This window comes from Tasmannia lanceolata, unplaced genomic scaffold (genome assembly GCF_043159265.1).
Source record: "Tasmannia lanceolata isolate RefF3 unplaced genomic scaffold, GAP_Taslan_0.1 ptg000018l, whole genome shotgun sequence".
Lineage (NCBI taxonomy): Eukaryota > Viridiplantae > Streptophyta > Magnoliopsida > Canellales > Winteraceae > Tasmannia > Tasmannia lanceolata.
In genome coordinates, this window is record NW_027518695.1 from 15,347,501 (window position 1) to 15,404,498 (window position 56,998).

Sequence of the window (56,998 nt, forward strand, 5' to 3'; positions counted from 1 at the left end):
CCGAATTAGCGCTCCAAACCAACTCGGGATGCCAAATAGCGAACCAACTTAGCCTACCCTCATTGTACCGCTTACCAGGCTACCATCGTACTCCGTACCCACACCGCATACCGGAACAAACCGCGCTCCAGGTAACATTGAACCATGAACAATGTCCATGATATGTACTAGACATATTAAACATATATGCATACCCATTTGTATGCTTGTAAAAATGTCAAGAATGAAAAAAGAAATTCAATATCTTTGTGTGCTACAAGGATTAGTGTCGTTCTAGGCTTATTTGGTTATTCCCTACACGTTCTGCTCAAGATGTCACCTGGCTGTTTTGTCAACTATGCAAACCACAATGCTAAAAATTTGGTGTCTTATAAGAGAAAAAAATGTACGAAGAATGCTGATGTTAACTCCCTTCATAAGGAGCATGCAGAACATGTTTCTGATATGTTTAAAGCTGTCTCCACCTTGAAGATGTATTCACAAAAGCTACTAGGCTCAACAAATACAAACTTCATTAGCAAACCAAGGCTGGTGCATATAACTTCTCTCCATCTTGAGGGGAGTTTTAATATATATATTTATGATGCTAATTGTTCTTTCCCCTTTTCAGCAGGGGTATTTCAGTCATCGTTCATTTCTAAGTTGACAAAGGTACTATGTCAAATTATGTTTTATGAGTTCTCAATTCGATAAAAGTAAGTCCATTATGTCAAGAATCTCGCTTCAAACTTCAATTTTCACATAGATGGCTAGACATATGCAACAACAGGTAGCAGCAAAGATTTCCCAATTTATCACTTCTCAATGACCACAAATCCGTCAGCACAATTATTTCTGTATGAAGGATATTTCTCATCATCCATGAAACCTTGACAATTAGGTCAGATAATGATTATAGAGTTTAATATTAAAGAAAAGTAGTGCCAGGAATGTGCAGAACTTTTGGTCAGTACTTCGGCAGTAAGTTCTTAAACGCTTAGTTTGGTATTATTAACTACAATATTATAATATTAGTAAATACAATAACAACTAGTATTCTGGTCAATCATATCAGTAATAAACAAGAGTATGACTAGAACAGAAAATATGGACAGACCTAAAATGCTTGCTTCATAACTTACATCATTTCGGAAGTTGATTCTCCCTCAGGTGACTCAGGAGATGTTTGACACTCATCCGCACTGCCTAGGGTTTGTTTACAACAATCCGACTGATCAGAGAAAGCGGTAGCAATTGAGAGGAACAACAATGGCCGTGAAAGTTTCTGCCAGATTAACATATATTAGAACTAAGGATGCAAATGATACTAATCGAACAAACCTAAAAAACATTGAGAATTTAAATTATATTGCATGGAAAAATTATTCATTAGTAGAGGTCGAAGAAGCACCACATGTATAATCCATCAAAGATTTTAAAAAACAAATCGAGGAAAAAGATTGAGGAGAGAGAGAGAGAGAGAGAGAGAGAGAGAGAGAGAGAGAGGGGGGGGGGGGGAGGGAGGGAGGGAGGGAGAATGTATTACTGGTTGAAATCCTTCCTGATAGATGAAATATTTCTAGGGAAGCTTCAGGCTGATCTTCTAAAATCAAATAGAAATCTCCTATGGCACAATCTTTTCTGATGAAATTGCAATACAATTAAATATGATTGCCTTTTTTATGAAATACAAGATCCGAAAGGTGTAGATAGCCACTTAATTGCCACGGTGAAAATCCATTGGACAAGACACCTCCAATTTCTCTCAATTCTATCATTAGGTTAGCTCACAAGAAATCTAATCCATTAATCGAACTGTAACAATTTGCTCCTTCTTTCCATGTCACTGGATTTCCACCAACAAATGTATACTACAAGATTATAAAAATCTAAAGACGCTGCTCCAGGTTACCTGGCTCTCCAAATGAGGGCTGTATCACAATCCAGACTCTTGTGTACTGATTGATGGTTTTCTTATATATTTGTTCTTTTTTCTGGACTACCAGGAAAACCTAGTTAACTATCTTAGTTCGCATACCCAGTGTTATTGTTACAAGAACAATGTGTTGCAAGTTCATGTACAACATCTTAGGCACTAAGAGAATCTAGGATGTGAACCAAAGACCCAGATTCTCTCATTAAAATAAGCAAGAGAGAGAATGATGTAGAAGGTTCTTCCATTTAAGTATTTAACATTTCTCCAATAAAATAACCCTTTTAATAAAGCAAGCCTGCTATTTTAAAATGACCTATTAAGCAATTGTTTATAAAGAAATGAAAATCAACATAATTAGCAAACCATTAAAAAAAAGACATAATTAGCAAATATCTCTAGCTATATTTGACGAGGAGACCTATCATCTTCTTATATAGGGAAAAAACAAGCTCAATCCATGGTTCTTATCTAGGGGTTATTTTGTTCTATTTATGTGGCTGTTAATGAACTAAAGTTCTAAATTTTCACTAGCAAGTTTCGCAACACGTGCAAAGTTTTTATATAAAATAATTATAACAAGAAATATATTTTTCACTAGGGATTTTCAATTGCAACTTTTGCAACATCTATGGCTAATTTTCATTACGTGTCTGTTTCTTACGGCCCTCAAACAAGTAATTCATTTCTGCATTTCGGGTGTAACAGAATCTTCATGTAACAGTAGCTTTGGAATAAAAACATCTTTTGGAATATCTCTTGCCGGCTAAAGTCACTGCGATCAATGCCTTGCAGGTATGTGACCTTGTCTTGTATTTTCTGACGACCTTCCTCCATGAAATATCTCTAACTTCTTGTATTTTGTCATCTTTTTCTTTTATGTTGATCGAATATTTGATGATCTGATATATTTCTCAAAAAAAAAAAAACTCTTTCATCAGCCCATGAATTAGGGCTTCATTTTTCCTTTCAGTGAATTTAACGAAGCAAGCTAAAAAGCATGCAGATTTGCTTCTCCCAAAGCAAAGAAACAACCAAAAATAATTTAGGAGTAAGAATTTATAAATGAATTATTCTACCCCGTAAACATTTACACCCTCATTTGTTTAATAGGGGTTTTATGGGGAAAGAAAAAAGCCCTATCAAATATTTCTAACTAAAGTTATAAGTATAATATTAATATTTAAACACACATACCTGTGTGTGAATATGAATATGGATAGTCTTTATTAATTGTACACACCATTGAATAATATACTTAAGTGTGCCATTTCAATTTGATTCGTTAAGTTAGTTTAATAATCAATTGTATACATCCTCATGCCTCTTTTGCTTAATATTTTTCGAAATATATTTGATGCAAAAAAAATCCTACACCCATGTATTTTGGCTATCAAAGTGACATACAATGTACACAAACATATATGTGCCCATATCCGTACCGCATACCAGGTTCTTCAACATAACTACTGGGGTGCTAGACAAATATGCCAATGATTATATAAAAAAAAATAGTCTCCCTTCAAGGTTGAGGTGGAGGGACTTTTCACTGACTGGATCCATCCATAAACCTTTTTTTTATGGGCGATCCATCCATAAACATAACATAGAAAGAAAGTCTCATTCCAAGATTGCACTTGAATTGAAATAATGCCTGCTTTTAAATAACTCAAGTTTCAATGCTCAACTTCTAGGTGTGAGCTTCTAGAAGCACGTATAAACTAAGATCATAATGCATACAACATGCCCCATCCAAGTCATATTGAAATATGCTCTCCAATGAACTACAAATAACATACACACCGCGCGAACAAAAATAAAGGAAAAGTACATCAGATATAAGTCAAGGAGGGAGAAAATCAAAGCACTCTAATTCAGTTCTAATGATATCATACCAAGCCAGACGATCAGCCTCATTGTAGGCAGAGCACCACATATGTTGGAATGTCACAAAGTGACCCCTCAACTCGATCAAGTATCTCTTCAATCGCATTGGCGAACCACCACCGAAATCTAGCCCCCCGGTTCATCCAAAGAATAACATGGAGAGAATCACCTTCTACAATCAGTAGATCTAAATCATCTCTCAACCAAACGGAGCCGAGTGAGTGAATCCTAAACGTTTTGTTCTCATCCGTCTCACCTAGTGCGCCACTGTGTTGTACTTCTTCGTCTTCTTGTAATTAACAGCCCCGAAGTGCAAATAGGGCTTACTACATCAATCTTAAACCTTAAACTCAATAATTAAAATAAAAACAAAGGAAGAAGGGAAAAAAAGAGTAAAAATGCATTTTCTGTGCAAAAACTACTTCTATTTCTAATTAATCCAAATAGGGCCAAACATTAAGGAAAGGAAAATCATTCCCAGCTACTCTGTTTAGCAATTGCATGTTGTTTAAAAAAATAGAGGGAAAAGGACCTAAAAAAATAAGGAAAAAATCACATAGTAGTTCTTCTTCTTCTTCTTTAATTTGCATGGAAATAAAAAGTTCAAAACTCGAGAGAGAGAGAGAGAGAGAGAGAGAGAGAGAGAGAGAGAGAGAGAGAGAGAGCAAAAAACCTAAATTGTTGTATTTGGGGGTTTTGCTCGTTCAATGGGGTTAGTAATCCACTTTCTAAATATAAAAAAATAGACATAATTTTATGGTAAACCATGTAAATACCATCAAAACCACGTCCCTATACTTTAAAAAAATGTGATCTTGAAAATCTGGAAACAAAAATCCTAAATTTTGAAACTGTGAACCAAATTACGCAAAATGTGTATTCACAATTTTTGTAACCGTGAATTTTAATTCTGGAATCATGGATTTACCAAAAAGGGAAGCACGCTTCTAGGAAATGGGGCAAGCGGTTATACACTTCCAAAGCATGCTTCTTAAAATTGTGTAAAGCCATACAAACTATGCTTTGGAAGCGTGATTCCTTGGAAGAGTCTCACCTTTCAAGGATGCTTTTAATAACCTTGGTTTTACACATTGTTTAAAACCACCCCGCATCAATCATCGACTCGCAAGAGTCGACTCACTGTTTTCTCGGTCAAGTTGTTTGAGTTTTGAGTTTTGCCTTACAAATTCATAGAAAACTCCTTTGACTCACCCAACTTAATGAAAAAAATGACCACATCAATCATTCACTCACCTTAAGTCAACCCCTTTTTACCGTGTCTCAATTCGCCTTCGAGATTGAGTTTAGAAATAGTGGTTTTACAGCCGTGGGTCGCAAACAACTTACGGCCCTCAAACAAGTAATTCATTTCTGCATTACAGGTGTAACAGAATCTTCATGTAACAGTAGCTTTGGAATAAAAACATCATTTTGAATTTCTCTTGCCGGCTAAAGTCGCTGCGATCAATGCCTTGCAGGTACGCGACCTTGTCTCGTATTTTCTGATGACCTTCCTCCATGATATATCTCAAACTTCTTGTATTTTTGTCATCTTTTTCTTTTATGTTGATCGAGGCTCTAAAAAGCTCTTTCTTCAGTCAGTGAATTAGGGCCTCATTTTTCCTTTCAGTAAATTTAACGAAGCAACCCAAAAAAACATGCAGATTTGCTTTTCCCAAAGCAAAGAAACAACCAAAAATAATTTAGGAGTAAGAATTTATAAATGAATTATTCTACCCCGTAAACATTTACACCCTCATTAGTTTAATAGGGGTTTTATGGGGAAAGAAAAAAGCCCTATCAAATATTTCTAACTAAAGTTATAAGTATAATATTAATATTTAAACACACATACCTGTGTGTGAATATGAATATGGATAGTCTTTATTAATTGTACACACTATTGAATAATATACTTAAGGGTGCTATTTCAATTTGATTCGTTATGTTAGTTTAATAATCAATTGTATACATTCCCATGCCTCTTTTGCTTACGAACAACATTTTATAGTAATATACCTGGCATATTTTTCGAAACATACTTGATGCAAAGCAAATCCTACACCCATGTATTTTGGCTATCAAAGTGGCATACAATGTACACAAACATATATGTGCCCATATCCGTGCCGCATACCAGGTTCTTCAATGTAACTACTGGGGTGCTAGACAAATATGCCAATGATAAAAAAAATAGTCTCCCTACAAGTTTGAGGGGAGGGACTTTCACTGAGTGGATCCATCCATAAACTTAACATAGAAAGAAAGTCTCATTCCAAGATTGCGCTTGAATTGAAATAATGCCCGCTTTTAAATAACTCCAGATTCAATGCACAACTTCTAGGTGTGAGCTTCTAGAAGCATGTATAAACTAAGATCATAATGCATAGAATATGTCCCATCCAAGTCATATTGAAATATGCTCTCCAATGAACTACAAATAACATATTGAATTCGAAGCAACACCTAGGGCTAACTACGCAAAGTCATTTGTGCTAGGAAAATCATCCATTCAATTTGATTGAACATCACTATCAGAAGGGGTAAGTTTCCAAGAAGAATGATACATACAGACCGTGCGAACAATAATAAAGGAAACAATTAATCAGCATCCACTATTCTCTCCTAGCAACAAGCATATCAAGGACTAATTTACCAATACATCCTCATCTGAGAATTAACCATCATAAGACAACCATTTGCACATCATAACCCAATATAAAGGAATCGTATAGAGACACATGAATAAGTTCAACTTGAAACTTTCAATATATATAGATGAATGAACAAACCTGCATGCCCTTAACCAAATTCTTGAAGGGGGCCCATCTCTGAATCCATTTAAATGGCGGGTAGCTAAGGACTTGCAATGCCTGAAGACCCTTCCATATGAATGGACACCTTGCTCTGGAGAACCTTCGCACGATCTCTAGAGATGCAACTTTAAGCAAAAAGAATATTATCTGATCAGCTGACCCTCCTCCCAATTTAGCATGCTTCGAAGAAACCAAGTTCTTGAATGTCTTCTGAAAACCCTTTGGAGGAGATGCAACTAAACGTTGTTTGGATGCCTTCCCAGACGAAGCAATGCTTGATACTTTGAAGTTGTTATTTGATGCCGGAAAATGTGTAGAGTCTCCCATTTAATGAATCAATATACCCTCAACTTCACATTCTCAATCACTTGGATACAAAACTTTGAAATATCAGAAGTAGTCCCTGGAGCAATTGTTGTATCGTTTTTATATAATGCTCGGTGTACATCTGAAATTACCAGATTCGCAGATTGCATAAAAAACTATTGAAGATCTCCAATTTATAGAGAGGTGAAATATTAGCTCAAACTAAACTTGTATGAATCTTATCATGCAAAGACCAATTTCAATATCAGTGTGAGTACTATATTTGAACTGATGCTAGAACAAAGTTTAGATAATTTCCATTGTAAATATCAGAACGAAAACTTTATAATTGTGAAATCAAACTTCTAATAAAGAATTAAAACAAAGATTACAACATTATTCGTGCCAACATCATCAACTTAAAACTTCCCATCCATATTTTTGAATGGCAAATAATAACTGTACATGCACACGCACACGCACATGCGCACGCGCACACAATAATGCTAGGAATGCATACAGGTTTCGAATGATAATATTGCAAACCAGTAGTTATGAAACAAATAAGGCTTTTTATGATCTCTGTGACTGAATTTTCAGATCATAAGTGAGAGTATGCTTCTGAATTCAACAACCAAACACTAAAATTTAGCTCAGAAAATGGAAAGGAAAATATGCTATTGATTTCCCACAGCTTTGTGAAAATTTACAAGCATCAAAAGACAAAATAAACAAACTCATACCTTTCTTTGAACAATTAAAATAATATTAACAGAAAAAAGGGGCTCAACAAGCCAAAACGAGCTGCGATAATACAAGGAGGGGAATCAAAACAAAAGAAAAAGAAAAAAACTACAAAACATGCATTTCACGCCAGATCATCAATCCTGAGTCAAATAATCCAAATTTTGCTAAACTTCAGAGGAAGTGATGCCTTCTCTTTGAATATGGGATTTATTCTGTGTGGGGCCCTGTGACACCAACAACCTTTATGATGACGTCAGCAGTTCGGGTCCACTTGGGCCCCTGATTTTCTTTTCACTATAGTTTCCTCTTTCTAAAAACTTTTTGATGCATTCTGATTGGTGTTGAGGATTAATTTCTGCATCACCCTCCTAGGGTTGTAGAGAACTCGAACTTGAGTTGTTGCCTTCCTCATACTCATAAAACAATTGAACATTATTACGGCGCAGTTCTTCCTCTGTCATCCATGTAATGTACTATTATTAGTAGGAGACCTTACTTTCCATTGGACAAGATATCAGCAAGTGCTCAGATCAAGTGATCGTCTTGTCAAGAATATGTATGATCCTCTCCATTGGCTTCTTTAAAATGAGAATATTTGCTTCTATGTGATGTAGGACCCGGAAGAGATATAGAAGAAAGGGGAGAAAGGGAAGAAGATGAAGAATAGGGAAGAAAGAGAAGAAGAAGAAGAATAGGAGAAGAGAATAGATGAATAAAAGAGTAGAAGAAAGAAGAATAGGAGAGGAGACGAGAAGAATAGATGAATTTAGGGAGAATAAGAGAAGAATTAGAGGGGAGAAGAAGAAATCTGTAGAGGGGAGAAATATCAATCTTTATTCAATAATCATCAAAGTTAAGATCCCTAATACAAGAGGCCTATTTATAGGCAACTGAAATAAAATTCCATGGAAAATAAAATCCCTAAAACTAAAATAATATGGAAAATTAAAAAACATGTAAATAAATACTAATGAGCAAATATACCACTTATTGGCCTATTATCTGTATCATTCTCCCCCGCTTGAAAAGAACTCGACCTCGAGTTCTAGTCCGCCGGATCAAATATGAAAACGACCCACTCAAGCAGCATGAGTCGCAATCCGCCAGAGGCACTCGGGATGTCTATTGCACATGATAACCGTGAGAGTAGCCTTAAATACCGGTGGAACGGGAGGGAAGAAATCGCCCATGTAGAATCATAATAACGCAATCCAAGCTGAAGAAGTAAACTGTCTGGAAAGATAGCAACATACTCCTCCTGGGTCGGTGGTATTGGCATGACAGCTATAGGCAGTACGAATCCATGACTAACCTCAATAAGGTCATCATCCACTGGTATCACATCTGGCGCAATGGAATCAACAACAAAGTCATATGCTAGAATCGTATCTGGCATAGTGATATCAGGCCGGCAATCCTCCCGATCAAACTGCATAACAAGCACCTCTGCGGCAGCACAAATCTCGACAATCTGCTCGACCAGCTCAAAGAGAGTGCAGTCCTCAACAATATGCTCTCGAACATTCGTCTCAAGTAATGGCTCATCAGTCAGGTCACTCGGCGCTGACTCAGGATGATGCTCAGTCGACTCAGTCAGTGGAGCAGTCTCACATGGCTCGGTCACACTATCTGTCTTTAGTATAGAAATGTCAAGATCTCTCTCTCTAGATGCTCGGCAATCGGCCCTATGGAAATCTCTTAATCGACATGCTCATCGACGTCGGCCTCAACAATCACTGGACTCTCTGGCTCTATATCAGAGATCTCTGACTCAGTATCTGCCATCATGGACTCAGTATCTGACATAAGCAAGGCCTCAACAACTATAATGGTCTCATCCACAATGTCATATGTCGGACCAATAGCATCATCTGTGTCTGGCTTGTCATTAGTGTTAGCAAATTTCTTCGCTGCTTCAATTTCGGCCGCTCGTGCACGACGGACTGCGATGTTTCGTTCAAGGCGAGCGAAGGCTTCATGTTCGCGGATGGGCTGCGGCTTCACGTTAGCATACCAATTTCCTCTCATCCAAGTCTTGCACTATCTTTTCCAAGATTGCCTGAAATTCAGCTTCTTGTGCAAGTCGAGCAGCTTCATCACACATCAATCTTCGTTTATACACTGCTCGCTCACGTTTCAATCTCTGTTGATAATGATTTCCATAGATGTTCATAAATTCATAACAAACTTCTTCCCATAGACGGAATCGTAGCTTGCCTAAGTCACTGCGCTCTAGCACGAAGAATTGCCATTTTGACTTGGCGTCTCTGCAAACTGAATCCTTGACACAACGAATGGTTATTTCATGATTATAACCAAAGTACTGATGATATGCATCAAGTGCCTCAATCCATTCTAGAAATGCATCCTTGACATCTCTATAGGGATAGTGGTGTTCATCATAACCATAGAAATATGGAACAAATGGTGGAGCCATAAGGATTGGTGTCGAAAATTGAAATCAACCGTCTGATCTGTCTGTCATGTCGAATGGAAGACACTGTTTGTCGCGGATCTAGGATCGGGCTCCTGGATAGCTCGAATCAATGGTCGGAACCAAAACGGACGGACGGCCAAAGTTGGTCGTTGTAGTGCTTGCACTAGTTGTGGACTGCTAAAAGTAGGCTAAATAGACTCGAAAAGTTGTCACGAACAACTTTCGTGTTGATGGCGAAAGCCAATTTTGAGCGGAAATGGTGCAAGAGAATAGATTAATAGAAGAAAGGAAAGGAGAGGAGAAGAGAAGAATTGATGAATTTAGGGAGAAGAAGAAATCTATAGAGGGGAGAAATATCAATCTTTATTCAATAATCATCAAAGTTAAGATCCCTAATAGGCAACTGAAATAAAATTCAATGGAAAGTAAAATCCATAAAACTAAAATAATATGAAAAATTAAAAACATGTAAATAAATACTAATAGGCATATTTAGGGCTGGAAATGCACCGAGCCAGATCACGAACATGTTTGGGTTCGGCTCATTAAAAGCTCGGCTCGGGCTCGTTCATTTACTAAACGAGCCGAACCCGAGCCCAAAAAATAGGCTTGTCAAATAAACGAGCCGAACTCGAGCATTGTATAGTTCAGCTCGGACAAGCTCGTGAACTTTTTAGGCTCGGTTCATAAACAAGCCGAGCCGAGCACAGAGCAATCTGACCCAACCTGAAACCCGACGCCTATAGTAAGGTTACAAAAGAAACATTTGTCCGAGCAGAAGCAATAGCGCGCTTTTTTTCCTTTCCAAAATTCAAATTTTGTTTAACAACTTGACAATTGTTCACATCTTTCTTTCTACCTTTTTAAATTGTTTTTACTCCCAAGTTACAAGTTACAAGTCACATCTTTCTTTCTACCTTTTTTAATTGTTTTTACTCCTCTCACAAGTCACAAGTCAAGACAACTATCACTTCCACACCCATATTTTTATTAATATATCATCTTTTTTCGATCAACACATCTCTTCTTTCTTCCTTTATTATTATTTAGCTATCACTTTCGTTGCAGAAATTTCATCATTATAACCTCTTTTAACAAGCAATACCTTTCCTTGTTTTTATTCACTTTTGTTAATTTCCTTCTCTTCCCCACCGATTGCACAAAGCACAGAAATTTCGAACCAGTGAAAGAGTATATCGCCATTGAAGGAGGCTCGATCGGGTGAGCGGCTGCGGAGTATTTGGCCATTAAAGGAGGTGCCAAGCTAGAAAAAACTGCAGCTTTGACTGGAGAATCTCAACATCAATATTTCAAGCTTTTTTCTACCTCTGGCTTTGATTTTTAGCTAAGTTTTGTTTTCCTAGATGATCCTTGTTTATTTTAATAATACTTGAAAATTTTTATGTCATTCTTTTTCTCTGATTTACACTGAATTAGTCTCCACAAATAACAATTTAAAAGCTCGTATCGGCTCGTTCGTTTACTAAACGAGCCGAGCCGAGCCAGGCTCGAGCTAGGTTGAATACTTGGCGAGCCGAGCTTGAGCCATAATATTAAGCTCGTCATGAACACGAGCCGATGCTCAAACTAAACGAGCCGAGCCCGAACACCCCAAAGTTCCGCTTGACTCGGCTCATTTGCAGCCCTAGGCATATTGGCCTATTATCTGCATCACTATGTCCTTTGAAGAGTAATCATCTTGAAGCCTAAGCAAATCGGCAACACTGAACATTGCAGAGATATCATAGCCCTCCAGTAGTTTAACCTTGTAAGAGTTATCGTAGATACATTGGAGAATTCAGCACAAACCAATTTTCCTCTACTTAAGCTTGTTATACGTTCCTAGAGGGAATCAGCCTCGCCGAAGATACACCATCACCGAATCTCATTCACTAAAAAGTTTTGATTAGCAACATCTAAATACTTTACTTGCCTCAATCTATTGTTATCCATAAGTTGGGAGGTCATGGATGTACTCAACAAAAGCCTGGGAAACATCACTATGAGTAGGATGCAACAATAGAGGGACCAAGTCCAAAACATGGTTTGGGCTTCTTCCTTGTACGATCTCGAATTGTGACTTGCCAATATTTTGGTTCATTTAAGCAGTTGAAGCAAACTCAGCTTAGCGTAGGGTTAAGACAAAGATCATTTTCCCCAAGTCCCGGCGAGCATACCGTCAAAGACAAAGATCGTAATGTAGTGGTTGTATCCTGGAGATAGGTTGCAAGCAACTCAACTGAATACTGACGGTAGTGGGGTGATACGATAATGTATCATAAGGGTAGCAGTTTACAAGTAACGTGCCTCTACCTCTTGTGATCTATTTTCCTATTTTTTTTCTAGCATAGTTTGGTTCGAATTTTGCATACTACATACACTTCAATTGAGGTTGGTTTCAAACTCTTCAAATCATACACTTTTGAACCGAATCCTAACAAATACTTCGGTGTAGATTTCTAGCTTGTGAATCTAACAGATTGTAGCTAAATAAATCATTCAAAACAATTCAGATATAACCAATCAACTAACTCGACAAGCCGATAAACTCTAAATAGATCTTAATTAGACCATTTTATAAGCGTGGCAATGAACTTAATTCATTTTATTTGCTATTAAAGCAATTTTCTGACACAAATCAAAACAATAAATCTAGAACAAACTCAAAATGCAAACTTATTCAAATTTCAATGCATCTGAAGTACATGAACCTTCCTTACAAGAAAGAAAGAATCATTCGTTCATCAGCAAAAATAATAACATCGAATTGTAAAATTCTCAGAAATTCCGCTCTGAATTGATTATGAGAGATTGAAAATCCAAAACACAGTCCAGGAAAAGCAACAGATCAAGACAGAGAAATCGAGAAAATCTCAATTTTCTTACCTTCATAGAGAATCTAAAATTTTCTTCCACTTTTCCAGATCCTCGATCTTCGATCCGCTTTCAGAAAAGATCGCGCACTTTAAATTAGGGTTTGGTGGATTTGGCGCTCGTTTTATTGGGAAGAATCGCATAGCTTTTTCCGTTTTCAACGCACTCTAAAATGGAACGGACAGAATGCGTGGCCCAGCAACATGACGTGCACAGTCAGCATTTTGTTTTAGCCCGCGAGCCATCGGAACCAATATGATTGTTTCCATCTTGATCGTACACGTGGCGCTCTTAAGTAAAGAGAACCGTTCATCCCGTCAGCCACGTAGTGAGAACAACTACTTAGGCTCTCAATCAAAGCTAAACAATCAATTATTGGGTCCCACAAAGACAAGCATCTGCAATTGAGACGGTGATTGTCTGGTACAGTGGGGCGTATTAGAAGTTTAAAACCCACGAGGCATTGGCTCTTCGGCATAAGGTCATGGGTTTGCTCGCTGTAGAGTGTTCGAATCCCACCCCCGACTTACCTGATACACATGGTGAGTGGGTCGTTGCGTGTATCCATAGTGACTAGTCCTACTCCCGAAGGAGGTGGGGACATCCTGTGTCATCAAAAAAAAAATGAGGGGTATTATAATGTCAAAAAAATGAGGGCGTTGAAGTCCAGTATTTTTTATCAGCAGCAACCTCTTAAAAAGTGTGCTGCTGTTTGATCAAATATCAAGGGTGGTACCGTTTTGACGGTACTTGACGGTCGGGCACCGTATAAAAACTCTTTTTAAGAGAGCATAGTGGAGAAAGATGTTCCAAAGAGTCCATTTTTTTTATTTTTTATTTTGAAATGGTCCAAAGAGTTCATTTTTGTGAGCCACAACGTAAATTGGTTGTACCTCATAAATCATCTGTCCTCTCTAGGGTCGGAGGTTTACGATGTTGAAATCTGTTAGAATTTTGAGATTTTAACATCCATTCGCTTCGTATCAAAGCTTCCGTTATCCGCTCCTAAGCGAATGGGCATTGGAATCATTAGAATCTTGAAGGAAGGTGATGATCCAAGTGGTTAGAAGATGAGTGGTTAGAGGGAAGGAGTAAATCAAGAAAAGATGGGCTGTTAAACAAGAAACAAGAGGAAGCAAGTTGGCAATTTGGGTTTTGAAGATGCTGGACTAAGTTTAAGATGACAATCGGATGTGGGTTTGGGAAAACAACTAGGATGAGTAAAAGGGTGAAATTGGCTTTTGGGTGGTATGGACAGCTAACAAGATATAAAAAAGGTGGGTTATGTTGGTGTTTTCGTGTGGCAAGGTTGTAGGTGGAATGTTGTTGAGATAGATGGATTACAAGGGACATTCGAGACTGATTTGTAAAGGTGTTTTAGGCTAAAATTTATACAAGGAAAGAGAGGTGTTAAGGGCTGTAATTGGAGGGGATTTGGGTAGTTTTATGAAACAGGCCTGGATGGTTGTTTTGAGAATGGTGATTAATATGAGAATAAGGTAAATAGTTAGGCTGCTAATGGAAGGGTTGTGCCTTCCAAAAAACTTGGGGAAAGGAGGGCTAGTGTGGGTGGATTTGGCGTGAAATACAAAGGGACCGGTTTGGCTTGGGGTCGACTAGATCTAATGAGGACTTAGGGGCTGTTTTGGATTGAACATAGGTGATGCTCGATTGGTTTTTGTGTGATAGAAAAGACACTAAAAGAAAGATGGTTGGATGGAGGTTGAAGACGATAAGTAGGTAGGTGGCTGCCTCTAGAGGGTGATAAAACTAATCTGTTCAAACCAGTTTGTGGTGATCTTGCATGAAGAAAAAGATAAAATTGGTAAAGTATAAAAGTTTAAATAATGCCTTCTCCATTAACTGGTTGTTTCACATGGTATCAGAGCAAATGCCTGGGTTCAAACCTCCTTGATAGCAAAATCCACATGCAACGGGCAAACCCAAAAGTGAGGCCACATGTGAGAGGGGCCACACAGCCCACACTTGAGGGGGAAGTGTTAAAGTATAAAAGATTAAATAACGCATTCTCCAACAGCTTAAGCTTTTGGAGTAACTGGTTATTTCACAAAAAGAACCGAGGATAAAGGGGCAGTTTTCATGGAGAAAACTTTCCGATCCTTTCTTCCCAAAAAAAATAAAAACAATTTCATAAAACTCAACCCAATTTGCTTACACCATGGAGGAGGCATTTAAAGAAATCACATTGGCTAAATCATAGCTAATCTAGGATACCAAAGATACTAAAATAATGAGAAAAGAAAACATCCTTCTCTCTTTAAAACTTCTATATCCTAAAGTTTCTAATGGCTTCCCTAAAATAACTCTACCTTATATTTAAGCAATCCAAACATTCCTAAAAGCTATCAAATTCTTAAATAATCTCTACCAAATTCGTCCAACTTACATATCTAACAAAATAAATTCCAATAAAAATAAACTCCCAATAAATCTAAGGATTTTATGCCTTGGGACATCAAATGAACAGTTTGGATCATCTCTCTGAAGTGGGCTCTACTGTAATTTCTAAAACGTAATGGGCTTTACAGCCGTTAGTAGATACTTATCCATGAGATTTTTTGTGGTGTGTGCACGTACGACTCTAGCTGTAATATCCTTTGCAACTGCTTAATTAATAAAAGACAAGCTGAGTTTATACAATTATAAAAAAAACATGGTAGCGCAAAGTATAACCACCTTAAAAAACCAATAAACCACCCATACGAAGGTTATTAAATAGGAAAATGATTTGAGCAGCATGGTGTGACGACAGTGGCCTGGGACGACCTCGGCCTCCTCACCCTGCCATGTGGACCTTCACAGGAGAGTCATTTCAGGGAATGACATTCAAATCAAGGCCTATACTCTACTAATAGGAATAAGACTGCTCTTCTCTTTCTAGCAGCGTTCCGTTCGGTCCCTCTAACGAGAAACCTCAATCCCCCTTTTCTTCCCCGGGCCAGCTCCATCTAGAGTATTTATGACTGCTCTTTAACAGTACATTGGGGTGACCCAAGGAAGAAAAAGGGGCGAATATATCATTTTTCATATTTAATTAGCAGAATTATTTTGGGATCATGTATGGTAGTGAGACCCCCTTCAAGATCAGCTATGTTGATTTTACATACAAGACCCAAAAATCGCATGTTACCATTAAACTGTTCGAAGGTCGCCATAGAAGTGGGTGGCCGGTGGAAAGGAAGTGGGTTAGACCGAGTCCTTTATTGTGAATAAAGCTGTCATAATCTATGCACCCCATGAGTAAGTCTTGTTCAGACTCTTATCCTTGACTAACTTAGTTCTAGATAGCTGCCTCTCATTATTTTTGCTAAAAAGCTCAAATTATTGGGATACAGCCCCACTCCCTTTGACAATTCAGCGGTGGAAATAAATGACCCTTCTTCTTCTTTTTTAATTTTTTGGTCAGACAATGATAAAATTCAACACAACAAGTCTGCATGAGAAATTCGAGAATGAGAACACCTGGCGATTGTTTGATATGTGGATAGTAATTCGAGAATGAAACTCTCTCTCATTATCCCACTCATGTGTTGTTTCTGGTTGCGCTAGGAAATATGAACGTGGATTTTGCTAACCTTCTTTCTTCTTCTTCTTTTTTAAAACCATTTGCAAGTAAGATTTTATGCTTTCTATGTTTATAGTGCTCAAAGAAGCCCTAAGCATTTATTTAATGGCCTCCCGGGTAAAATGTTATTATATGCAACTATAATTACTTTAATTTAATCTTATTTGCAAGTGGAACATATAATAAGGCTTCTTTGGAAGTCAAAACTATGTTATTGGTTAGACTATGGTAACCACAACTTGCAAATAATTATATTTGACTTTAAAACACACATGAGTTTACTAGCAAAAGGCACACAGCAATAGAGAGAGAGAGAATTGGTCGATCCATCCTCTCTGCCCAAACCTAAGAAATCGATTTTAATTGGGCCGCAGTAATTATGTATGTTTGTGCGCGTCCGTGCGTGCGTTCGTGTGCAAGGGAAGTGAAGTATTGGCCCCTTTTTCTTGCCCTGACCACTCCCTACAGTGTATTAACGACTACTCTTTTCACACTACAAGGAGGTGGCCCAGGGGAAGAAAATGAGGCATATATATCATTTTCCTATATATTATATGAGGAAATGAAGTATGTGAGCTGCACAGATAAGCTATCTATGCATGACTCACAAATCATAGTGGGGGCCACATTTTTGGGAGGCCCTTCCATAGATAGGGTGTGTACAAAAAATTAGCCATATAAAATCATCCTAACCCAATATCAAAGTCGGAGGGGAAAGTGGACAGACACTATTTCTGCCCATTTTTTCCCTCCACAAATGGCAGGGTTAGGATGATCATAAATGACTAATTTTTGGTACACACCCTATCCATGGAAGGGCCTTCCAAATGAATGCTTTAGATCCCCCAAAAAATGTGGCCCATAATATGGTTTGTGCAACCATGCACATATAGCTTATCTGTGCAGCTGCACATACTTCATTTCCTCATATTATATATGGGAGAGCGTCTATGCAATTTCGAAAATTGCTATTGTGGCCTCTCTGTTTTTCGGGAGAGAAGATCTACATAATAGTTGGCTTTAAGTTTAATTCGAAAAATAAAAAAATAAGTTGGCTCTAAGTTATTTATTTAATCCATTCCATTGGTCGTTGTTCTATGGAAAAAAAGCTTCCATGAAATATTATTTGTGAAATCGTCTCAAAGCCCTAATAGTATAGATATACAAATAATACTTTCTTAATCTTATATTAGTATCGAAAGAGGCTTTATGATTGTCTAATTGAAGCTCCTGTAGTTTGGTTGATCTGGACCATCCATCTTGGCCTGGTCCTACATTGGACATCTTATAGATCCAGTGGCATAGACAAAATGAGGATGGGTATTACAGTAATTTTAAAAAAAAAAGCACAAAAAAAGGAACAGCAACCATCACACCAAAAGCCTACACTGCTCTTCCCTTTACTGCTTTTCTCCCATTTCCTCTCTTTTTCTTCCCTTTTCCCCCTTTTTCTCCCACGCTCTCATGGAAACCCTCCCCTCGCCCGTGATTTTAACGATAACCCCATAAAAATAAAACAAAAAAGAACTCCCCTTTTTTCCCTAACCCCACCCCCTTTTTTTTTCTTCCTCTCTCATGACTCCTCCCTCTCTCTCTCTTCCCATTCTCTCTCTCTCACACGATGCGATCTCCTCAGTTCAACGGCGAAACCCCTCCTCGAATCGCCACCCCACACTTTCATTCCACACTCTCCGTTCAAAAACTACGCCGATTTAATACCCTAATCCTCGTTTTCCGACTAGTCGCGTTCTGTTTCTCTCTCTCCTCCGTCGTCTTTATGCTCACTAACATTCACTCCGATTCCGCTAATTGGGCCCATTTTGATGCTTTCAGGTACATATATGTCCCGTTTTGATATAGGCACTCCCTTTCTATCTATATTCTTTACCCACCTGTTTTGGTATTGGCACTCACTCTTTGCAGATTCGTTCTTGCCGCAAATGGGATCGTCGCCGTTTACTCGTTCGTTGAGATGGGTGTTTCCGTTTGGGAGATTCTGAAAGGAAATACGCTTTTGCCGGAGGCCGTACAACTCTGGTTCGATTTCGGTCACGACCAGGTAATTTTAATTTTAAGCCTCAATCCTCCATACCGCCCGATACGTATCGGGATCTGTGATTGCTCCTTTAGCTTTCCTTTATTCCTAATTCCGACTTTTTATATGGTGTAAGTCCGTATAGTCCAGTATTTTTTTGAAAACTACTGTACTGTTCGCACCATCGGATTAGCCCAACCATCCATTTGTTTGGCCCCCCAAAAATCATTTTCTATAGGGTGATCCTAGCCCTCCGATCTATGCGGGCTAGGATCGTCCTATGGAAATGATTTTTGTGGGAACAACCTATTTACTTTGTGGCCTAAGTAATGGACGGTTTGGATCATCCTATTGTGTAAGCCGTACATTACTCATGTCTAGTATTTTTCAAAAAGTACGGATTACACCGTAGGATGATCCCAACTGTCCATTTGCCCTAGACGAACTGCATATAGATCGGAGGGCTAGGATTATCCTATGAAAATGATTTTTGTGGGAACAACCTATCTACGTTGTGGCCCAACTAATGAACGGTTTGGATCATCCTATTGTATAAGCCGTACACTACTCATGCTTAGCATTTTTTAATAAGTATGGATTACCCCGTAGGATGATCCCAACTGTCCATTTGATGGCATATTAGATCGGAGGGCTAGTATCATCCTATGGAAATGATTTTTTGGGGGGAACAACCTATTTAAGTTGTGCCCCATCAAATAGACGGTTTCGATCATCACACCGTCTGTGCCGTACGGTATTTTTTGAAAACTACTGGTTTACACGGGCTTACCCAGTATAAAATCTCACCTACTCAGTCAATGTTTTTTAATCTCTCTTATTTTTTTTCCTCTGTATTCGCCGAAATACCGGCCGATACGTATCGGTACGAAATTCTGATACCGGCAAGGGGGTGGGGGGGGTTGTTTTTTTTGCAGGGTTTTGCTTACCTACTCCTGTCGGCTAACGCGGCGGGAACTGCCGTGGCTCGGACTCTGAGGGAGGGTGACACGTGTACGGTCGAGAATGCTTTCTGCGTTCAGTCCTATATCTCCATCGCCTTGGGATTTGGAGGTTTCTTGTTTTTAGGGATTTCATCTCTCATTTCTGGATTTAGGGTCGCTTGTTACATTATAACTGGCTCCCGTTCTCATCTTTACTGAAAAAAGAGAGAGAGATTTTGATGGCTAAATTTCTGGGTATTTTGGTCATTTGCATTCTGCCTCTTTTTACTGAAAAAAATCTTTTCAGTGGGTTCGAAGTTCGAACACTGAACAGCTGAATAACGAAATGAAAAGATTTGGGGTAAAATGAGATGGGTGGAAATGTCCAAAAAAAAGAAGAAGGAAGTGGGTGGCTATATCAATCCCCGTCTCTGTTTTTGGTTTCTGTTCACTAGAGATGCACCGAGCTATTATTCTTTGTGTATTATTATTTGAATCAATTGTTCTTATTCTTCTATATCTTGCGCTTAAATAGATCGTGTGGTTGAGATTCTCTCATCTGTAGCTACATGGTTTTGGTATTGTATACAGCCCTTTGTCGATTCAACGATTTTATAATCCTGGATTATAAAATTCATGTAATCTAAAACCAGCCTGGATCTCTGAATGGTGTTTGATTGATTGATTGATTAATAGCTATGTTAGTGTGAAAAAATAATTACTGGAAGCTTGACATTTGTCAAGAACATAATTAGTGGAAGCTTCATAGTTGGGTGGGAAGCTCGCTTTTCTTTGCTTTTACTGAAGTTAGTTTTAGTAATTGAAGTTGAAATGATATTTTTAAAGAAAGTTTATGAGTGTAATTTGGAAAATGAACCCACAATCAGAATGTGCCCCATGTGTACACTATTTAGGTTGTGGCCCAACAAATGAATGGTTTGGATTATCTTATGAAGTGGCCCCACACTGCTTTTTGAAAAATACTACAGTTCTCAGAGAAACTCTCAGAACCCAAGTAAAAACATAAAGACAAGCTAAGTTTGCACAATTATTAAAACATGGTAGTGATCAGTAGCCTTTTTTAAATCCTTAATTTGAACTATCCCGTAAGTGCCCTAAGGGACCCAACAGCATCCATTGAAATGAAAGGTCCAAAACCTGCAACAAATAGAAATATTTTGAATTGTAATTAAACTGATCCATTGGGATCCATCCGCCTCTGGGATCAGATGGTTCACATGATCAATAGTAAGAGGAAATTTTTGGGTTCTACAGAGGAGCATGTGTGTGAAATCAAGGCCATTGATCTTGGTAAATCACGACATGGTTTTGGTCCCATCCGAACGGACACCCCCATGCATAAGATAATGGACTACAAAAAGCAACGGTTTAGACTCCTTGATGGAACCCCAAATGTGATGATTCAATGGCTTAGGATTATCCAATCGAGCTTATTTGTGCAGACTTATGATTACGGTTAGGTTCAATGGATCGGATCACAGGGCAACTTTATGTCAAATCACCTCATAAGGGGAGCGTGCCAGTAATGCAGGGGGTGAAAATATCATCACCCCGACAATACCTCGTAGAACAGAAGAAATGCAAGGATTTGAACAAGAGGTGTGCCCCTAAAGTTCATTGTCCATTTGCAGGCTAACGAAAGCTGCAGGGGTCCCACCACAGTCCAGTGGACCCATGCTGCTAATTGGCATAATACTATACATGGATGACAAAGCATATTTGTCTGTCTTGATGCGGATACCACATGATGTGGTATTGTATCGTACTCGTTGATGCCGAAATCCAGGCTCCGGAAAATGCTCGCCGTGAGCCTGACTGTCGAGCACTAAGAACTCGTCACAGGGCCTGGAATTTGGATTCCGGGAGACCCTCCGATCTACTATAGTGCCTTTTTCGCTCCACAAGGATCAAGATTAAATGAACATTCATTCTCTTTCTGTAGAACATATAGAGAGAGTTTTCTGACCTCTCAGTGACTATTGATCTAGTGTACTATTACTATTTCAGTAGGATCCGACTCAGTGACTATTGATCGAGTGTACTATTACTATTTCGGTCGGATCCGAAACCGAAATGAATGAAGAAATAGGATTTTAGAGATAAGGAATAAATCATCAACACTCAAGTCAAAATGGAGCACCAAACAAGAGAGTTTGAGCACTAAGGGCGGGAAGAGCTTGTGGTGAGATCGAGTGCGGTTTGTGAGATGTGAGAGATGCATACCTTGGTGTTTGGTCCTCCTTTTATAGAGTTGGATTGATAGACAATTTAGGAAACTTGTCTTTTCCTGAGGCCCGGAGTTTCATTCTCTCGTTTGCTGACCTCAGAGGTTCGTCCCTGAAGTCCCTTGTTTGAGATGGATAGAGATTGCTCACCATGGTTAGATCTGGTTGAGCCGTGGTGTTCGCTTGGAGTATCTGGTTGTGATTCCGCTCTGAGTTGGTTCAAAAATGACTTCGGGTTCCTCTCCTTGTCTTGGCAGGTGTGAGAATACTGAGCTCCTTGTGGAGAGTTAGGCGTCGTTGGTCTCTTGGCTAAGCGTTGTTAATGCCGAAGATTGAGGAGATCGGTTCCCAAGCTCATTCCGACCCGAGTGTCATAGATCGATTCCCAGAGCTTGCGAAGTGACTCGGCTGGGCTGTGTTAGTGATTTTGGATTTTCAAAATCATGTATTTTGCATGTTTTAGTGTTTTGATAATGTTTTATCAAAAGCGTTTGGGAAAAAGAAAATGTTTTCTTGGAAATATTTGCTTTTAGAAAAGGATGTAGAAGTGTAGTTGAAAAGATAGTCCCGTACCGGATGAGAGAAAAGAAAGAGAAGGGCTTATAAAGCACTACACTTTTCTATTACTTGTTTGATTGCACATTGGGTTGAACCCATGGTTGGACCCGCGGGACGGTGCAATGCACCGTTCGCACACGCGCACGCGCGGCGTGAGCAATGGGCTATAGGGCGCATAGTGGCGCTTTTTTAGGCACACTTTGCACTTTTTCCAGATTTGATCTGCACCGTTGGATCAAGATGAAGGTGGATTGGTCGGATGGATGGGTCAAATGGTTCGTAGGCCCATCAAGCCGAATGGTTGGGTTGGGCTTCGGTTCGGGCCTAATGGTCGGCCCAACGGGCCCATAACTCCAACGGTCAAAGAGTGTGATCAAATGGGTTGTGTCCCTTCCCTCAACGGTCAAGTGCCAAGGGAGTGCGATCCACACTATAGATGGTTGATCTAACGATGACTGGGTTGGAGAGAGGTTTTACTCAAACCAACAGTCACCTCTAGGATCGATCAGGACCGTTCAATATCAATGGGTGCGATCTAACGGTCAGATTTCAAACATTCTGGAAAGGTGCCCTGTAGAGGTGTTTTTCACACTGAAAAGACACCAGGTGGTCTACAAAATGTGCAGAATTCGGTCATTTCAGATATGAAAACGAATTGGCGATTCTGACAGACTTTACACTCTCTTCTACACTCCTACAAAATCCCCAAGTATTTCTACATACTGTTTTTCTTTTGTTTACTGTTTTAGATACTGTTTTTCTGTAGAAACATTATCTAGAAATTTCTCTAAGGCTTGAAATTTTGGAAGGGCATTTCGGGTTTGATTCCGCTAGTGCTACGCGTCATCAAACATTAGTAGGGCTTCCCTACTAGGCTTCATTGTATCTTGGAGGCAATTCGCGGATCCCCTTTGCACACTACTAATGGGGGCGAATCTTGTGTTAAGGAAAGTGATATCACGCCTTGAAGCAACAAGTTTCTGTTTTCTATCAACAACAGTATCCTCAATTTTTTTCCAACAGGCTGTTGCTGGTCCAGGTCTAGCTCTGTCTTTCCGGGCTGTTCTTGGACCCATACAGGTTCTTCGATGCTCATGGCGGGAAGTGGTGATTGGATTTTCAAGCTTGGCAGGAAGACTCCCCTCGTACCGCCATGGCTGTTCAAGAAATCCAAAATCGCAAACCAGGCCTTGATATGAATGGGCCTTGGAGCAAAATCCACTCCCATTGAATGATTCTAAAGCCTCAACGAGTATGGAGTCGAAACTGAGGAGAAGCCTTCCCTTTAATAGAATAGAATGATCATCTTATCAATAGTTGCATTGTATGGACTAATAAGAAATGCACGTGCAAATGCACGGGCGACTAAGGTATTTTACATGGTTTAATATACCTACGAAAGACACCTTTGTTTATGAAAATCATTATTTTATTAACCAACTAAAAGGACAACTACTATATAAACTAATGAAACATATAGTAGTTATAATCCAAACACTACCAAAAACACAGTGGGCCCACATTGTTTGGATGATCCAAAGCGTTCATTTGATGGGCCCTGACATAGATAGGGTGTGCCCAAAAAATCAGCGCAATAGGATCATTCCAACCCTTCAATATGTGGACGAACCGTCAACTGAGGGGGTCTACCTTACAGAAATTGAAACCACAGGGGGTCTACTTGTAACTTTTTAAACATTAGGGGTTAAGTTGAATGGGTCCCTAAACTAATTCATGTGACTTCAATATCTACATTTACGTTGAAGGTATATGAGGAATTATATGTATTCACTCTTGAAATGGAATCAGCTGAGAAGGAAAAGAAAAAAAGAGGGCATAAGGAGAATTTCAAAGGAGAAAAAGTGTTGACGGGATATGAGGAATTATATGTATTCACTCAGAGAAGTGCGAATTCAATCAGAGTTATGATAACGAAAGAAACCTATTGACTGATAAAAAGGTGAAGACCCGGATCAAATTTCGACCGTTTCTGCCACAAGAAAAGGTAGGGAGAACTCAGTTATCAGATGAAAAGAAGCTTTGTAAAATCACACAAAATCAGTCTGAATTAGGGATTGGGTCTGTAGTTCAATGGTTGAGGCTCACTATCTCAATCTTGAGTTCGCAAGTTCGATCCCAGCTTAACTACCAATAAAAAAACCACTCTGAATTGGTTAGTCTTGGTTTTTGCGCAAACCACCAATCTCATCATAAACTTATTATTGATCGAAAAATTAAATTAGGTTTTAGGGGGAAAGAAAAGAAATCCCAATGCCCAACAACCAATAATAATAGAACTGAATTATGGCAAACAAAACCTGTAGAAGGAGAAAGAAAGAAATCCCAATACTCAATCATGAGAATGTCCAACATCAAATAACAATAGAACTGAATTACAACAAACAAAAGCTGTAGAACTAATCTTTAATTAAAGCACCATCATAGAGAAAGATCGCACAAAGAAGCTTCATTTCAATGAAATGAGAAAGTTGTGCATAGAAATAATAATGGAAGAAGTCAACAATTATATCCTACTATTATATCCGACTGTTGGTTATTTTTCCATAAAGCAAAGAGAGGGGTTTTCAATGCCCCGACGGAACCAACCCTCGGACGAAGCTAGCTTACATCGTCTTTGTGAAGGAGCTAGGGTTCTCCTTATATTGTTGTTGAGCTCCCTAATCAGCTCTACATTTCAGCATAGATTGTTTAGGATATTTGACATTTAACTTGTGGTTCTGGTTAATCTCATTGATCATCTAAGATGTTTCGGACTTTGAACAAAGCTCTTCTGAAAGGTCTGTAACACCTTGTTATCCATTTGGGTTCCATTGCCAAGGCCTAAAAATGTATCCCTTTCTATTTTTCCAAGCGAAAGTCAATCCAATCAAAGAACAAAAGAGTGGAAAAAATGTTAGAAATAAGGAAAAATGGAAGTTGCTCAGTCAACTTTGTAGTGGGTACCCCTCATTTTATCAGCAGAAATTGAACAAAACAATTAAACTATATAAGCAACTCTTTATCCCTGTAAAACAACAACAATAACAACAGCAACTAAATAACAACAAGAACGGGAACAAAAAAAAAAAAAACGAATAACAAGAACGGGAACAAAAAAAAAAACGAATAACAACAACAGTCCCCACATAAAAAAAACCAAAGAAAATTGCTTATAAAGGGGCTTTACCAAAACAAAGCCATGGTTTTTTTTTACTCATTTGAGGTTTTTTCTTTTCTCCTCAGGTATTCAATTTTTGTTCACAGTTGTCCACCGTTTTACTAAATTGAAACCATGATTTTTTAACGAATTTGAGATGCTTTTGCTTCTCTTCTCAGGTAGACAATTTCTGTTTGCATTTATTCGTTTCTCAGCCAGACAATTTCTGTTCACAGTTTTTCAACCATCTTCCATTGTCTTTTTCCTCTTTCAATTTCTTTTTAAGAAGAGAAGAACATGAAGAAGTGAATGAAATAAATAAAACCCAAAAGAAGGTGGGAAGAAATCCTAAGTAACAACTTTCATGAAAGAGTAGGACAATAGAGCGATGTGCGAGGAGGAGGAGAGCCGGAGCATAGGAAAGGATATTAATGTTTTTGTCACTTTTTACATTATCCTAAGAACTTTCCAAGCTAATAAGATGATCAAGAATGTGATATGGTTATCACATCAAGTCCAGTATTTTATAAAAAATAGTGGAGCTCATGCGTAAACAACATTTAAAAATTCTACTTATCAATACTAATTGGTGATAAAAATAAAATAAAAATATTTCTAAGTAATTTTTTGCAGTTTAAATATGTACTTAGGTGGGGCACTTAGCTAGATTTGTTCATAGATAACAATTCAAAAATTTCTAATTAACTCATGATATACAGATTTAGATTGCAATAATGGATTTGTTGGATTATTAGGACGAAAATCCAGTAAATTTGATTTATCCATATTAACTGGGCCCCACTTTTGCATTATTTACACAATCAGATCCGTTAATCGAAAGGGAATCATAAGTCCGACCAAATGCGGTTTAGAACACCTGGATTGGATTATCATAATTAAGCCCTTGATCCATCAGGCCTCATTTGGGTTCCCCTAAGAAATGTTAAACTGTTGATTTTTGAAATCATTTATCTCACACATGGGATGTCCGTTCAGGATGGGATGAAGATTATGTGGGGCGGCACATGATGCTCTACAAGATCGACGGTGTTGATTTCACATACATGTCATTTATGAACTAAAAACTGCTTTCTCACCATTGATCGTAAAAGTGACTTTTGTGTAGCCCTTTCTTTCCAAATTATCACGCAAACTTTAATCAGATAATCCACATCTCAGTTTCACCACGGGCAAGCCATTCAAAAACAAATAACAAATAAAAATTAGCCCCTAATTTTATCATAAAACACCATCATTCATGTTGAGGTAGAAAAACCAAGATTTTTTCGTCTTATATTCTGTGAGCCTCTACTCTAAGTCCATTAATTTTCAAAAAAAGTTCAGTAGGGCACACTTCATAGGATCATCTCCAAGCTATTCATTTTTACTCGCCCACATTTAACCCCAAAAGTAACTAGTTACACATCTCTCTCTCTCTCTCTCTCTCTCTCTCTCTCTCTCTCTCTCTCTCTCTCTGTTAAACAGTACTGTTTTGCAGAGAGAGATCTTAAATGAATGGAATTGGGATATGGATGGAATATAATGAAATAGAGCCACTTTGAGATTCCCTATGAAATGTCGCATAGAATGGATCTACTACGAAGAAGTTAGCAGGGGAGTATATAGCCTAAGGAGGCCAAAGAATTCCTTGAATAAAGGTTTGGGCCCTGCCTACGCCGGGGAAGGATCCACGAACAGAAGGATCGCATAATAACTCTCGGTCGAAGAAGCAATGGTTTTTCGAAAGCCTTTTCTAGTACAGGGAAGACATTTAGTTCCTTTGGTTTCGAAGCTAAGAACCACATTTGTTTGGGAACATACTGTATTCTTGAACAGTTCTGTTTCGTCCAAATGCAGAGGATTTTTGGGGCATGGAACAGAAGAGAACGAAGTCATGGATGATCAAAGAAAGAAAAATGCACAAATAGCAGAAAAAAAGCAAAACCATGTGTCGAGGAATTAAAGCTCTATACAAATAAATCTTGAAACTTTATTTTGCAGGAATATCAAATGCAGAGGACCATAAAAACTACGGCAGCACCACGTCGCCCCTCTTTCTGTTCTAAAATCCAAACCACCATCCTTGCGGCTTACTCCAGTCAGTAATGAAGGATGGGTGACTTTAACATTTTGCATTAAAGAGGGGAATACATCAGGGCCCTATCTTCTCTGTTAATATATTTCCCTCCCACGTATGAAGAACATTAGTTGCACTCGTCCAGTGCAACAGCGAGTTGGGTGTCTAACTAATTTCAGCTTTTAGTTTAATTGTTAGGCCACATGAAGCACTTTCCAACTGTTTTTTTTTTTTTTTGTTGAAAGGTGCACTTTCCAACTGATATATGGGCTCAAGACCAAGAAAGACTGTCATGCAGACTCACAAATCAAGCGCATTTAAATATAAAAAGTTTACAAGATTTTATGTGTATTGACAATTACTTGAAAGGAAAAAGACCTGGGTGTAAAAGCCTGGATAGAAAGTCTACATGGAGTAGTAGATCATCAGATAAAGCAATGAGACCTTCCAAATAAGGAGTTTCAGACATAGATGTGCAGCTGGCTCGCAAACGGAGGAGACTGTTCAAAGCGTTTCTTGAGACCGTCTGACAATACGACTGACTTTCCTTTTGAATTCGTCCCTCCGCTCTCTCCATTCTTTCTGTAAAAGGAAAAGAAACAGGAGTTGCATCCAAGTGAATGAACAGATAGGAAACTGTTAATGTCATTGAATTTCTTATATGCTAAAGGGTTTTGATGTAACATTCTTGATTAATTGATATCTCTTCGTTCACAAGGGGGTTCCTGTCTCCATGGTTTTAAATTTTCACCAAAGCTGACACAAAACGACCAAAATGTTTCCATTTCAATCCCCACCAAAACGATACCAATACTGAAATACATGCTGAAGCCAAAATAGTAAGTTCATTAGTGGTATAGGTACTCTCTATAATATTATAAAACTCATAGGTATATCAAGTGCATATCTAAAGTGATCTCCATCAAATTTGGTATGGAGCCACAAATCTTGTATACAAGGTGTAATTTAAGATGACCAACACCATTGACCCAGAATATCATAAGAATAGCCTCCATAAATGCCAACATACAATCAGCTTTGTCCCAGCCATAGATCAATCATTGGACACTCCTTTAATTGTGTTTCGTTTTTATCAACGATGAATCTAAAATCTCCAATCTTCAAACATAGTCATTTGATTCAAATGTTGGTTTAACACTTCCACCATTTTAACAACTTCAAATTTGAAAATATTGTAAAAGCATCCAAACACCACATAATGATTAAAAACAAAACTGCTAATGACCTTCACATCGTTGTTCATATCTAAGAGCCACTCAAATTGATACATTCTAGAGTTTTTCAAATATATTACTTGGAAAATATACTCTTAATAGAAAATTGTACGCATCGCAGATGGTGTCAGAAAAATGTGCGGTGAACAATTTCAACTTGCAACCTAGCGTATCTCAACCAGATGCATTATCAATGATAATCTGCACCTCTTTCAACATTCCCACCTTACAAGTAGGGGTGTTCATTATTCGGTTATAACCGAATAACCGAACCGAATTGGTTCGGTCGGTTCGGTTCGGTTTTTTTTTCTTTTCGGTTCGGTTTCAGTTTTTTTTTTGGAAATTAGGTTATTCGGTTTTGGTTTTCGGTTATCTCAAAAAAAAAAATCGGTTAACTGAATAACCGAAATTATGGATGAAAACAAATTTTTTTCCAAAAAAAAGTGCTATATGTGCACTCCGTAGGATGATCAAAACCGTCCATTTGATTGTTCACAACTTAATTAGGTTGTGCTCAAAAAATCATTTCGATCGGCTGATCCTAGCCCTCCGATCCAAACCGAGATTTTCCTTTTTTCCCTCTTTTTCTCCCACAATTCGATTATTCGGTTATAACCGAATAACTGAATTGTTAATCGGTTTGGTTTCGGTTCGGTTTTGGTTTATTCGGTTTTGTTATAACCGAATAACCACCCCTACTTACAAGTAAAACCTAGCATATCTCGACCAGGCGCATTATCAATGATAATCTGCACCTCTTTCATTGGTCCCACCTTACAATTAACATCTAAGAACAACTTTAACGTACAACTAGTATCTTTATACCGTGAACAATTTCAACTTTCAACCTAGCATATCTACAACCAGGTGCATTATCAATGATAATTTGCACCTCTTTCATTTGTAGCACCTTACAAATAACATCTAAAAACAACTTTAACGTACAAATTGTATCTTTATTCTTTCCACTTCCAACTAAAAGCTTCAAGAACATAAGTCGTCTCCATGAATCATTCACAAGGTTTAGTCACATTGAAACATACATTCACCCATCTATAAAACATTATAATTAATCTCACTAAATTAGATGATGGTCCAATGGCATTTAAGATCTCTTTCAATAATTGCCTTTTCTAGTGGTCATGCAATTGGTCCTTGATCTATCATATGATGGTGGATTATAACCCATAAAATTGATATTACTCGAAAATAAGATTGACCGAACAAAATTAAAAGACAACCCATAACTCATAAGCATAAAACATGTGCAATCATATGGTTCTATGACAGAAACCGACATGAAACGGCCAGCATGTTTTTGTTTCCATCCCCACTGAAACACAATACTTCAGTCAGCATGTATAGATTTCGGTACCATGTCAGTCATGTCAACCGAAACGCTACTATATAAATTACTTAACTTCAGTCGACATGTCGAAATTTCAGCCAAGAAGCTCGGCTCTTCACATTTTACCTTAGTAAGTGCTAATTTTGTGTTTTTTTTTTTTTTTTTTGCTTGATTCTTCATAATGCATCAACAATTGTTGATTTGATGCGTTTGCACATTGATTAGTGCAAATTTTTTTATCTCATGGATTTATGGTTGTGAAACTTGGAAACAATATAATTTTGATTAAAAGCTAATCACATATGCATATTAGCTTCTAATTTATTATAGGTGAGTTCTTGCCTGATTTGTTTTTTTTCACGGATTTATGGTTTTGAAAATTGGAAACAATATAATTTTGACTAAAAGCTAATCACATATGCATATTAGCTTCTAATTTATTATACGTGAGTTCTTGCCCGATCTGCTGGCCCAAAGAAGAAAAAAGCCTAAGCAATGGCAATGTTGGTGAGAAACAACAATATAAAGAAGCAACGAATGGATCCTAAACTAAAGAAATAAAAGGGAAACATCAAAACATAATGACAAAAGGGCAATGACGAAACCATAGAAGCTGGATCTGCACACTGAGGGTAGCAAACCCACATTTCTGAACCAAGAACATCAAGTCACAAGTGGATTCTTCCAGGAAGAGAAATCCCATCCCTCTTAAAGTACGGGTCCCTCTCCCTCGAAAGTGATCCACTCTTCCTGAAGACGCAATCCCTCTGCTGGTTATGGGTGTGGATTTTGTTACAGTATATTAGCATATAGATGCTAATGTATACTACACACCTATACTACGCACTACATGGATGTGTAGCCTACTCACTATAAAATCATGTAATTTCTAAAATGAAATTCAGATCAAGAAATTCTATTTAGAGCATCGAAGGTGTATCGGAAAGGACAAAAACCATAACATGATGCTACTTCCTGGCTCCTGCTATTCCAAAAAAAGAACAAAAATCACAAAGGGATTTGCTAGGGAAATTCACGGAGAGGCATCTCGCGGCTGATTTTTGCAAGAGAGAATAGCCACCTCAAATGAATTAAATGAATAAGACAAAATCTGCTGAAAAGTGAGCCTGTGTGGCTGTTCTCTCATGCAAAAGTCAGCCGCGGAGTGCCTTTCCACGAAATTCCTTGGCAAATCCCAACAAATAAACAAAGCTATTCTATAAGTTTTGCCATCATATATTTTATTTTATTGATACATAATAAGTCTATTTTTATAAATTGTCTATTTTTATATAGCTTCTCATATGTTCTTTGATGAAAGTGTAAGATCAAGCACAAAATATGCATAGATCTAGCAGGTTTTATCCTATGATTCGGCCGAAACTTTGAATGTATTGCTGACACACATGGCGTGCCATGTCCGACACGACACACGTGTCCAGACGCGTTGACACTCCTTTCGACACTAGGAAATGTAATGCTAGAAGTGTCGGGCCCAATGTAGGCATGTGGAGTGTGGACACATTTTTGTACCGTGTCAAGTGTGACATTCTGTTTTATAATTAAATAATCCGTTTACGTCTTTTATTATTAACTGTTCTTTTATTATAAACTCTCATTTTAGCTCTTCTTTAACTAATATTTGCAATTATAACCGCTCTCCTAAACCTGAAACCCTCAACAAACTCTTATTCCAATATTATATTCATTGTATCCTATTGGTTTTTCAGTGTCCCCATTTCTGGTTCAGTTGTGTCCCCGTTTCAAATTTTTGGAGGTTTGCTGTGTCCGACACTCCGTATGCGTATCAACATGTGACACTCATGACCATGTCCACAAACCATAGATTTATCATTCTAGAGAAAAAAATTGTAAAAAAAATGAAATAAGAATAAAAATTGAAGAAAAAAGAAATAGGTCAGCATTCGTGCATAGATCTAAACAAACAACCCACCTCAAACATATATCTACTCTAATTTAAGCACTAGAAACTATAATAGTTATAGAAAAGGAAACAGATTAAGATTTTAAACATGAAAACCGCCCAAATGGATGACCCAATGCCTCAACTCGTCAATCACAGGAAACCTTCCCCAAGCATTGGAATCGAGAAATATGAACGAAAGGGGTTTCAGAAACCCCGTTCTGCTATATTCCATCGCATGTCATGCAATACACGCGCAGAATTTTGAATGGTACCACGCGCAGAATATTGATACAACAACTCTCAGATGATGCACTTCAAACAAAAATGATACGAGGCCACGAGGTGACAAGGGTGCTCACAATACACCTATTGTTTATATCACCAAGTGAAAATCCAACAAGTACTATCTGATACATATTGGCATGGAACAATAAATAATACCATGGTTCAAATGTAAAGCTAGATCATCTGGCATCAAACATCCAAAGGGAAATGATATTGGCGCCCACGGCTTTGGTACATCCCACCCATATCTTTATTTGAATTTTCAATGATTCATACAACATAATTAATTGTATGAACAACATTTTCAATATATATATATATATATATAACGTAAATGAAACCTTTCACAAGAATCTTTCACAAAATTATCAACTAATATTATCAACTATCAACTAATTAGAATGGTTCATTATTAGACCATGGTATTTGATTCGCCAAATACATCATTATTGTATACTCTTTCATATGGATGGCGCAACCCAATCCTTGTTTTGTTTTGCAAGTTTCTAATGGATCCCCTTCTTCTTCTTTTTTGAATCTAAATATCTAAATAATAAGAAATATGCTCTTGACAGTGAGATATGTTGTATATGTAAATCCTAGATGTGAAAATAGGCAGAATTCTATATATATATATATATATATATATGAGAAAACGGTTCCTACACACATGTGTAGATAAGTTATCTACACACTAGCTTAAAATACAGTGGGGGCCACATTATTTGGGTGATCCAAACCATTCATTTTTAAGGCCCTCTCATAGATAGGGTGTCCACAAAAAATCAGATCCATAGGATCATCCTAACCATTCAAACTTTGGAGGAAAAAAATGAACTAATTTGTGAAGGTTTAAAGACATCCATTTTACCTCCACAAATTGTAGGGTTGGGATGATCCTATGAATCTGACTTTTTGTAGACACCCTATCTATGTGAGGGCCTTTAAAATGGATGGCTTGGATCACCCAAACAATGTGGGCCCCCACTGTATTTTAAGCTAGTGTGTAGAGAACTCTCTACACATATGTGTAGGAACCGTTCTCTCTCTCTCTCTCTCTCTCTCTCTCTCTCTCTCTCTCTCTCTCTATCTATATATATATATATATATATATATATATATATATATATATATATAAATTGTATGAACAAATAAAAATAGTTAAAATGAGAACACGGATGGAAAGAAACGATAAATAATACCATGGTTCAAATGTATAGCTAGAACATCTAGCATCAAACATCCAAAGGGAAATGATATCGGCACCCACTGGTTACATCCCACTCATCTCTGTATTTGAATTTTCAATGATTCATACAACACAATTAATTGTATGAACCGATAAAAAGTTAAAATGAGAAGACGGATGGAAAGATGTCGTATCTACAATATATATGCACAAAATTATGTATATAAACTATAAAGTAAAAATATAATACTCCCTTTTGTTTGTATGTTCTCTTTCATGTCCTTGAAACAATTGAATGGGAATTGCCATTTTGCTTTGCTTTTATACATGTTATTTCATAAGAAATGTACAGGTTCTAAAAATATAAACTAATAATATGTATTACTGTGGAAGAAGAAAAATATGTCTCTGGAGGAAATAAAGGCAGTCCCATCTAATCTTCCCATGTACCATCTGCTCATTTTCAAATGTCCTACCAGTGTCATCAATCATATTGAGAACTTGCAGAAGAACTTTCTATGAGATGACTCTGACGGCAAAAGACTGTTCCATTTAGTTAGTCAGAAAGAGGTTTGTCAACCTATTCATGTTTGAAATCTAGGTATTAGAGATCTTAAATTGATGAATAGAACCCCTTTTATGCAAGTGGCTTTGGAGATTCAGGAGGACCGAAATCACTTATAGAGGGGGTGGTTGCAGGTAAGTATAGAGTGAGCTTCGGCAACTCGTACCCCTTGGATATATACAGGCATAAAGGGATAACTATCTGGAGGTATATCATGAAAGGCAAGCCACTATTTCAAAGAGGTATTAGATTCAGATCTTGCTTGGGAAACAAAATTAAATTTTGGATGGATACTTGATGTGATGTGATCAAGAGTCTCAAGGATGAGTTTCCAAACCTATTCTTAGTGGACTTAGATCGAGAGGGCTCAGTAATGGACTCCATAGAGATCACAGAGGAGTCAGCAGCTTGACTGAATTTAGAGGCAACAAGATTAATTTCCTAAGAAGATCTTGGGATATTATTCAGCTTAGTAGGATCCCATCGGTTATGGTGGCCCCTAAGTGGACTCCACCTCTTGGGTTTGTTAAGCTTATGTTTGATGGATCTGATCTGGGGAATTCAGGAGTGTCTGGGATTGGAGGTCTCCTGCGTGAGGCATAAGGCGTCACAAAGTGGGCTTACTCTGGTCGTGTGTCTATCGGATGCTACTAATGCAGAAGTACAGGCTCTCTTCTAACTGCCATTCATTTGGTGAGGGAGACATTGATCGATGGATAAGGTCAGAAGAATCCTTACCACGTAAATGTGCGGACGAGATAGAAGAGATCCTGGGTAGGCGAGTGGGGCATTTGGTTAGATTTCATCATGTCTGTAGATTGAAAAACATTGAGGCCGACCGGCTTGCTAGTCTGGAGTAGGCAGGCCAGCATTAGAGATTTTTTATTTCTTACCACCTTGATCTTGTTGTATCGTTGTCTCTTTTTCCCTTTATTATTCTTGCTTTCCTTTGATTAGCTTGTATCTGACCACCTCGAACTATTTTAATAAAATCATTGTCATATATATATATATATATATATATATATATATATATATATATATATACTAGTAAAAAACCCCGTGCGATGCACGGGCCGACAAAGAACTGTACGGACCACATCATAGGTTGATCCAAACCGTCCATGTGATGGAACATAACATAAATAGGTTGTGCCCGTAAAATCATTTCCATAGGCTGATCCTAGCCCTCCAATCTATAGAGGTCTCCATAATTGTTGTTCCTCTTAAGGTGCCCTGAATTCATCAATATTTTTAAAGGTGTCCTGAATCCGTAGTATTATGTAATATGTTCACAAAAATCTGTAGTATTATGTAACATATGCACCCAATCGGTAATTTTGCAAAGAAAAAACGCCACCATGTTGACTTTGTGGACAAAATGTATAATAAAATATTCATAAAGAAGGGTAAAATAGGTATTGTGAAGGGGGTAGGATTGAAAATATGGGGCTTTAATGGGGGCCTTCGTTAACAAAAGCAAAAAAAAGTGATGTGTAATTCTATTTGAATTTTGGAAGAAATTCAAATAATTCTCTCCTTTTATCTTCTGCTATATATATATATACGATGATCCTATGGAGCTGATTTTTGGCACACACCCTATCTATGATAGGGTCCTGCAAATGAATGGTTTGGATCACCACAGAAAATGTGGGACCCATGTGATTGGGAGCTTAAGCGCACCATAAGTTTGGTGAGCTTAAGCTCACCAGCACTTTCCTCATATATATATATATATATATATATATATATATATATATATATATATATATATATATATATATATCACTGTCGAGTGGTTTCCTATAACAATCCCATATCTGAACTGCTAAAAAATGAATGGACAGACATTGTTTGTCCACAAATCTGCCCATTTTTTCCCTCCACAAATGGAGCGGTTAGGATGATCCTATGGAGCTGATTTTTGGTACACACCCTATCTATGATAGGGCCTTGCAAATGAATGGTTTGGATCACCACAGAAAATTTGGGACCCATGTGATTGGGCGCTTAAGCGCACCATAAGTTTGATGAGCTTAAGCTCACCAACACTTGCCTCATATATATATATATATATATCACTGTCGAGTTGTTTCCTGTAACAATCCCAAATCTGAACTGCTAAAAAATGAATGTTTCCCACTTTTATTCCCAATCCTGCTCATGTTCCCACACACAATCCTAGCTTCTAAGGGAAAACTGCCATCTGCATTTTTTATTATGATTAATTTAAACAAGATTTTTGATAGTGGATGAGGGTAATGTTATATATTAGCCTGCAATGCCAAAGAAAGACAGACAAGAGAGACAAAGTGTGGATTACACAAAGGGATGGAAACCAAGAAAATATCCCCTAAATCAACTTATGTTATTTAAAAATGATGTGTGACTGGGTTAGTGACTATTCGACGTTCAATGAAGGTATGCAAAAGAGAATCTAAGATGGAAGGGAATGAACACAAAAGAGAGATGATGAGGTTCCATGAGACAGTCTGACAATATAAATAGGTTTTTTGGGTCCCAACAAAAAAGTGGTGTGTGGTGGGAAGGAGAGGAATATTAGAATTGGAAACATTTGACTAGGTATCAACGTAATTTAGCATCAAATTTGAAAAATAATGAAAAAATTAATAACAACGGAAATCAGGCTCCTTTATAACTATAAATGAATGCAATCATAGTTCTCTGAATTATGTGGGATACCTCAAATATTAATACTTAATGGTTCACAGGAATGATATACATTTCACATATCAACAATGACCTGAATAGTTGGCAAAGAAACCAAATAATCTCCGACTAAGAAGAAATGTTATCAAAGCAAATACTCACTTCTGAAATGCAAAATGTAGATTCAAGTGAAAGATAGTGTGCCTAATTGCCTAATTTTTGTTGCACCCAATTGATGGACACGAAAACTCTCATTGTGAGACTATTCTAGCATTCCATTATTCTCAAATCAAACAAATACTGGCACTACGACAAACAAGTATAAAAGTCATGAAAATTTGGCAGCAGAATTCTAAAAGTACATATTGACTATCACAAAAAGAAAATGAAGTTCCAAATAAATTTTTACTTACTGCAGCTTCGATATTCGCAGGAGATTCATCATTAGGACTTGAAAGCATGGAAATAATACTCAAAACTATGCTTTCAACCTGCAAATTAAAATCATCTGATTAGTGATGAAAGGAGCTTGATACAAATTAGATTCAAAGATGGACAAGAAATGGTTGAAAACAGGATATAGGAAATAGTAACATGTCACAAACCAATGCAGCAAGTTATTAGAAAGATATCAACAATAAAAAGACACAGAGAATTGTTCTCCGCACTATTAGTTGTTGAAAGAGTCCTAAGCGAGATTTCCAATCACCAAGTAGTTTAAAAAAAGGTGTGTATGGAGATCTCCTTCCTATGAAAATCTTGGTTGTTATGATATATCTTTCTCACTTAGAAAAGAATTCCCAATGTTGAAATAGTAGTGTCATTGTGCTACAAATATTTGAGTCGTATAAACATATTCCATGGTTTTAACAATGAGAGTTGGAGGTGTCACAATCAATTTTGGAGATTATAATAACTTTTTTCCTGGGGTACTAAGGTCAGAATTCTTCACTTTAGAAAGGTTTTAAACATTAATAAAATGATTATAGCAGCAAAGGGGATAACATTTGAATTCCCTTTTGCTGAAAATCTCGGTTATGAAAATATGCCTCTCACTTAGAAAACAATTCCCAACGTTCACATAATACTATCGATGCAAATATTTGGGTCGTATAAAACTATTCCATGGTTTTCACAATAAAAATTCTTTACCAGAGAAATTATGTAAGAGTTCTTTACAGTGCATAGTTTTTGCATCTTGAAATCCAGACCACATCCTGACCTCTTTGAATAAGAGAGTTGTTGACTTTAATTTATCTATATTTAAGTAAAACTAGGAATGCTAATACTTGACCAAATAAAAAACCAAGTTCATGTAGAGGATTCCAGTCTATCCTAGTCGACTTGGGCAAATCCTGATTTTACTCATTATCCTTTTACACAGTAATAAAAGCTCAATCAAAACCAGTGATTGTTAAATATTTTACTCCGGAGGAAGCTTAATTAATAACTAAAAAATGTCAAATCTTTTCTAGGTCTTATTAAGGCACCTTCACGACAATAGGCAGCAAAATTCCAGGATAAAATCAAATAATCAACGTGACATGTCAAAATCATACCGTATGGACTGGAGTCCAACGCTCACTTGCAAGCTCATAGCCATTTGGGTCATCCCCTGGAGCGTGAAGAATTGATATGCAAACCCGCCCATCGGGATACACTGATAATCATAAGAAAATCAGATGCCAGAAAAAATTGCTCCACAAATTAAGAAAAGAGCCAAATGAAGATAAATGAAAGGTAAGTAACCAACCATTAGGATGCCACATATCAGATGTAAATCTTATTGATGGAGGACTATTGGGATAATTTGCTGGGAAGCTCATGATGGCATTGAAGTAGCCCCCATCGCTGCAATTGGATGCTCGTTAATAAAAAATTAGAAGAAATGTTTGGAGACCATCATCCATGTTTCAATAAGAGAAAACTCAAGTATCTCAATACATGCGGCATTTGTGTAAATTGACGCCCGAATCAATCATAAAACCTCAAACCACATGCCTAATAACATCAATCAAGCATCCCAAAGAGAACCCAACAACTAAGAATGCCACGAAAAGTTAGACGGGAAAAGGCAAGATAATAACCAATCAGAAGTTAATTTTCCATTGAAAGAATATAGATCATTACAAATGGAAATAACATTATATATAAACAAAATAAATTTATGAAGCTATTGCTTGCCATTCAAAAAAAAAAAAAAAATAGCATAAAGAATGGCTCGACTGTAAGATAAAGAACATAGAAAATGTCTTCCCCTTCTATTCTTCTTTTACTTATCTTTTTATTTTTATACTATAGAACAATGCTTCATGATAAAATGCTTCTCACAACAAAAAAAAAAAAGACGACTCAAACAATGCATCCATTCAAAACCCGAAAAACCCAATAAGAAATGAAAAATCACCATGACTCAAACAAACACAATAACCCAATAAAAACAGTAGAGAAACAGATAAAAGGACATCAACAGCCCCATACCCATCAAGAAATCCCAACCCCAGATTGACCTAAAACCCCAAGAGAAAGAATCCTATGTAACATCCAAATGAAAAAGCAAAGCCATTGAACGATCCCCACAACCAATCCAATCCAGTCCGCCAATCCAAGCAACTCAACAACAAAAACTAACATCAAACCCAATAAGAACATTAAAAAAAAAAGACCCAAAAAAAAATAAAAAATCTTTGAACCAAAAAGGCAAAAAGAAAGAAATACTGACTATAGAGTATCAGGAGGGCCTATAATGGTAACACTCCATTCAAATATATTGCTATCATCAACCAATCCAGCCGAGAATCCATCCACAGGATGCTTACTAAGATCTGCCCACATACAAAAAAGATTGAATACCCAAGAAAAGAAAAGAGAAAAAAATAACAAACCAAAAGGAAAGATAGAATAATAAAGAATTGGGTCTTGACCTTTGAGCTGTTTATGAAGGAGGAGGCTTGCTTGAGTGGTTGTCGACATGGGAGAGGGGAAAAACAGGGGCCTCGGTTGAGGAAGATAAATTCAGAGAGAGGTTTTCTTCCTCTCTTTATTATTATAGCCGACACTGAAGAGTCTTTCTTTTTCTATCGTTTTGTAGATTAGTCTCGATTTTGTTCCTCTTTAATATTGATTGAGATTTTGAGAGCTAAATTCGGTTCGTATTTTGTTCATATAAAGCTTTTTCTTTATCAGATTTGGATGTTGTACGTATCAGCGTATAAACATTTTTTTTTTTTTTTTGCAAAATGAAGTCTTCTATTTTTGCTTTATTTGCTAAAACAGTATTCTAGTTTAACAATTTACGAAGGGAAATGTTATCTTCACTACCGTATTTTGATGAGAGCACTCCTCACTTTATTAAAAGTACGGTATGGCCCGCACCATAGGATGATCCAAACCGTCCATTAGATGGGCCACAGCCTAAATAGGTTGTGCCCAAATATCATTTACATAGGTTAATCCTAACCCTCCGATCTATAGGGGGTTAGGATCAACCCTCTAACATTCAGATCAGAGCGTTAGGATGTACCTATGTAAATGCTTTTTGGGGCACAACCTATTTAGGCTGTGGCCCATCTAATGGACGGTTTGGATCATCCTATGATGAGGGCCATACCATACTTTTAGTAAAGTGAGAAGTGCCCTCATCAAAATACAGTAGTGTGGATAACATTTCCCTTTACGAATTGGGGCATCCCATTTGTAGGGAATTTTACAAATCCAGTCATGCTGTAAATTTGTGATGGAAATACAGAGAAATTATATGGTGTAAGGCCTTACAACAATAAGGCCTTTGTACGGTAGAAGTACCACCCTTGACATTTGATCCAACAGCAGCTCATCAAAAAGCTCAAAAAGTGAGCTGCTGTTGGATCAAATATCAAGGGCAGTACCCCTACCGTATTCTTGTAAGGTTAATACGGTAAAAAGACCATATAAAATCTCCCAAAATCCCTATGCTGGATTTTCTCTTGACTTGTAAAAAGACCAAAATGTCCTTATATGTAAAAAGGACGAAAATTACCCTGTAAAAGACCAAAAATGCCGTGATGCTCCCCACGCTATTCATGGGCTTGGGTGGAGATCGTAGGTCCCACCCCATCAAAGCATTAGGTGAAATGGTGGGCTCCAACTAATGCAGGGGTTTGTATTCCTCTATAGATCGGAGGGCTGAGATCATCCTATAGAAATGATTTTTTAGGCACATCCTATTTACTCTGTGGCGCATCACATGGACGGTTTGGATTATCCTATATTCCTATAGTGTGGTAGAGTGAAGGGTATTTTGGTCTTTTTACAAACTGATTTTCGTCTATTACATTTAAGGACATTCTGGTCTTCTATCAAGAATTCTACCATGAGTGTTTTCGTCACAAATCGATGGCATGACTGGAGTTTCTAAATTAACTCAAATGTAATCACTCAATTTGTAAATTGTCAAACTAGAGGACTCTTTTTGTAAATAAAACAAAGTAGACGACTTTCTTTTGAAAAAAAAAAAAGAGAGAGAGAAAAAAACACCCTTGTAGGTAATTCCCTATATATTCCCTATACCTCGCATGAACATGGAATCCAAGTTCCCCAAACCCCCCATTAGCATTTGATCATATGGAAATGATATTTCCACGCCCTTTCCCAGCATTTCATACCTTTTCTTGGTCTTTTCCTGAAAATGGCTGAAAAAACAAACAGAAGGGTTGGAAATTTAGCCTCATTACGAAAAGAGAAACAAAGGGGGCATAGAAACGGTGGAAAAGTGGGGTGGAACTATCATTTCCCTTTGCTATAATAAAAACCCATGGCCCAACATAGTTAGTAAAAAATAGTTAGCGATTGTCTACTAGACCAAGGTTTAAAATTTCGGTTTCGGTAACCGTTTCGGACCCCACCAAAAACCGAAATTTGGTAATTTGGATCCAGATTCCGGACCGAAATTTTGTAACACTTTTTTTTTTAATAAATAATGTCATAAAGGGCGAAAAATGGAATTTCAGAAATTTTCGGTTTCAGTCCCCACCGGTATCCGAAATTTCGGTCGAAATTTTAAACCATGTACTAGACTACTACTATGGGCTGATGAAACTAGTTGGACTCGGGGGGCATCTCCCATCCTTATGAATCGGCCCACAAGTATGGTCAACCATGATTGAAAAACATATGGAGCCTGGCTATGCCAAAAAAAAAAAATGCCTTACACTCCATGACCAATTGATGTAGGATAAAGTGGGTTTCCAATCCCACTGCCATACTAGGATTTTGCTTTTGTATTTATCTAGGATATTTGTTTTCTTATTAATGATGTTTATCTTAGTAATTAGGATTTTAATATGTTTCTTTTATTTAGCACTCATGGAGTTTTACACAAGGAGGGCACTTTAATATATTACTTGCCATAATGGCATGGAGTCTTTTTTTTTTTTTTGAAAAAGTGACTTGTTGCATTCATGCCATAGAATTTACATGGATACCAGTAGTCCTTCTAGTGATTACATAGTAGGAGCATACTCCTGAATCCCAAAAACATAAATGAAAATTAAAGGCTGCATGGAAACTTCCTCCATCCACATCCTAAGATGCTCTCGACCATCAGAATATCTCCACATAAACTTATAAACATCAACCCTACATCCAGCTTTCAGAAACTACCTTTTCAAAATCACATGGAGTGTTTAAGGGGATGATCAATTAAGTACACGTTTTCACGGTCTCTCTCTATCTCACGTTTTCACCATCTCTCTCCCTCTCTCTCTCTCTCTCTCTCTCTCTCTTGTCTTCTTCTGTAGTGGATTCTAGGGCGTATGCTTGGACTAAGGTTTTTCGTTTGATCCGCTGCACTAGTTGGAGGGAAGATTTGCCAGCATTGATGGCAACCCGAAACTAGGGGTGTCAATGGACCCAGACGGACCGATGGATAGTTTGAATCCGAACCTTATTAGACAGGATCTGGGCACATTAGAAGGATCCATGGACATATTTTGGATCCTCTTCGTAAGATCCGAAAAATTTCGGATCATGATCAAGACATGATCAAAAAAACCGATGAACAGTCATGATCCGAAGTCCTTTTACTAAAATAACCTCAAAGTATTTCTTATATTAAGTCTTAAACGAGGAATATTTTCATAAAATTGAAGTAAATATTGCTTAGCTTACGACTTTCCACTTCCCCACTTTTCCATACATCTTTTTCTTTTCCTTTCTTCAATCGGTTTTGCTTCATGTAAACTTGCCACTTACCTTCAACAAGGATCAGCTACTAGAATGTTTTATCGTCGCGCACCCTTGAACATTGGTGTTCTTTTCAACAATAAAATCATGTTCTTCATGAAAATCACGGGTTGTTATTAGATATAGTGACTAGAGAAATTATATGATGCCCGACCGTCAAAATAAAGGGCGGAGAGAGACAAACCCTCTCTCCCTTGATTTTTAATCCAAGGGAATGCACCGTTTTTTCCTTTTCCTTGGTTAAAAAACCAAGGTAGCAGGTTTTGTCTCCTTCCGCCCTTTACATTTTGACGGTCGGGAATCATATAATTTCTCTAGTGACTAATCCTGTTCTGAATTGAGGAAGTTTTGAAGTTCATTTCAAATGAAGAAAGCAAAGTTTTTTTTGTTGTTCTGTAAGTAGGACCTACTTGGACACTCCGATGGATGGTCCGATTTGAAATGGATCATGATAGGGACACAAGAAGTAGGATCCAAAGAACACTCCGAATCCGATCGATAAGGGATGTGAATGGATCATGACTAAGACATACGTGGATCCGTTGACACCCCTACCCGAAACGAAGAGAACAATTCTAATGACGATGACCTTGGAAAAGTCATTATGAGGACTGAGGTTCTTGAGTTCCAACGTCAAAAGGACAGACCTTGTACCGACGAGGACTCCTCCAATGAGGATAATGAATGTCGAAGGAGCGTTTGTGAAATAGGAGAGATTTTCCAAAGGCTGAGCGACTCTTTGATTATATGGCGGTTCCAGATGAGAAGAAAGTTATGCATAGAGCCTACACACATATAAACTCAATTTTTATGGGTTGGCCATCCAAAACGAAGCCCAATTCACCAAGGAATGCTCAAATGTGGATCCAAAGATTCCAATCTCCACTCCCAAAACAGCAAGATTCAGCAGCTCAACATCATAGTTTCCATGCTTTGAAAAGCTCAAAATCAATTTATTTAGCAAAAGAATCAAACTCGCTCTATAAACGCAAGCAGAGAATTTCGCAGTTCATAATGAAAAATTCCAACAAAACAAAATGACAGAAATCCAAAAACAAAAACTTATAAAGTTTTCCTCCATGATCCTAAGAAGTGAGAATTCAAACCATAGCTTAGTCGACCTCTTCAATCTTAGGCCCGGCACCGCTGCTGCCTCCAGCAGGAGGACCATCATCCTCCATATCACCAGCCATGTCTCCACCCGCACCCTCGTACATCTTAGCAATAATTGGGTTGCAGATACTTTCAAGCTCTTTCATCTTGTCATCAAACTCATCAGCCTCCGCCAGCTGGTTGTTGTCCAGCCATTGGATAGCCTGCTCGATCGAATCCTCTATCTTTTTCTTGTCCGCAGGAGCCAGCTTAGAACCTATCTTCTCGTCCTTGATCGTGTTCCTCATGTTGTAAGCGTAGTTCTCCAAGGCGTTCTTCGACTCCACCTTTTTCTTGTGCTCTTCATCCTCAGACTTGTACTTCTCCGCATCATGAACCATCTTCTCAATCTCATCCTTGCTCAACCTCCCCTTGTCGTTGGTGATGGTGATCTTGTTCTTCTGCCCTGTCGTCTTATCCTCCGCAGAGACATTCAAGATACCATTGGCATCAATGTCGAAGCAGACTGTGATCTGAGGAACACCTCTGGGAGCGGGAGGGATGCCGGAGAGCTCAAATTTCCCCAACAGATTGTTGTCTCTGGTTCTTGTCCTCTCACCCTCGTAGACCTGGATTAAGACACCGGGCTGATTATCAGAATAGGTAGAGAATACCTGCTCCTTCTTGGTGGGAATCGTCGTGTTCCTTGGGATCAAGACAGTCATGACTCCGCCGGCGGTCTCCAATCCAAGGGAGAGAGGGGTGACATCCAAGAGAAGCAAATCTTGGACCTTCTCATTGCCCTCACCGCTCAAAATTGCAGCTTGGACAGCGGCACCATAAGCAACAGCTTCATCAGGGTTGATACTCTTGCAGAGCTCCTTCCCATTAAAGAAGTCCTGCAAAAGCTGCTGAACCTTGGGAATTCTAGTAGATCCACCGACGAGGACGACATCATGGATGGTGCTCTTATCCATCTTAGCGTCCCTCAAGCACTTCTCAACTGGCTCCATACACTTCCTGAACAAATCCATGTTAAGTTCTTCAAATCTAGCCCTAGTAATAGTCGAGTAGAAATCAATCCCCTCAAAAAGAGAATCAATCTCAATTGTGGTCTGGGCAGTGGAGGAAAGTGTCCTCTTTGCCCTCTCGCAAGATGTTCTCAACCGCCTAAGAGCTCTGGGGTTTCCACTAATGTCTTTCTTGTTCTTTCTCTTGAACTCCTGAACGAAGTGATTAACCATACGGTTATCAAAATCCTCTCCGCCAAGATGGGTGTCTCCGGCAGTGGCTTTCACCTCGAAAATACCCTCTTCAATGGTGAGGAGCGAGACATCAAAGGTACCACCGCCAAGATCGAAGATGAGGACATTCTTCTCGCCTACGCTGGTGGCCTTCTTGTCTAGACCATAGGCAATGGCAGCAGCCGTTGGTTCGTTGATGATACGCATGACATTGAGCCCGGCAATGACGCCGGCGTCCTTGGTGGCCTGACGCTGGGAGTCATTGAAGTAGGCAGGGACCGTGACCACAGCATTCTTGATAGTGGAGCCAAGGTAGGCCTCTGCAATCTCACGCATTTTCATTAGGACCATGGAGGATATCTCCTCTGCGGCGAATTGCTTGTCCTCACCCTTGTATTGGACAACTATCATTGGCTTATCTCCAGGGCCAGGAATGAGCTTGAATGGCCATAGCTTGGTGTCGCTCTGGACAGAAGCATCAGAAAATCGCCTTCCGATCAAGCGCTTCGCATCTGTAAGGGAGAGAAACATAAGCAAGAGAGAAACATATAAGAAGAAATATACATGTGTGAGAGAGAGCTAACTGAGATGGTTTCAATGTATTGAAAATAAAACGAGAGGTACTTCTTATTTCACTCATCATATAATTTCTTGATAAGTCAGAAACACACAGTGCAAAGCAGGAGTAATTACACAGTGCCCCGACCGTGTTGGTGGTATGATAAAAGTACCAACCTTGATATTTGATCCAACAGCAGGCTCTGATCAAATATCAACAGTGGTACTGCCCACACTTGACTTCACTGCTGAGCACCATGTAAAACCTCACAAGATTCCTGCAACAGGCTTTAGAGTGCAAAAGATTGTCCTGTATTGAATTTTATGGTACAGTTAATGGCTCAAGCAGACTCGAACCCTTTTAATAGCTATTTCGGAAACTTGTACAGAAGTTTTTGCCACACCATGAATAAAAGAGAGAGAAGAAATTACAGCATTCGGGATGAAAAGGGCTTTCTTTAGGACTCATTGATCTTTACCTCGTTCTATAAAGAACATTGGATCTCTTCATCATGCCGATTCAGAGACAAAAACCCTAACACCTTAATATAAAAATCACCTAACCAGAAGAAAGAAAGAAAGAAAGAAACCCTAACCCTAAATACAAAATCAAGATACATGGAAAGAGCACTCAGAATGAGTAGGAGATTTTTCTTCCATTCATTTAATTATATCGGCCAATTTCAGTTCATCACCATGCTCTCGCCATAAAAAGTTTTAGAAATAGAAAGTAATGGGAAAAATAAAAAAATAAATAAAAGAAGACAGATAATTAAGGAAGGGGGAAAAAACCATCAGAAAGATCGGATCAGTATCAACCTCGACACTTGAAAGGTGTCTCAGATGACCGTCGTGAGATTACAAATCCAATTTCATCATATGGACGGTTTGGATCATCCTATGGTCTAAGCCATACAGTAGTTTTGAAAAGTACTCGACTACACAGGCTTACACCATATAAAAACCTAGATTTGTGTATATTGATTCCTTTCACAGATCTGTTCATAGGAGTTTTTATATGGTGTAAAAGCCCGTATAGTCCAGTATTTTTCGCACCATATGATCTTACTTAGCCCTCAGAACTATAGAGGAATTACGTATCATGGAAACCTCTTTAGATAGGAGGGCTAGGATCATCATATAATGAACGGTCTTTTAGCATATAAAATCTCCACAAATCTATCCTTGAGATAGAAACAGAAACCTAACAGAGATGGTTTCGATGTATTCAAAATAGAAAGGGAAACTTCAATAGATCAGAGAAACACACAGTAAAACACAGATCTGTGAACAGATCTAAGAAAGGAATCAAGATCAATAGATACTAACATAACAGTATACCAGATCTAAGAAAGGAATCAAGATCAATAGCTACTAACATAACAGTAGTCCAGATCTAAGAAAGGAATCAAGATCATAGCTACAAACATAACAGTAGACCAGATCTAAGGAAGGAATCAAGATCAATAGTTACTAACATAACAGTAGACCAGATTAAGAAAGGAATCAAGATCAATGGCTACTAACATAATACTAGAGCAGATCTAAGAAAGAAATCAAGATCAATAGCTACTAAAATAACAATATATCAGATCTAAGAAAGGAATCAAGATCGATAGCTACTAACAAAACAAAATACCAGATCTAAGAAATAAAGAAGCTTTAAACTAACCGAAAACGGTGTTGATCGGATTCATGGCGACCTGATTCTTTGCCGCATCTCCAACAAGACGCTCGGTGTCTGTAAAACCTACATACGACGGTGTAGTCCTGTTCCCTTGATCGTTGGCTATGATCTCAACACGATCATGTTGCCAAACTCCTACGCACGAATATGTAGTTCCGAGATCTATTCCGATGGCCGGACCTTCTCCTTTTCCAGCCATTTCGTTGCAGGAAAATAGATGAAGAAGGAGAAGAGGGAAGAGGAGAGAGATTCTGAGATCTAGGGTTTGCAATTTCGTAAACACGAAGTTAGGGTTTGGTTTATATAGTGAATGGGGTGAGTTTCTAGAAACTTCTTTGAAGTATATACCGTAGATGATTAAAAGATTGACGGTTAGGATCATTTACAAGAATTCTTTATACCGTGCTACAGTGTATGCCCCATCGTGATACTGTCTCAATCATCTCCTCGCACTTGTTCGGAATATTCATTCGGTGGTGAGACCGAAAGAGGTCAACAATGTCGCCTAATAAAGACTACAATGGTAAATGACCAAAATACCCTTACTTAAGGGTTCTTAAATTTTTAGGGGAATGATATTTCTTCCCTCTGACGGATAAAATCCGCCCCTCTAACGTTATCCGTTAAGTTTTAAAGGCAGAGAAAAACGTTATGGGGGGTGAATTTATCCTCAAGCATGAACCATTCTCACGGAAAGGGGGGATATCATTTCCCAATTTTTATTACCCTTTACTTTATTTGAGACAGCCACCTGTAGAGGGGCTGATTTACTTTTTGGGAGAAAGGTTCAACGGGACTGATTGCCACGTACATTGCATGTTAGCCGTCCCATCCCTTGTAACAAAAGGGGCCAATTTATCTTTCCCATTTTTAAATATAATTCGGAGAAAAGTACGGAGTGTGGGCTCATGTTTGAATTATGGATTTCGAGCACCTTTTAAAACAAGAGTGAAACACCGGCTAATCTTCAAAATCGGGTGGTCAAAAGAGCCTGATACCCTTCCGACATCGACAGAGTCCTCCTTTTTCATTACTGCCTATTAAAATGGCACGCTTCACGAGGCTTCTTTTTGTTCGTTCGAATGTGTATTTGAACTAACAGAATCTTGGATTTGTTTCTATCTTAGCCGTCGAAAATAACTAGAGACGGATGGATGCTTGACACATGTTGGAAAACTTTTTAAAACACTGATGTTGTTAGATACTTTTTGGAACGCCGACGTTATATTTTCTCACTTCTCTTTTGGCTTAGAACGGTAATGTTAATGAATATGTCTCTTTTGGTTTAAAATCTTTTCTCTTCCCTTTTGATCCTCATTATTTACGCCGGCGTACCCATGAATTTTACAGGCGTACACCCTATTTCGCTTACACCCTATTTCTGCCGGGGTACCCCTTAATATTCCGGCGCCGTACTCTAGAATCCGGCGGCGTTCTCAATCAAAAGAGACGTGAAAAATAATAAAATATTCAATAACGTCGTTATTCTAAGCCAAAAGAGATGTATTCAAGAACGTTATCGTTATAAGCCAAAAGAGAAGTGAGGACCAAAAGAGAAGTGAAAAGATTCTAAGCCAAAAGAGACATATTCAATAACGTTACCGTTCTAAACCAAAAGAGAAGTGAGAAAAGATAATAATTGACTTTGGGTTGTCAGCATTCCAAAAGGTTTTCCAACACATGTCAAGCATCCATCTGTCTCTAGTTATTTTCGACGGCCAAGGTAGAAACGAACCCAAGGTTCTGTCGGTTCAAATACACATTCAAACGATTTGTTATTTTACCTCTTATAATTCGAACTAGTAAACTGTTCAATTTTTGAGAAATTAGGAACAACTGTTACGATTCTGTTCATTACGGTGCTGGGATCAACAAAACTCAGTTTGGGGTTTTCGGAAGTCATAAGATCCCATATAATACAATTCTTAAGATTTGGAAATAATACAATAGAGGAACTGATATTTGGCTTACTCGAACTCAACTTGATGCATTGCGAACCAAGAAGCCTCGTGAAGCGCGTCAATTTAAAAGGCAGTAATAAAAAAGTAAGACTCTGTCGATGTCGGAAGGGTACCAGGGTCTTTTGACCACCCGATTTTGAAGATTAGCCCGTATTTCATTCTTGTTTTAAAAGGTGCCTGTAATTCGTAACTTCTCGAAACATGAGCCCGCATTCCGTACTTTTCTCTATAATTCGGGAGACGATATTTTCACCCTTGCATTATGCTCCCCTGAAAACGTGATTTGACATAAAAAAGCGTTAAAGTTGCTCACTTTTCATGTCAAATCATGCTATATGGGGAGTCATGAGACTGCCCCACACTAGGGCTGCAACTCGGGTCGGGTTTTGAAGAACCCAACCCTACCCGAGAAATATCTCGGGTCGGGTTTTTTTTCGGAAAACCCACGATTCCCAAACCCGGCTCTACCCATGATAAATCTCGGGTCGGGTCGGGTTTTTTCACGTTGACGCAATTTTTAAAGGAAAATTCTTGTTTGGCAAGGCAACTCAACTCATAGAAGCAGAAATTACACTCACATTACACTTGAATCAAACAATGCTGTAATCAAACAATGTTGTAATTACAATCAAACACTTGAATCAACTCAACTCATAGAAGCAGAAATTACACTCACATACAGTAACAGTGGGTGCGTGGGTTTTCACTTTTAACTTTTAACTAACAATAGAAAAAAATGTACATACTATAACTCATGTAACTCGGGTCGGGTCGGGCCCCTTCAAACCCGGCTCGACCCAAGATTCATGCGGGCTTTTGAATGCTAAACCCGGCTCGACCCGAAACCCATGAAACCTGAACCCAACCCAGGGTATTTTCGGGTCGGGTCGGGTCGATGCGGGTAGGGTAAAACCCGGCTCGAGTTGCAGCCCTACCCCACACGACACCGTGACCACCGGCCAATATAATATCCGATGAAATTCATTAGATTCTAGATCTTTTTCCAAGGGGCATTTTAGTCATTTGGACGCTAGAAAATCCCTTCTAAGAAATATATTTTAGGGAAAATTATTAAAAAAATGCAAAGTTTTGTCTAAATTGTGAATAAAGGGTAGTGATTTGAAAATTATAAAAAAGGTGTTGTCAGGTGAGAGAAGATGGCTTTTAGGACAAATATACCCCTCCTAGTGGTTCCGTAGTATAAAATGTGGTTCTGTAGTATAAAATGTGGTTCTGTAGTAGAAAATGTGGTTCCGTAGTGGTTCCGGGGTAGAAAATGTGGTTCTCTAGTGGTTCTGGGGTATAAAATGTGGTTCCCTAGTGGTTCCGGAGTAGAAAATGTGGTCCCCTAGTGGTTTTGGGGTATAAAATGTGGTTCCCTAGTGGTTTCGAGGTATAAAATGTGGTTCCGTAGTGGTTCTGTGGTATAGAATGTGGTTCCGTAGTGGTTCCGGGGTAGAAAATGTGGTTCCCTAGTATTTCCGGGGTATAAAATGTGGTTCCGTAATGGTTCCGGGGTATAAAATATGGTTCCCTAGTAGTTCCGGGGTATAAAATGTGGTTCCCTAGTGGTTCTGGGGTATAAAATGTGGTTCCGTAGTGGTTCCGAGGTATAAAATGTGATTCCCTAGTGGTTCCGGGGTATAAAACGTGGTTCCGTAGTGGTTCCGGGGTAGAAAATGTGGTTCCCTAGTTGTCCTGGAGTAGAAAATGTGGTTCCCTAGTGGTTCCGGAGTAGAAAATGTGGTTCCTTAGTGGTTCTTAGGTATAAAATGTGTTTTCCTAGTGGTTCCGGGGTAGAAAATGTGGTTCCCTAGTGGTTCTAAGGCATACAATGTGGTTCGGTAGTGGTTCGAGGGTATAAAATGTGGTTCCCTAGTGGTTCCGAGGTATAAAATGTGGTTCCATAGTGGTTCCGAGGTATAAAATGTGGTTCCGTAATGGTTATGGGGTATAAAATGTGGTTTCGTAGTGGTTCTGAGGTATAAAATGTGGTTCTCTAGTGGTTCCGGCGTATAAAATGTGGTTCTCTAGTGGTTCCGGGGTAGAAAATGTGGTTCCCTAGTGGTTCCGGGGTATAAAATGTGGTTCTCTAGTGGTTCCGAGGTATAAAATTTGGTTCCCTAGTGGTTCCGAGGTATTAAATTTGGTTCCCTAGTGGTTCCGGGGTAGAAAATGTGGTTCACACGCCGGGCCCGTACGGGCCGGGTCGACCCGCGTGTCACCCGAATTTTTGCCGTATTTTTTAAGATGTTTTTGGGAAATGTTATCCGCACTACCGTATTTTGATGAGGACACTCCTCACTTTATTAAAAGTATGGTATGGCCCGCACCATAGGATGATCCAAACCGTCCATTAGATGGGCCACAGCCTAAATAGGTTGTGCCCCAAAAAGCATTTCCGTAGGTTTATCCTAACCCTCTGATTAGAATGTTAGAGGGTTGGTCCTAACCCTCTATAGATCGGAGGGTTAGGATCGACCTATGGAAATGATTTTTGGGACACAACCAATTTAGACTGTGGCCCATCTAATTGACGCTTTGGATCATCCTATGGGGGGCCATACCGTACTTTTAATTAAATGAGGAGTGCCCTCATCAAAATACAGTAGTGTGGATAACATTTCCCTTTTTTTGTATGGGAGTTTGCTAGCCACCTTTGTCGAGGCAACTTCTCGGCTTGTGGCCCATCCTTTGATGCAAAGATTGGCAGAAGTAATATGGGTGCAAAGGTGGCTAGTAAAAGCATAATTGCAAAAAATAGTAATCATTACTTGCAAAAAATAGTAATCATTATGGATTTGTGGCTGAAGTGCTAAATTTTATATGAAAAATTATGAAAAAATGGAAGTAAAGTATTAAAATTACGAAAAAAATACCAAAAGGATGCACTAACATATGACAATTACCGAACTACAAAGTTTGATTGTCTTCCGTCGGAAGTCCGAACGTTTGTTCGGAAGTCCGAAGTTTTGTTCGGACTTCCGACGGAAGCCAGTAGAATAGGGATAATTCCAAAGATTTTTATTTTCAAATTGAGTAAAAATTCGAAGGATAATAGGGATATACATTGTGATCTTAGTGTCATGCAGGCAACCATAAATTGAAGCTTGATTTTGATGTTTTAGAATAAAAAAATGCAAAGAAAATGGATTTATCTTGAAAATGAGGAAAACAACAAAATTCAGTTTTAAGCTCAAAATTCATTTTCTTTGCATTTTGTAACACTGCTTCGATAAGTTTATCATGAATAAACCCTCATGATTACCAAACCTGTTGTAAATGGCAACCTTCAAAACCCTTCCATGGAGTTTCCACGTTTGAAAGTCTTGAGGAAGAAGAAGGTGGTAGGTGAGAAGGTAATAAGTGCATAGGGATAAGTGCAAAAAGGTGCAGAGAAAAAAGAGGTAGGAGGGGTATATTTGTCCTAAAAGCCTTATTCTCTCACTTGACAACACATTTTTTTATAAATTTCAAATCACTACCCTTTATTCACAATTTAGACAAAACTTTGCGTTTTTTTAATAATTTTCCACTAGAGCTACTAGGAAAAATAAAATAAAACTGATTTTGGTAAAGAATGAGTTCCTAATTTTGGTATAGGTGCCCAAAAAGAAAAGAAATATGGGCTAAACGGTCAGCCCAAATCATGCATCTACCCAAATAACCCAAATACTGGTACCTTCTTCTATGGCCAAATGCCACAGAAGCCTACTGGTCCTACTGGAGTCTCTTAAGAGGAAAGTTTTTAAGACCATAAAATAGATCACAGGCGAGGGCTAACTGTTTGAAAAATAAGTATACCCTTATCCACCTCTTCAGAAAAAATGAGGTTTTTTTCAGGCACACACTAATTGCATGTTTACCTACACAATGGGCTCAATGGTTACCATGGGCAGAAGGGTTTTTTAACACTAATTGCATGTTTGACTACCATGATTTTTTTTTTTCCATAATAAATCAGTGTCTCCAAGTGGAGATGAGGGTGAAGTGGCTAAAAATCAGGAAACTAATGTTCAGGAAACAAAAAAAATTCAACCCAAAATAGAATCAACTTTTTTTTTTCCTGATTTTTAGCCACTCCTTAGGCTCATCTCAATCTCGTGCCCTCTCAAATCTCTCTCCTATTAGGAAGTTAAGAGTAGAATTCAAAACTTTTGAATTCTGAATTAATTTTATCTTGATGCTGCATATTAGGAGGAACATGCACTTTTGAATTTTCAATTGATTTTATCTTTATCTTTCAATATTAGAGGTAATTTATTTAAGTATCTTCAAGTTCTGGTCGTTCTAGCATAGTTTAGATCTAATTTCTCTAATTTTTAGTTTTATTCATGTATATAGGCTATGATTGTGAAGTCTTTTGGACCAAGTCATCACACTAAAATTGTGAGAAGGCACGCTCTCGCCTGTATACCTGAGAAAATCTATCTACACAGGGAAGAGGTGTGTCAAATTTTGGATTTTGGATTTTGGATTTCGGTCAGCACCGGAACCGAAATCGGGGGAATACCTGAAACTGCACTTTATTTCCGCTGAATTTTTGGAATTTCTGAAATTTCAAAATTTCGACGCAAAAATCTCGATTTTTTTAATTATATAACGTTTTCCCGAATCTTCGGTAATTTCAGCCGAATTTAGTATTAAATATAATATTATTTTTAATTGGTGTATCGGATTTCGGCTTAAATTTTGGTTTTAGCGAGGAGCATTCCGAAACCGAAATTTGAAACCATGGTTCTGGCTTCAATCATGCTTAATCCATGTCAAGTGGACCGATTTACAAGAATTCTGAAAATTTTCATATAAATAATCAAAAAATCCAGATTCGGAATACCCGCTCACCGCCAATGGTGTTTTCAAAACTACATCACAACGTGTTCTTGGTGATTGAGAGCACAAATCAGACTTGCCAAACTAAGCACAAGCAAACATGAAAGTCAAAAAAAGAGAGGAATAGAATAAAAAATATAATACAGAGAGAGAACCAAAGCAGTAAGTCAAGAGATCGTCTGGGACACCAATCATGAATCATGTAACAGAGTAGACGCAAGGTGCTGGACACTTTTCAAGTCAAGATGTTGAAGCAAAGTGGTTGAAACTTGCACATCAAACTCTTCATTCAACAATTACAATCATTTGAGGAATGGAGGGATTGATGCTCAGATTACTTGTGATTCGTGAACTGATTGCATTAACGAGACATGAACAGAGATGGCTGAAAAGCATCTTTCATGGAACTCTAGCCTACAACTAGTAGCAAAAATTGCACGCACTCAAATCCAAAATAGAATAGTTTTTTTGCTTTACTAGTCAAGAAGATCGGCCAACGGTTGTCAGCCCTTGTTTGGATTAGATTTTTGACAGAGTAGAGGGAGCGTCAGATCACATAGAGACATGTAAGAAGATTGGCCAATAGTGATGCAATAGTGATGCAGACAAGTCAGGTTGAGCTTTTGGTAAAAAATGAATAGGAATCAACCCGAACCCGACTCAATTTTAAGGTAAAAGCTCAACCCAAATTCCCAAAAATTAACCCGAGTGGTGGCCCTACTTAGCCAGGGCCGATGCCGTCGATAGAGAGGGACTATAAATTTTCGATGTCGTCGATAGGGAGGGACTATAAATTTTCGACTTCCTCCTACCACGAGGGTTTCACTTGTGATGCACTTTCTATATGTATTTTCTTTGCCTTCTCCCCTTGTACTGACCGGTTCAATTGCTGGGGTTTCCCTCTTAGTTTTCTCAAATAAAATTATTCATCATTCAAACAAAAAAAAAAAGTTGCAGAAATTGCGCACCCATATCCAAAACAAAGGAAGCTAAACAGGACTCTTAAGAAGAAACAAATGAACTTAGAAACATGCAACAATTCTATTACACTATAACACGTGTCAACTTGTTGACAGAACGAACAAATTTATGCTTGCTTATTTTTCTTTTTTCAAAGATCAATGATGATCACAGAAACAAGAACATACATAAGAGCATTCAACCAAAATGATTATCAAATCACCTGAATGACCAGAAAGCACAAATAGTCACACAGCCAGACTTTCAAAATATCCAAAGCCTGTAAACATAATGTCAAAGCTAAAATCATAAACATCAAAAGCTTGTAAACATGATATGAAAAGTGAAATCACACACTGCATGAACAAGTTCACATTCATTGATTTGGATTAAAGCTCCTGATAGAAATATGAAGTGACAATTTCAGTTTCAATAACTCGCTCTCCATGATTATCCACTTTGCATCTTATCAAACTTTTCAAATAACCATCTTACCAAACCTTGTACCGAGGTCAAAGTCCTCCTTATAGCATGGGCAAGAAGCATTACAGGAGTCTCTTATGGAACTAGTTCGATACTAAAGCACTGGAATGAGATAATTTTCGAACGGCAGTTCTCAGAAAAGATAACCCCAAAATGGGAACCTCCGGTGGAAGGATGGCTAAAACTGAATTTCGATGGAAGTGCTATGGGTAATCCGGGGCCGGCCGGCATTGGCGGCATTATCAGGGACGACAAAGGCAGAACGATCATGTCGTACTCGGGGCCACTTGGTAAGACGGATGCAATGAAGCAGAAATTAGAGCACTCCTATTTGGCATTAAATGGTACACCTCCAATCTCTCAGGGGCCCTTGTAGTCGAGGGGGATTCAACTAATGCGATTGCGTGGGCCATCGGCAAATCTAAGGGACCATGGAGACTATAGAACTATATCTCTGAAGTAAGGGACCTCGTACAGATTGTCCGGCCTTCGATCGTTCATAGGAGGAGAACTGTGAATATGATGACAGACGAATTGGCTAAACAGGGTGTTACTTTGGATTCAATGTGCATCATTATCCCGTGAAATGTAATGGGGTGGGGGCTGGGTAGGAATTATTTAATTGTTACATGTACTGGGCTGATCAGTCTCTGTATTATCGGGGACATCTTGTCCTCTCTTTCTGTTTTTAATCAATAAAGTTGTTGCCTTTCAAAAAAAAAAAAACCTTGTACCGAGAGTCCCAATTTTACCCCAAGAAAAAAAAAAAAACTTTAATGCTCTGTTTGGTTGCTGGGTTTTTTTTGTGCCTGGGAGTTTTGTGGGAGAGTAAGTTAAATTTTGGTCCCATCCCATGTTTGGTTGCCTTTTAGCACTAGGTTTATTTTAATCCCACTCTTGTAATGATTACTTGTGGGGTGAATTTTTTAATCCCACTTTTGTAATGATTGCCTTTTCATCCCATCCCAAGATAACCCCAGGAACCAAAATAAACTCAGGAACCAAAAATAAGCTTGAGAAGAATTTTTTTCTACCCAACAGTTCAAGCAACCAAACAAAGGTTTTTTTTTCTCCCACCATATCTCCCAGGGTATTTTTTTCTCCCACATAACCAAACATGGGATTTTTATTTTACCAGGATACTTCCAGGACTTTTT

At 38.2% G+C, this 56,998-nt stretch overlaps 4 protein-coding genes and 1 non-coding gene across 6 annotated transcripts in view; 1 reads left to right on the forward strand and 4 right to left on the reverse strand.

Annotated features, from left to right (window-relative positions):
- LOC143851107 (uncharacterized) overlaps positions 1–13,151 on the reverse strand; it is a 24,177-nt gene extending 11,026 nt beyond the window's left edge. The window contains exons 1-3 of one of the 2 annotated variants that reach the window (XM_077360434.1): positions 12,992–13,151; positions 6,592–7,063; positions 1,122–1,264 (exon numbers count right to left, since the gene is read on the reverse strand). In XM_077360434.1, the coding sequence (XP_077216549.1) occupies positions 1,122–1,264; positions 6,592–6,942 (494 nt within the window). In that variant the 5' untranslated portion in view covers positions 6,943–7,063; positions 12,992–13,151. The remainder of the gene's footprint in view (positions 1–1,121; positions 1,265–6,591; positions 7,064–12,991) is intronic. The other variant, XM_077360435.1, reaches the window with a different exon arrangement.
- A 4,792-nt stretch (positions 13,152–17,943) lies between these two features.
- Positions 17,944–20,099, forward strand: LOC143850953 (CASP-like protein 4C1). The gene is made up of 3 exons (XM_077360250.1): positions 17,944–18,398; positions 18,489–18,624; positions 19,536–20,099. The coding sequence occupies exons 1-3, from the start codon at positions 18,187–18,189 to the stop codon at positions 19,758–19,760; spliced, it is 573 nt and encodes a 190-aa protein (XP_077216365.1). The 5' UTR covers positions 17,944–18,186; the 3' UTR covers positions 19,761–20,099.
- Positions 20,100–27,874: 7,775 nt separating this feature from the next.
- Positions 27,875–39,954, reverse strand: LOC143851494 (ubiquitin-conjugating enzyme E2 7). Its single transcript, XM_077360953.1, has 6 exons — positions 39,726–39,954; positions 39,524–39,626; positions 38,555–38,652; positions 38,361–38,461; positions 37,215–37,292; positions 27,875–28,161 (listed from the first exon to the last, which is right to left on the reverse strand). The coding sequence occupies exons 1-6, from the start codon at positions 39,772–39,774 to the stop codon at positions 28,084–28,086; spliced, it is 507 nt and encodes a 168-aa protein (XP_077217068.1). The 5' UTR covers positions 39,775–39,954; the 3' UTR covers positions 27,875–28,083.
- Positions 39,955–43,946: 3,992 nt separating this feature from the next.
- On the reverse strand, positions 43,947–47,890 carry LOC143851124 (heat shock cognate 70 kDa protein 2). Its single transcript, XM_077360451.1, has 2 exons — positions 47,590–47,890; positions 43,947–45,871 (listed from the first exon to the last, which is right to left on the reverse strand). The coding sequence occupies exons 1-2, from the start codon at positions 47,801–47,803 to the stop codon at positions 44,136–44,138; spliced, it is 1,950 nt and encodes a 649-aa protein (XP_077216566.1). The 5' UTR covers positions 47,804–47,890; the 3' UTR covers positions 43,947–44,135.
- LOC143852083 (small nucleolar RNA Z161/Z228) lies at positions 46,707–46,803 on the reverse strand. The gene has a single exon (XR_013236663.1). It is a non-coding gene; the product is annotated as a small nucleolar RNA Z161/Z228 (small nucleolar RNA).
- Positions 47,891–56,998: the final 9,108 nt, after the last annotated feature.

Bases quoted from the DNA above. Each gene is read 5' to 3' on its own strand.
- LOC143850953 (XM_077360250.1), top strand. From the start codon at position 18,187: ATGCGATCTCCTCAGTTCAACGGCGAAACCCCTCCTCGAATCGCCACC. The intron at 18,399-18,488 runs GTACATATATGT...CACTCTTTGCAG, and splicing joins GCCCATTTTGATGCTTTCAG to ATTCGTTCTTGCCGCAAATG. The intron at 18,625-19,535 runs GTAATTTTAATT...TTTTTTTTGCAG, and splicing joins TCGATTTCGGTCACGACCAG to GGTTTTGCTTACCTACTCCT.
- LOC143851494 (XM_077360953.1), bottom strand. From the start codon at position 39,774: ATGTCGACAACCACTCAAGCAAGCCTCCTCCTTCATAAACAGCTCAAA. The intron at 39,627-39,725 runs GTCAAGACCCAA...GTATGTGGGCAG, and splicing joins CCTTCATAAACAGCTCAAAG to ATCTTAGTAAGCATCCTGTG. The intron at 38,462-38,554 runs GTTGGTTACTTA...TATGATTATCAG, and splicing joins TGATATGTGGCATCCTAATG to TGTATCCCGATGGGCGGGTT.
- LOC143851124 (XM_077360451.1), bottom strand. From the start codon at position 47,803: ATGGCTGGAAAAGGAGAAGGTCCGGCCATCGGAATAGATCTCGGAACT. The intron at 45,872-47,589 runs GTTAGTTTAAAG...TCTCCCTTACAG, and splicing joins TCCGATCAACACCGTTTTCG to ATGCGAAGCGCTTGATCGGA.